Source organism: Nansenia antarctica (assembly GCF_963989245.1).
Source record: "Nansenia antarctica genome assembly, chromosome: 4".
Classification (NCBI taxonomy): Eukaryota; Metazoa; Chordata; class Actinopteri; order Argentiniformes; family Microstomatidae; genus Nansenia; species Nansenia antarctica.
Window position 1 is genome coordinate 13862964 of NC_137689.1, and position 72089 is coordinate 13935052.

General features: G+C 41.8%; 5 protein-coding genes across 6 annotated transcripts; 4 read left to right on the forward strand and 1 right to left on the reverse strand.

The window, feature by feature from the left end:
• Positions 1-4490: 4490 nt before the first annotated feature.
• Positions 4491-17666, reverse strand: mcee (methylmalonyl CoA epimerase). Its single transcript, XM_080528200.1, has 3 exons — positions 17632-17666; positions 16360-16697; positions 4491-5647 (listed from the first exon to the last, which is right to left on the reverse strand). The coding sequence occupies exons 1-3, from the start codon at positions 17657-17659 to the stop codon at positions 5495-5497; spliced, it is 519 nt and encodes a 172-aa protein (XP_080384326.1). The 5' UTR covers positions 17660-17666; the 3' UTR covers positions 4491-5494.
• A 102-nt stretch (positions 17667-17768) lies between these two features.
• Positions 17769-24277, forward strand: mphosph10 (M-phase phosphoprotein 10 (U3 small nucleolar ribonucleoprotein)). The gene is made up of 11 exons (XM_080528171.1): positions 17769-17868; positions 18638-19253; positions 19684-19856; positions 20003-20174; positions 20859-21000; positions 21112-21179; positions 21608-21745; positions 22393-22503; positions 22641-22748; positions 22933-23166; positions 23992-24277. Exons 1-11 carry the CDS (start codon positions 17783-17785, stop codon positions 24139-24141), a joined length of 1998 nt encoding a protein of 665 aa, XP_080384297.1. The 5' UTR covers positions 17769-17782; the 3' UTR covers positions 24142-24277.
• A 792-nt stretch (positions 24278-25069) lies between these two features.
• ist1 (IST1 factor associated with ESCRT-III) lies at positions 25070-30634 on the forward strand. Its single transcript, XM_080529976.1, has 10 exons — positions 25070-25123; positions 26045-26145; positions 26477-26657; positions 26914-27001; positions 27151-27234; positions 27348-27458; positions 27545-27745; positions 28061-28168; positions 28647-28692; positions 28836-30634. Exons 2-10 carry the CDS (start codon positions 26058-26060, stop codon positions 29003-29005), a joined length of 1077 nt encoding a protein of 358 aa, XP_080386102.1. The 5' UTR covers positions 25070-25123; positions 26045-26057; the 3' UTR covers positions 29006-30634.
• A 26619-nt stretch (positions 30635-57253) lies between these two features.
• Positions 57254-63216, forward strand: dhodh (dihydroorotate dehydrogenase). Of its 2 annotated transcripts, XM_080528450.1 has the most exons (9): positions 57254-57277; positions 58072-58281; positions 59296-59495; positions 60211-60293; positions 60547-60734; positions 60877-60990; positions 61310-61463; positions 61664-61823; positions 62401-63216. In XM_080528450.1, the coding sequence occupies exons 1-9, from the start codon at positions 57260-57262 to the stop codon at positions 62498-62500; spliced, it is 1227 nt and encodes a 408-aa protein (XP_080384576.1). In that variant the 5' UTR covers positions 57254-57259; the 3' UTR covers positions 62501-63216. The 2 variants fall into 2 exon arrangements, with proteins under 2 accessions (XP_080384576.1, XP_080384577.1); XM_080528451.1 differs by lacking the exons at positions 57254-57277; positions 58072-58281 and adding an exon at positions 58427-58494.
• A 1805-nt stretch (positions 63217-65021) lies between these two features.
• On the forward strand, positions 65022-68061 carry LOC308155680 (E3 ubiquitin-protein ligase TRIM21-like; the record flags this gene model as incomplete). Its single annotated transcript, XM_080529054.1, has 2 exons — positions 65022-65129; positions 66408-68061. Exon 2 carries the CDS (start codon positions 66415-66417, stop codon positions 68059-68061), a length of 1647 nt encoding a protein of 548 aa, XP_080385180.1. The 5' UTR covers positions 65022-65129; positions 66408-66414.
• Positions 68062-72089: the final 4028 nt, after the last annotated feature.

A 72089-nucleotide genomic window follows, 5' to 3' on the forward strand; every position in this document is an offset into this window, starting at 1 on the left:
AGCACATCACCCCCACCCTCATCCACCTACACTTGCTTCCGGTCATCTCCCGCATCTCCTAAAAAATCCTCCTCCTCACCTACAAGTCCCTCCATGCCTGTGCCCGCCAGTACTTATCTGACCTCCTCTGCCCACATGCCCATCCCCGGAACCTACGGTCTTCAGACTCTGGCCTGCTTGCCACCCCCCGCACCAACCTGTTTAATGTATTGCTGTTTGTAAGTGCTTAATGTTGTGTGGCCTGTAATTGTCCTGTGGCTTCTATGTGCTTGAAATGTCGCTGCCCCCATAAGTGTGTATGTGGTGTTTGTTGTAGCCCCTTCAATCACCTCAGCTTGCTTACTTGTGTTTTTTGTCAAGTGTGATGTTGGGGTACCTTGTCTCAGCCACGTGTTCTTAGAATATTGAAATGTTTTATTTTAACTAATGACGTTACTTTTCAGGATGCCATGTTGCAACTGGCCGGGGACTTCAGCTGAAAATTAGCCGACTAGGCTAACGCTGCCTTTTTTACTGTATTTTATATGGTTCATGTATTTGGATTGTTCTCGATATAATAAACTAATAAACTAAACTAAACTAAAACTAAACCTGCGAACCTTCAGGGACAGAGCTTTTAGTGTGGCAGCCCCCGCCACCGCCCTCTGTACAAAATAGAAAATAGTTCTAAAATGTGCATGCCCCAAATGGCATATAATAGACCTTCAGCAGCAGGCAACAACTGTGGTTGCTGTTGAAATATCTGACTTAAAACACCACCAGAAGCAGACAAGTTCTTTAGCGCAGCTTATCTTGGACATAACCCATTCCCAGAGGGCATCAGGCACTAGCCTTGTACATCAGTCAGCCACAAAAATATGACTTGCAAATATTAGAGAGAACACATAACAGGCTATGTATACTTTCAGACTGAATGAAAAGAGAAAGATTTTGTATATAAAACAAAACATGGCTAAACATCGCAAAACTGTTGTGATTAACAGCTGAGCGTTAAGTCTGTTACTAATCACTTCAACTCCTGGCTAAGACTTAGCTTCATAACAAAGTCCCACGTCCTACTCTGAGGTGTATCTTTTTTTTTGTCCTAATAGGGCTGCTAGTGCGATTTCTACGAGTAATTCTGAGGCTCGATAAATACTGGCCCAGATCCCGAGCCTCCTTTGGCTCGCTCTCTTTCCGCAAGAGTCTAATTTAGAATTCTCCTTCTGCTGCAGGAATAACATCCCAGCAGGCCGCTGTGACACCGTGTTTGTCCTTCAGCGTCGGTGCCACACATAAAACTGTAACGAGCACCCTACCCTCTCTGTCAGGATTGGGGGAAGGGAGGAGGGTATGGGCTGGGAGAAGGTAGACTGCCAGGCTGAGCACAGGACCTGCTGTGAACTTACTCCAGGGCCACACACCTTACCACAGCTCCCTGGGTGGCACCTCTTTAGACTAACCACCCTCTCTAGGACAGCAATCGCTCTGCTAATCTGACCCACTATTCTGTTCATTGCAGGCCAGGGGTTTTCAGCAATAATATATAAGTAATACAAACATCAAGGCCTTCCTTTTAATGGACCGACATAAAGGCTACCCAGGCAGCAAATACAAGAGTGATGCCTAGCTTTTCATTAACGACTTGTTAGCACTCTCCTTTTGGAAGTCTGGAGAATTCATGATTGAAAAGCGTGTTTGAATGGAGCTTGGGCTGCAAGAGGTCATATTTTGGACATTTCTGAATTGTTTTTTATTTTTCAGATTATAACACTATCCAAACGGGACCAGTGAAAATCATTGGCTGTTCTGTTCTGAGCTGTCTATTGACTGGTTGGGAGTGTGGCAATCAAGGTACAGGTCTCCAACCCTCTGTCGTACTTTCTGCCTCAAATTTCCCCAGGCTTTCCGAACAAGGTGAACAAAGTGACAGCAAAAAATAAAACCATGCAGTCAACAGTGCACTAGTGATCTAATGATTATAAAAGTATTTAGAATTGTTACAAAATCTGACTGGATAATAAAATGTAATCAAAATCAAAACATGGTTCAGTGTCATTTGCAGAAGTTGTCAGGCTGTTTATATTTCCTGAGGCTTTCACTTCAACTTCCAGCGACGTACAGCATCCACATAACTTGAGCCTAGTAGCCCTCCACTGAATAACACACAGATATAATTACAGCAAGCTTGCTGCCTACTTGACTAGCTCTGGGACACAGTGGTAGAACAGACAGAAATAACAGCACAGCTCTCAACAGCAGTTTTACAATTTACAGCAACTAGGCCTATTTGTTACTTACTGGACAACGGAACATGTGCCTACTGCGTCTATTATGATTAATCTTTGTTCTTCACAGGACAGCTGTACTAAATGTGCTACACCTGCTCATCATGCAGCTCCAATTTTCTGTTATGAAGCCAAATATGGCAGGTGGGGGCTGCATCCCTGTATAAGGGATCAGCCATTAAGCATTAGATCACTAATCGTGTAAATCCATTTAAGAATTAACACTGAAAAGCAGTTACACAATTATACTGGTTAGTGGTTAGGGGTTACACTGACTTGAACCTCTGTCAGCTGTTCAATAGACCAATTTGAGGAAGATAATGGAACCGCACATGTTATCCAGTTGGAAACTGTCTGTTGCGAAAATTATCCGATTTTAAGTTAAGATCCATCAATAATGAAAAAGCCTACGCCAACAATCAGTTAGCACAAATATTTATAAATAAATAAAAAACACACGCAAAAAACTGGATTTTATATTTATGTTACTTTATCACAATTATCATTATTATGACAAATTGGCGAACATCCGCGCTGCTGATGATAATGGATTTGTTATAGGTTATAATTTATTTAAAGAGAAATCAGCGGATACGTTTGTCCGCAAGCAAGAGAATAGGTGCGTGGTGTTTCTTGGGGGTCGTAATTGTGTGTATTATCTGGCTGCAGATGATGAGCTAACACCAGGCTAGTGTCTCTCCAGGCTGTGGGAATAGCCTGGGTTAAGAGACCAAAAATGCATCTTTCTTTTCAGTACACTTGTAATAATATAAGTTGTTTGTATATAAATATAGGCAACAATGTCTTACCTTCAGTATTCAATGTAGGCAATATCTTATGTTGCTCATTAAGTCACCTCCCTGTTGGAAATGTGCAAGGCAAGCCCACACGATGGATGCTTCCAAGACACTCGCGCGGCATCACACCCCATCAATGATCACACCGAGAACGCGAATAAACCCCGGAATCTGGACACCGGCCCCGGAACGTGCATGAACATAACACTGCAGTTCTCCGTTATAAAGTAGTGCAACAACACACAGCCCAACCCCACCCGACCACCGGGAGAGCAAAGTGATGTGGGGGTGGATTTTATACACTTCATTTTGAGAGGATGAATCAAATGCACTGCAAACTGATTAATTATTGCTAACTGGCTCACAAATCTCGTGGTGAGATCCCTATTTAATAACAATCTAAAACATTTCCTGATGTAGGCTTTTATTAATAAATGTGTATCATTCTTCATTTAGTGATAATGATGATAGTTATTATAATATTTAGCAAAATTATATTACATTGGAATCCACCCTATTTCATATAGGCCTAATGCAATGGCACGTTATGAAGGAATTATATAAAGGGGACATATGCCATTAGATAGATTTACCCGTTGATGAACATATATCCCTCACTGAGAACGTGTTCTCTTGATGTCACTGTAGAAATCTCTTCTAACCAAGCCGCTGGTTATAGGGCAGATTTCTCATTCATCAGGCCCATGTCCTCTCAAATTAGAAATGCATAGTCAACTAAATAAACTAATGATTGTTAAACTCATTGTGAACCTCCCAAATGTGAAAGGATTGCATATGTTTGCTATTGTAACCTTGAAAGTAGTGTACCAGACAGTGCTCCTTGATGAAATGTGAGATGTTACCTGTGCTTTTAGTGACCCCATGAAAACTCAGAGGCTCTCTAGGAAACCATAGCCCCCTGGTGGGCAACTGCATTGTGTTTCCCTGTACAGTTTAAAACCCTTGTATGTAATTCAGTTAAATCTTTAAAACCCTTGTATATAATTCAGTTAAATCGCAACACAACCAACCAGACTCTTGTTCTAACAATAACAAAGTTGTGATATTCAAATAAACATTAGGAAAAGAAGTACCACCATCCCGAGCTATCATAATGTTGCATGAAGCTGCATCATAGCTCTGGGAACACAAAATGTGTGTTTATTTATAAAAAATAAATAAAAAATGATCAGACCCTGCTCCACTATGCCAGTGATTCCCAGGGAGCAGCATGCGCTAACTCTAGCACTGTTTAACAGAAGCAACTCGTGTGTGAGGGAGAGGTAGTCTTGGGAGTTGAAGGAATTGACTCATAGAGGTCAGTGCATTTAGAAATAGATTCTTTAATGAATGTCTATGGATGACTAATAAAAACAACAAATCCACTGGAGTACAGGGTAAAATTCCACTTTAATAGGATGGGCAGTTATGGTACTGTGAGTGGCATGGACGTAGTTGAGGAGCATCCATTTCAGCACCATGGACAGCTCCAGTACAGTGGAAGGAGGCTTGAGTACAGCGTGTCAAACCAAGAGGACATCCTTTGCTCCCAATGCATGGTAGCTTGCTGCCATTGGTATGTGAATGTGTGTGAGAATGGGTGAATGAGAGGCCATTGTAAAGCACTTTGGAATAAGGCGCTATATAAGTCAGTCCATTTACCATTTAACTAGGGATGTACAGATTTCCCATCGCCACAGGAAATGTATAGATTAACCAGGATGTGTATAGATTACCAGGGATATGAATGCATTTCCCGTAACATATAAACCAATCCCAAATCTTCCTCTTCTTGTCACATCCATCAGAAGAGGATTAGAAGCATACAGTAAGCATCAGAGAGGAAACAGCCTTCTCTGGCAGGGAAAGTGATGGCAGTGGATGGTTGTCTGCCAGAGAATTCATTACTAAACAATGCCTGCAGCTCAGTCACAGCAGTTGATATTGTAGTGTAAAGTCAAAAATAGTACTATATTTTACATTAAAGCTAAAGTTTCATTTTGCTTCAGCAAATGTATTACTGTACATATATTTTGGGGGGAAAAAAGACTTAATTCAAGATAAAAGGAACAGAAAACCCAAAATAAAGAATACATATTTTATGAAAATGTTATTGTTACATTATAAGCCAATGGGCAATGTGAACACACCTTACTTAAATTATGTATAACATGTATTCACAGCAGAGGCAGAGGCAAATAGATTGTTATTCCAGCACATGGCAACCACTAATTTAAGGCAGATAGTTGCTTCTTTGAAAAGGCAAAGACTAGGAGGAAAACAACACAAGTCTTAGTTTTCTAGTTTAAAACACTGATGCTGATTATCAAAAACTATACCTTTGTTATCACAATAATTGGTAAAAGAAGACTTATTACTCAGTTTTTTATTATACAATTTTGAACTACAAAGTTTGAGGTGTACAGCTGTTCATGCTTGCTCCAGTTCCACAAGCACTCCATCGCAGTCTTTTGGGTGGAGGAACATGACAGGTTTCCCATGAGCACCGATCCTTGGTACCTCTGACAGGGTTCTTATTTTCCTTGCCCTCAGGTCCACTATTGCTGCATTAATGTCATCAACCTGTAGTCATTTAAATAATAACACAAATACAAAATGATATACAATTACATGACACATTTCGATACAGTGCTGCTTGAAAGTTTGTGAACACTACAGGGATGGTCATTATTTTTGTATAAAATCTTAAAATAAACATATAAAACCTTTATCTAAACCCTCATTTGTATTAAAGACATTCCAAATAAAAGACACGAACAAAAGAATGACATTTTCATTGTTTATTAAAAAAAAAAAAGTGAACCACTAATCAGTCTCTGATATCTGTTGAGGGATTAACACTGCTAACGGAGGTGCCACAAACTATTGACTGAAGAGGTTCACTTATTTTTGCACCTGCAATACAGTGTTTCCTCTACATGCATTTCATCGTGGCGGTCCGCCACGATGGAATTTCCTCCGCCACCATGCAGATTTCTCAACCCCCCCAAAAAAAAAAGATTTAGGCCGCTTTTCAGACCTTCACAGCGCTAGACACACCCACAAGCGCGAAGCGACGCGCTTGCAAAACTGTTTTGTGATTGGTCGAATACATCTAGGTAGGCTGCGTCTAGTCTACAAACTACTTCAGGTGTTACAATCCATTACAGATTGATTAGCAACACTGCATCAGCACGACGGTGGGTTATTGCATTCTATGGTTCGTGTTCTTATACCAGTGCTCAGTATACAAGTATTTTAAATGAACATTCGTAATGTAGTCTGATGTTCATGGTCAACTAAATCAGGCTATTTTGTGAAACAATTATGTTTCCGCTACCTTAGAACTACTTAAAGTAATTGCCAGAAATGTTAGCTAGCAATGTTAGCTAGCTATGTGTTCATAAATTCCTGGTTCCATTTTCAGATGAGTTTGTTAAAGTATTTCAAACGAAAAGTACCAGAAGATGAGGAAGACGGTCAGGTAACCACACATAGTGAAAAATATGATGATAAATACGATGTAATAATTATGATGAGACGGTATGATATGGCACGTGTGTGGTGGTCTTGCGGCCTGTCTCGTTCCAGCGAGTCAACTCGTATACATTGTGCGCTCTGCGCTGCGGGCTAAAGGGCTCTGCACACAGCGTGCGATGCAATTTCTGTTGTATGTTCTCATAGACTTCCATTCAAACTTCAAAATGGAACGTTGACGGCGACGTGCAACAGAAATCGCACGCTGTGTGCAGAGCCCTTAACGATCTTGTAACTTCGCAAACAATAGCAGCATTTAAAATGTTTTTTTAAAAAGTTTAGTTTATGTTCAACTGGAAAAGGTAGTGAGCACAGAATTTCGTGTTTTGAATCTGCTAAAATTGCCTTTTAAAAAAGCCTGGAGCAGGAGAGAAGAGTGGAGCAGCAGAGAAAAGAGTAGCAGGAGAGAAGGGTGGAGGAGAGAAGAGTGGAGCAGCAGAGAAGAGTGGAGCAGCAGAGAAGAGTGGAGCAGCAGAGAAGAGTGGAGCAGCAGAGAAGAGTGGAGCAGCAGAGAAGAGTGGAGCAGCAGAGAAGCAGGGAGACAAAGGAAAACACAGACTCTCAGGCTGGGACCCTAAATGGGCAGAGAACAGGAAGTTCCCATGGCTGTACAACAGTGACCGTGGTGAGTATACTATTTACACTATTTACACCATATCATGCACTTCAGAATATTTCAGTGCAATATGACCAATAATGCCAATTTACTCTGTCCTTACAGGAATGTTTTGCCGCTTATGTCGGCTACATAAACAGACCCCAAAGGGAGGACCAGCAGGAGCCAATCGGCCATTTATAGAGACAGGCAGCCAACAATATAGGCTTGATCAATTGGACAGGCATGCGAGGACAGACCACCACAAACAAAGTGTGAAGTGTCATGCTTCAGTGGCACACGGTAAACTTTCTTCTTTAGATATAGGAAGCTATTTTAATTGATAAAGGACTATCAGGTATAACCAGCTTTTGTTGCAATAACCATTTGTACCTGCTTTGTATAGGTTCTTCAGTTGTGACTGCATTCAACCCAGTCATCAATTTAGAGCATGAGGCCATCATTGGGGGGTTTAAATGCCTCTATTACCTCACCAAGCGAGAGCAGGCACACCACACCAATTATCCTGCTCTCCTTGAACTTGCCAAGTTGCTGGGGTGTGACTACTTCAAAAAGCTGAAGGTAAACAATGATCATGCTTGCTATGTTGTTCTTGTTCTTGTTCGTTGTTCTTGTTCTTGTTCGCAAATTATCTTCAAAATGTAATATTCCAACTATAATCAAATGTATTTTTAGATAGGGAAACAGACCACCTACCGGTCCCATGTCATCATAGATGAAATGTTGGAGATTTTGGCTAAAGTGGTCATGGAGCCAATCCTCCAAAACATCCACTCGTCCTTGGCTATTGGGCTGGAGGTGGATGAGAGCACAGACGTCTCTGTGCAGAAGCAGCTGGATATACACATCAGGTACTATTCAAATCAAAGTACACTGATTGTGTCTGAGTAATACATATATTGTATTGTTGAGGATGTCTTTTTGTGCTTTTCAGATATATGGACAATGAAGGCCAGCTCCACAGCCAGTTCCTCGATCTGGTGTCAGTGCCTGACGGAAAGGCAGCTACTATAGTGGCTGCCATAAAGGATGTGCTGCACAAAAACAAGGTTCCAACCGAAAGGTTATTTGGATTGGGAACAGATGGAGCTGCTGTAATGACCGGTATGAGACACAACATGAGCAAGTGGAATTACTGTAAATGGGTTTTTATTTGTACTGCATGTTTTAGTTGCTCAGACACTGACCATGAAATGGTATCTGCATGTCTTGATTCGATTATATTTATTTTCCTGTAACAGGGCGGGTGAATGGTGTGGCCAAGCAGCTGCAGGACGACTTCCCCTGGATGCTGCCAGTGGCGTGTGCTGCCCATCGCCTCGCCCTGGCATGTAGGGATGCCTCATCTGCGGTCCCCTACATGGCTACCTTCAGGGACCACTTGCAGCAGCTCCATCTATACTTTCATAACAGCGCCAACAGAACGGCCGTTATGAAAGCTGCAGCACAGACCTTGGGCCTCACTGACTTAAAAATGAAGGTGAGATCACAGAAAAACATAATAAAATACTTTTAACTTTTAACAGTAATGTTGGCCATGATTGTGTACTTCAGATGCACTTCCTGTGTTCTGAATGTCTTCTCTCATGACGGAAATATGTTTCAGCAAGTGAAGGACACACGCTGGCTGTCCCAGCACCTGGCAGTAATGACTTTGCAGCGGAACCTCAGTGCAGTCCTGGGTGCCTTGGCTGATGAGACAGAGTACCATAAGTGCCCAATAGCCAAGGGCCTGTATGGGTTCTGCTGCACCTACCGCTTCGTTGCAGCGGTCTATCTGCAGGCGGATGTTCTGCCACATCTGGCTCGGCTGTCCAAGATGTTCCAGAAAGAAAATGTCAACTTCTTGGCCATCAAAGAGCAGGTATTTCCTAAAGGCAAATCACTTTTAACATGTTGCTCTAGAACTCAATAGAACTAATCATAGCCTTACTGGAAAAAAATTAAGCCTGGCCCTTGTGTGACTACCTTTATGAGGTCCCAGTGACGATGGCGTGCCTGAGGACCATCAGAGATGCAGGAGATGCACAGCCCCCTGGCTCATTCTTGGCCCAGCTCAATAATGAGCTTGATAACCCTGCAGGATTAGGGGCGTTTAATATCACCTGTTGCAGCCATTATGTCTGTGCTGGATGTCATTTTTACTGTTGACCACTGAGTGGCGAGGGCATAGGAGTGCACAGGTATATAGGTGAGCTCACCGGTAGCCACAGGTGTTACTGATTGAACTGGTGAGCACACAGTCTTTGACCGTGTTGCCACACGCGAAACTGTTTTAGTGTATCATGTTTTTATATTAAAGTAAACAAATGATTGCAACGTACAGAAGTCGTCGGTGTTGGTATCACGAGTCAACTAAAGTTTACAGTTTAACAGTCGCGGTGACTAAGGAGGAAACAGTCACCAAATTTAAGTCAAAGACTAGCTCATTTGGGCGAGTGGACTAATTGGTGAAGTGCTGCGCTTCAAGAAAGAAGAATTGGAAACTAAGCCGATGTTTACCTCCGTTTGAATTGGAACCGAGCGGACCAGTGGACAACTCGACTTCAGTAGGCTATCCATTTCAGATCCACCCGTTTCAGAGCTCTGGGTGAGTGATTGAATTGCCACAGCTGAAATCTGTCGTTGAGTGGTGAGTAGCCAAGTCGCTGGAGATAATTTGTTTGAAAACAAAGCGTAAACAAATGACTGAATGTAACAATGGCTACAGCGCAAAGTAAAAATTGTGATGACGCACAGCTGGTGGGCGTGGCTACTGCCAGCCCTGTGGAAATGAACCCAGAGGATTTAAAACGCAAAAGGCAGCTCACAAAAGCCTTGCTAGACAAAATAGACACTTTGCAAACAAAAAGAAAATGTCATTTGAACAAAGCAAACAAGTTAAAGGAGACTATTAATAAACTGATGTCTAACAGCAACAAGGATTGTAAAGAACCAGTGAAATGCGAGTTTGACAAGTTTAAACTGATGTGCAATGACGCACAAAATGCACACACAACTCTATTACCTTTGCTGCCAGCCGATGAAGCTGACAAGCATGAAGTGTGGTATAAAGCCAAAACGTTGAGTGTCAATGAATTTACAGATGTGGTTACAAAATGGTTGGAATGTGAAATGGATAATGAATCGACTGGTGCAGTTACAAAACGGTTGGAAAGCAATAATGATGCTCATGATGTTGATGGAGCTGTCAATCACTACAAAATTGACGACGAAGATGAGGTGCATCCTTATGACAGTGTTTCTAATGTGGGAACGCAGGTTTCAAGTAAACGATCACAGAAGAGCCGTGGCAGCTCAAGGAGTGGCCGATCTTCTACAGTCTCATTAAAATGCATTGAAGCTGCAGCCGAGAAAGCTGCACTAGAAACGCGCGCTGCTGCTTTGCGTGACAAACATGTATTGCAGGAGCAGGCTGAGCAGCTTCGGAGGAAACAGGAACAGCTTGAACTTAACACCGAGATTGCAGTATCCTCTGCTAAACTAGCAGTGTTTATGAAATCTGATGGAGGGAGTTCAATTAAAGAATCGTACACAAAGGAAAGGAAAACACCTCTCAATCCTGGGGCCAATGAATTCAATCCATTTCCAAGCACTATTATGAAAAACATGCATGTGCAGCCAAAGCAAAATATAGGCCTACAGTCTCATTCACAATCCAACCAGAAGGCATCAAGGTTAAAGAGACATGGAACAACAAACCAAATGATGGATTCTGGACAGGTCATGGAATCTTCCCACATTCTGGATGCTGCACAGGTCATAAAATCTCCTCACATGCAGATTTCACACAGTCAGGATTCTGAACATGCCGTTCAATCTTCTCACGGTCAGGCTAACTGTGGTGTTGTACCTTCTCCTAACACCCAGGACGGCAATATTTACAGTCTACTTCAATCACAAAATCAAATAACGGAGCTCTTGGTGCAACAGCAAAACATGAATTCCCTTCCAATAAGAGAAATTCCAGTGTTTCATGGAGATCCTCTGTCATACAGAGCTTTCGTCCGAGCATTTCAACACTGTGTGGTAAATAAGACCAACAACAAAGGTGATTGTTTGTACTTCCTACAGCAGTACACAAGAGGGCAGCCTCAGGAGCTAGTCCGCAGTTGTCAACTTATGCCTCCCGACAGAGGTTATGAAAGAGCAATGGAACTGCTGCAGGAGCATTTTGGGGATGAGTTGAAAATTACCGCTGCATATGTGGACAAGGTGCTTGGCTGGCCATTGGTGAAGGCTGAGGATGTCAAAGGACTGCAAGCATATTCACTCCTTTTGCGTGAGTGCTGTAACGCAATGGAAGAATTGAAATACATCAATGAACTTGACATGCCAGCTAACATGCGAGCCGTGATCCAGAAACTCCCCTACAAGTTAAAAGAAAAATGGAGAACAAAGGCGTGTGAGCTTTGGGAGCGCCATCAGCGCAGAGCTCAGTTTTTAGATATTGTTCTTTTTGTTGAGCGCCAAGTGAGAATTGCATCCGAACCTATTTTTGGAGATTTACAGTACAGTAGCTATGAAAAGCCTGTAGAGAAGAAACCATTTGGTGACAGGAACAGATCACCATCAAGGATCAAGGGAAATGCCTATGCTACAACTATTGTAAACACTGAACAGAGTGATGTTGCAGAGTCTACAAGCAATGACAGAAGCAAGAGACAAAGTGTACAGTACAAGACTACAAAATCAAATCTGTGTCTGTGTTGCTCCCTTGAGCATGGGTTGGAGCAATGCCCACAATTGGAAAAGAAAGCACACACACAGAAGATAAGTTTCCTGAAGGAGAAAGGCGTTTGTTTTGCTTGTTTGCAAACTGGACATATGAGCAAACACTGTGAAAGGCGCATGAGTTGCAAGGTGTGTGGTCAGAAACATCCAAGTGTTCTCCACATAAACAAGGAAAAGGAAATTGACACAGATGGGCTACAGAAAAAATCAAGTGACCGCACACACGTCTCTACCTTTTCTGGACATACAGGAGCCGGTAGCAGTGACGGCATTCTCTCAATCCTCCCAGTGCAAGTTAAGTCCTCCAAAGGTGACATAATAATTCAAACATATGCATTTTTGGACCCAGGAAGCACTTCAACATTCTGCTCTGAAAGCTTGATGACAAGGTTGAAAATGACTGGAAGGAGAGTAAAGGTTCAGTTGCGTACCATGGCGCCAGATCAGGAAGTTTCAAGCTTTATTCTTCAAGGTTTGGAGATTGCTGGCTGTAACAATGGACAGTTTTACAGCCTTCCTGAAGTTTTGACCCAAGAGAAAATGCCTGTGTCAACATCTAATATAATCTCAGATGAAGAAGTGGCGAAGTGGTCATATTTGAATGGCATCTGCATCCCTCACATCCAAGCCCAGGTGGATTTGCTGATTGGCACCAATGCCTCCAGGTTAATGGAACCCTGGGAGGTGGTGAACAGTGTTGGAGAGGGGCCGTACGCTTTTAAAACCCGGCTGGGATGGGTGATAAGTGGACCCCTCCAAGGAATCTGCAACGAGCAAAATGACTGCTCTCCGGTGGTTGCGAATAGAATTGCAGTGGAGCAGCTGGAGGAGCAACATTCAGATATGAGCGATGAGAGGACCCAGCACAAGAGAGACCTACAAGAGAAAATACAACACTTGAATACACAGATTAAGACTAGCTTGGACAATGAAAATAGTTCAGAGAATGGATCCCATCTTGCAGAGCTGCAAAACCAGATTACTCAGTTGAGTGAGGAGCTGGATTCTGTGCGTGCTGAGAGAGACCACCTCCAGTGTGAGAAGATCGACAGCCCTCAGAATCATGCAGAGGAGTTGGAGAAGCTGCTCTCTTGTGTGACTTCTCTCACTGAGGAGAGAGACCAGCTCCAGAAGATACTGGAGGGAGTGAGAGACGAGAGGAGTCAGCTCAAGATGGACCTGGAGGAAAATATGGAGATGGTCATACAGGTCCAGGCAGAGCTGAAATGTCAACAATATCTGAACTCAGAACAGCAGGCTGAGAGGGAACACGAAGAAACCCAATTTCAGCAACAAATACAGCATCTTGGAGAGGAACTGGAAACCATTCAATGTGAGAGAAACCAGTTGAAGAATGACTTGCAGGAAAATACAGAGACGGTTGCCGTGACTCAAGATATTTTACACTGCATTCAAGACGAGCTCAGACAACAGAAGCAATTGAACTCTGAACTTGAGAGTGAAAAGATACAGAAGCAGTCTCTTCTAGAACAGCAGGCTAAACAACAGAGTGAGGAGCTGGAGTTTGTGTGTGCTGAGAGAGACCTCCTCCTGTCTGAGAAAACGTACAGTCATGGTGAGGAGCTGGAGAAGCTGCTCTCTAGTGTGACTTCTGTCACTGAGGAGAGAGACCCGCTCCAGGAGATTCTGGAGGGAGTGAGAGAGGAGAGGAACCAACTCAAGATGGACCTGCAGGAAAATGTGGAGATATATCCCTACGGCACAAAATCCGGCAGATGACGCCTCAAGAGGACTGAAAGTGGAACATCTTCAACCCCAAAGACATTTCTGATGGATTACAAAGGACATTCCTGATAGATTACAAGTGGAGTGTAGGCTACTACAGCCCTGCATTATGGACTATGATTTTTTTTGCTACTGTATTTATGGTGTTGTTGCATAATGGCTTTGTTGTTTGGATTGTATTTGTTAATGTCTCTAGCCAATGAACAAATAGGAGCCGGAGTGTTGCAGCCATTATGTCTGTGCTGGATGTCATTTTTACTGTTGACCACTGAGTGGCGAGGGCATAGGAGTGCACAGGTATATAGGTGAGCTCACCGGTAGCCACAGGTGTTACTGATTGAACTGGTGAGCACACAGTCTTTGACCGTGTTGCCACACGCGAAACTGTTTTAGTGTATCATGTTTTTATATTAAAGTAAACAAATGATTGCAACGTACAGAAGTCGTCGGTGTTGGTATCACGAGTCAACTAAAGTTTACAGTTCAACAGTCGCGGTGACTAAGGAGGAAACAGTCACCACATCACCCATGAGGAGGAGAGGGAGAGGAGACGCAGAGGCCAGCTGGAGCAGACTAGGGAGGCGCTCTGGTCCCGGTTCAGGACGCAGGTACATTTGTTTTGGATGTTACATGTTGATCTAGTCTAGTACTATAAGTGTTAATCTAGTAAGTACTATAATAAGTCTGAGGAAATTAAACAAAATACCAGATAGGCACTAAGGTAGCCATCCCAGTTGTGTTTTGGAGGAAACAACATGACATTCAGTTTTCATTGCAAAACCACTAAAGCTATCCAAACTCCAAAGCTATCCAAACTTGCAGTCTTCCACTAGTATTGTATGTTTATCCTCTATACAGGGCATTTCTGTAAAAGACTCCCAGCACTCAAACTAGTCTGTAATTTGTGCCATGTTTAGGTAATGGAGCCCTATCTGGATGGCCTCCAGGATAGCCTGGACAGAAGGTTCCAGAACCTGGACATCATGGGGGCATTTCATGTTCTGGGACCCCAAGCAGCCAAGGAGGATGATGCCGTCAACATTGCACATCTTACCTCCCTGTCTGCAAAATTCCTGCAGCAGTCTGGAGGAAATGTACCGGTACTGCAAGAATGGCCTTCTTATAAGCAGCATGTGCTGATTGGAGCATTCCAGGTAAAATCTGAAAGTCACAATTAATAGTTCTGCAGAAAGATAATTGAGGACCCCAGAATAATGTTGTCTCACTGTGTTATGTGTTTCAGAACATGGACCAGCTCACTATGATGGGTAAACTGTCATCCCAGCACGATGAATGGGGACAGCTCTACCCATGTCTGAGTCAGCTGGCTGCCATTGCCCTCACAGTTCCCATCTCCAGTGTGAACTGTGAGAGGGACTTTTCCACAATGAATAGGGTAATTTACTAAGTAATCTAAATCTGATATTGTTTGATTTCTCTCACCTTCCCACATACCACTTATCTTATTTTTGTCATTGTTTCTATTTGCAGGTGAAGACTGACCTGAGAAACAGACTGCAGGGGGACCATCTGGCCGCCTGCATGATACTGAGCATCAACGGGCCGCCAATAACCGAGTTCCCTTATGACAGAGCCTTAGAGCTCTTCTTCGAAAAGAAAAGAAAAATAAAGTGCTCTCAGCCAGGCTGCACACTTTGCCACTAAGGCCCCCCCCCTCCAAAAAAAGCATGACCCTCCCCTGTTTTTCCACCTAAGAAAAATCCACCTCTACCAGAAAACTGCATTACTTACTTTACTCATGTACAATTATTGTGATTATGTACCTTGCTGCAATGCTAATGTTGAAAACATTAGGACACAGGAATTGCACACTACCTGACTACTTGAGAAATACCTGAACACTTTCATTTTCATCTTGTTGAACTTTGCACAGCATGTTACACTATTGATTGCACTTTAATTCTGCTGTAGTGCGACTACCATCACTTATCACTTTATTCCTTATCATTACTTAATTTACTTATTTACTTGTGATTATTGTGATGATGGTATTGTTGTGATTATGTACCTTGCTGCAAAGCTAATGTTGAAGAACCACAGCCAAAGATTTGTATTATTGTGTACTGTAAAATAAATTCAGATTCTGATTCAAGATTTTTTTGTATCATTAAAATAATAATAGTTACAACAACCATAAAGCCTCCATAATGATAATGAAAAGAAGGGGAGACGATTTTTTTATTGACAACGGAATTACATGCTGGAAAAACATGCAGACACAGACAATAAGAGAGAAGTACAGGAAAACATTTTATTTTTTTGGGCCATCCACGAGTTTTGGCTGAAATTACGTCGTTGTTTTGAGCGCGCGTGCGCGTTTCATGCGCGTGCACGCGAAAAATCGGTCAGCACTACCCGCCACCATGGTAAAAATTCCTGGAGGAAACACTGCAATATCATACCTAATTCAGTTTTTCTACTACACGCATGATTCCCTCTAAACCAACATATGGAATTGGTCAATATAAACCTGTTATGTCCGATAAAAACGACTGGTTCAGATTAAATAAAGATTTCAGATCTATAATTGATTTCAAAATCTATAATTGCACAAGGGGTTCACATACTTTCAAGCAGCATTGTAGGTAGCCTAATTCTATATTTCCATCCCAAATCATATGCACTTCCAGGATTGACTTGCCTCAATGCAGATGTGGTGCATCCCACCCGCTCTGTTCTTCTGCAGGAAGCCAGCGATGGGGCTCTCCTCTCCCAGTGGGTGGAGCAGCTCCAGTTTGGTGTTACCCAGCTCCACAAACACTGTATAGACTCCATGCTCTGGGAGAGGAACCTTCTCACTAACCTGAGCCCCAAGCACATCTCGGTAGAGAGCAGTAGCCTTCTCCATGTCTGGCACAGCGATTGCAATGTGATTCAGCCTCCCTAGCTTCCAAACTGATCCAGGAACACCTTGACAGAGCGGCGTGGAGGTGGAGTGTGTTCTCAGGAGGGGAGCAGCACACTTTGAGAGACCTGCAACTAAGGAAATGTATTTTTGCTTTAGTTCTAGTATGAAACAACCAGTAACTGGGAAAATATGTTCACCTCGTGCCTAACCACCCCGCTAGCTGTGCCAATATCCACGACATACCGTGACGTTAGAATTATAAGGTTCTATCTCAATTTTTGTCAAAATTGAGTTTGTTTACATAATCTGATCCATTAGGTGTTTATTAATGCCTGTGTTTTTTTGTTTTTTTTACATTTTTAAAATGTAGAACTTTTCTAGTCATTTTTTAGAATTTTTTTAGTTTTTTTGTAATAAAATACAAAGGTTCCATCTCACAAAACATAATGGAATGTAAAAACGTTGACGCTCAATATCTCTGAACTACCCTAGACGGAGATAGAACCGTATCATTCTAAAAGGAGATAGAACCTTATCATTCTAAGCTCACGATACCACGACATATCGTTGCATAACGCGTGATTGTGCATGCTTCGGAACTGCACTGACCTCATATTCCCAACTCAAAAGATGGAAGCTATACTAGGTAACTTAACCAGGTGCTCAGAAGAAGTCAGGTTTTTACGTAATTTTGAGAAATGACATTCACATTCCTGTGTGTGGAGAGAAGAGTTCGTCAGCACTCTTGCCTACTTTCTTTGATGTGTAACGAAAGTATATGTAACTTGTATTTTAAGTAAGTCACTCAACAAAGCCCGGCAGTGGACATTAGTAACGGACGTAACAGACCTGGGTGTCAACAAGCCACACATTGGACCAGACAGAGCTGTCCTAGGAGTCGAACTTTGGCTAGTAATGTCAATGGCCTAGTAGTAGCAACACAAGCTAACTAACTAGCTAGCTAACTGTTCAGAAATCGGGATGTGAATAAATGTTATTTTTTTTATCAGACCACACTGTGACATAACACATTGCATGTGAGAATTAAGAATCAGAAACGCTAACCTGCCACCTTCAACAGGGACGCCGCCATATTTTTCGAAGGTAATGTCGTGCAACGTTATCCGGAACTTGTAGCGCCATTTAAAGTGTTTCCGGGCGGACACATTTGTCTGTTACTCCTCACATGTCCACATGAGCTCGCAGAGCAAGAACCATGGCTACGAAGGACATCAATTACACGTTGGGAAACTGTCTAAAGTTACTTAACATCAACACTGCACACCTAGAACAATTTCTAAGGTAAGTGCGACATTTCTTTCCTACTGCCGAATATGTCTGATCGGTGCAAAGCTATAATGAATGATTCGTGCAGTATAGCATGCTTCATGTCCATGCTTTTGCTCTAGCTTGTGGGGCCTTATTAACATGTGACGTGTCTGACATGATAGGCCAAAGAAAGGCCATAAGGTAAAAACCTTGTGAGCACTTTTGCCCCATTCACAATCTACTTTGGCTGCTCAACAGTAACACCCCTCCCCCCAAGTAAATGGTATGGCATATCTCCAGTCCAAATCACAAACAAGCACATTGCATAGTTCATAGCGAACAACAATTGTTGCGAAATCCAGCCGCCATACAATACTAGCCAGACAACGTTACCAACCTGTCTTGGCTTAGGGCTAGTGTGCCAGGCATTATGAATGAATGAATGGTCTTTATTGTCATTAATACAGTACAGGTACCATACAACGAAATTTAGGATTCCCTGGTGCTTGGAAAAAGACTAAAAACATGAGGGCCACGGGTAAAATAAAAAAGGGAAAAGAGCTGGTGTACATAAATAAAGGCTATGTACACTATCTACTATACTACTATACTATACAATAAAACACTGTACTGTACTCTATGCTATGCTATAAATATCCTAACTTTTCCATTACTGGTCTGGAATGAAATCCTATTACCCATCCTGCAGGTCTCCGGGACCAGGATTGAAGAACATTAAGCCTACTGCTTCAGACATAACAATAGTTTTTTTTAACATGTCTGTGTTTTACTCTTGTTTTAGTCTGCAGGATGGAGTGGCAGCTGACTTCACCTCCCTCACAAAGACTCTGTATGATTTGCGTGAGCCAATGGACACAAAAGGTTGCGCACTGGATCAGCTAGTGGTTGAGAACTTTGACGAAGAACAGATCTGGCAGGAGTTGGAGCTAGAGAATACTACAGTGTTGGAGCACTTTGAGACAGCCGTGAGTCAGGCTGTCTTGGATGAAGATTTGAGAATAGCTGAGGAAGAGGATGAGGAGGAAGATGAAGAGGAGGTGGGAGATGAGGGTTTGGAGTGTGGGGAAGGAGAAGCAGCCCTCCCTAAAGCGGCAGGGGAAATCACAGATGAGGACTCTGATGTAGATTTTGATGTAGGTGTGCTTGAAAAAGAAGCTAAGCAGAAGAAGAGCTCTTTGGGGAAAGTATCCAGACCAATTGGACCTTCTTCAGAGGTTGATGACAGGTTCTTCAAGCTCTCAGAGATGGAAACCTTCCTGGACGATATGGACAAACGAGAGGGGAAGGGAGATGGCGGGGATGATGACGTAGACTACTTCCTGGACTTGCCCTCTGGGGATGATGAAGTAGACCTTGAGGACCTTGAGGATGTCAAAAGACAAAAGAAACAAAGCACAGTAAGTAGAGTCTATACTTTAATTTACAGACTGTTTCTATTTTTCCAGATCTGTGTTTCTGCCGATTCTTTCACATTTGATGCCATGATTGAAGTAGGGCTGCAATGACTAGTCGACTTATTATTATCGCTTATTTCGACGATTTTGTAAATTTGACAATTTTCATATTCATGATGGATGAGCCATTCATGTTTTATAAAATGCCTTTTAGTTGAACAAGATATCACTGGTTCTGGTCTGCCTGTCATCACATTCAAAAGCATGTTTTTTGTTGTAAGTTAATCATATAGAAGAATCGATAAAATAATCGATTGATTAATCGATAATAAAATAGTCTTTAGTTGCAGCCCTAGATTGAAGAAATGTTGTGTTTCAATTTGTCATTACTGCAGACACATATTTTTAACTCACGTGTTCCTTTTGTACGTAGTTGAAAAGTTCCAGGAATCTGAAGTACAAGGACTTCTTTGATTCGGTGGAAGGGGGACCTTCACAAGCAGATGACCAATTGGCTGCTGAGGATGAAGAGGACAGTATGGATGACGAGGAGGAGGATGTCGACGGCGACGATGATGAGGAGGAGGAGGATGATGATCATGAAGAGTAAGGACCGAAACCTTTATTTCAATGACTAGTGTTGTAAAGTCTCATCATTGTGTATTCATAGAAACATTTTAAATTAGGTCCCTGTAAAACAGGCTAATGTTATGTTTGTTTTGTCCTGCTGACATGTTACTGTACTGTTGCAGGGGTTTAATTGAGGATGAAGAAAGCAGGCAAGCCAAGGAGGCTCTGAAGAGGGTGACCTTTGAGCTACCTGAAGACAGCGAGGGAGAGGACGTGGAGGACATTTTTGGGGGAAAGGCCAAAAGTGCACCAAAATCTGTCTCCAAGTCATCCTTTGAGAAGCGACAAGATAAGGTACAAACAACATGTTGGTAAAATTAACATCACTTGCTCTTTTGGAGACACACAAAAAAGCGTACAAACAGTCCAAATCACATGTCTCTATCTAACATGATTCAAAAATGATAACTATATTCTTTATTATTTAGTAATCTAAAAAACAGAGGTGTGGCACAAACGTCTTGTCTTGTGTATGTTTTACAAACAACATTTAGTTGCAAAAGCAGACTTAAAAATTGATAATTTGTCTCTGCTTCACAATTGATAATACTGATAGAATCACGTTCCTCTCCCAAAATAATTATTTAATAGATTCAATATTTCTATAACAGGGTTCTCCCTATGACTTTTCAACACGGTGGTGGTGGATTTCATTATTAAAACCGACTTGTGTTTTTCATGTCAAAATGTGCTACAATTCTGCTAAATACAGCTAAAATTCTTGCACTTTTATCTTTAACAATGATGACATTGGTGATCAAAGATGATTACTTTATCATTACTAAATCTCAGTTAAATTTGCTCTTAAATGTTTACATAGTGGCGGAGCCAAGTCAACAAGGTTCCCCTCTAACATTCTTTGGGGAGAACCCCAAGTATCCCCAATACATCAAGCATTTTTGGTTTGTCACATCTCATTTGTTTTTAACTTGATTTCATGGAGCACATTCCATAACGGCAAAATCTTATAACACACAGATGGCTGAAAAAATCCAGGACTTGGAGAAGGCTGCGATGGGAGAGAAGCCATGGCAACTGACGGGGGAGGTCTCAGCTCAGACTCGACCAGAGAACAGCCTGCTGGAGGTGGACGTGGTATTTGACCAGGCCTCCAGGATGGGTAGGTGCCAAATGCCTGTCAGTCTGTCCAGTTTTGCTCTGCTGTTAACGTGCCAATTAAGGATAACTGCTTAGAGTTTGAGGTGTGTGTATGTGTTTTGTTCTCTCTCAGCACCTGCTGTCACAGAGGAAACCACGTTGCAGCTGGAGGACATCATCAAGCAGAGAATTAAAGACCAGGTCAGTATGGAGACCATTCATTCCTGTATGGAACCCTAAGACAGGGTGGCTGTGGCACAGGAGGTAGAGCCGCCGTCTAATGATCGCAAGGTTGGCAGATCGGCGGTTCGAGCCCCGGCTGGCCACATGTCGAAGTGTCCTTGGGCAAGACACTGAACCCCAAATTGCTCCCAGTGAGCGGGCCGGCGCCTTGCATGGTAGCTTGCCGCCACTGGTGTGCGAATGTGTGTGTGAATGGGTGAATGCGAGGCCGTTGTAAAGCGCTTTGGATAAAGGCGCTATATAAGTGCAGTCCATTTACCATTTAACCCTGTGTGTAAATATCATTCTGATTGTTATTAGTTGTAGTAAAAGAGTACCACACTGTTTCCACATGTGGCACATTTCAAATACTTTTATTTGCAGACTCACTTGTAGTTCTTCCTTAGGTGTGGGATGATGTGGTACGTAAGGAGAAGCCTAAGGAAGAGGTGTTTGAATACAAGAAGAGGCTGACTCTGGACCAGGAGAAGAGCAAGCTGAGCCTTGCAGAGGTGTATGAGCAAGAATACCTCAAGCAGAATCAGGTAGGACTTCCAAGCCATGTTCTCATACAGTAGAGTTGGTACACACTTGTAAATACTGCTGAATTTGTGCACGTTTTGATACATTTTGAATAAACTGCCATCTCAACTACCTACATTTGACAAATAATTATATGCTTAGGAAAAAGGTAGACACTAGAGGTCATCACAGGTCCAAAAATCTTCTTTTTAAATCTAAAGACCCGAACCTGAACAAACCAGTGTATAATCAGTTCCGAAACGGAACTGTGGACAAACATCTCCAATACACGATGCATCGGGGTCTATCCTCAACCTGATTAGATCCAAGTGATTAAAAACAAATGTTCTCCCTCTCCGAATATGACCTCAGATGAGGTAGCCTACCGGTTCGATAGGCTAATAACTTTAATTTAAGTTTCTGTTTAGGGCTACCTCAATAAAGCCCTTCGATTGGAGAAGCAATTTAGGATAGAATGTGGCATGATAACTAGCCTATTGTGTGAAAATGAAATATTATGACACGATTGTATTGAAATGTGTTCTGATGGAGCACAATCGGGACAAATAGCCAAAATGCGGTGAGGTGTGTGTGGCCAGAGTTGCCTGCTAGTGCAAGTTTTGATGAGTTGGGGCTGATGTACTGACGACTATATTCTCTTGTATTTTAGCAAAAGACTGAGGAAGAAGAAAATCCAACCCATGTGGAAATTCAAAAGCTCATGGACTCTCTCTTCCTTAAACTTGATGCTCTGTCGAACTTCCACTTCACACCCAGACCAGTAAGTGAATTTGTCAATATTAGTGATGTAATTGATGTTATTTGTATTCGAGGGTTATTTCAAAGCTGTTTGGACTGCATCTCAGTACATATCACAATACACTTAAACGTAAATATACTTCTCTTTGTGCCCAATAGCCTGTTCCTGAGGTGAAAGTTGTGTCCAATCTGCCGTCTATCGCCATGGAGGAGGTTGCTCCAGTCAGCGCGAGTAATGCAACTCTGCTGGCTCCTGAGGAAGTCAAGGTTTGTCATGCATCCCTCTCTGAACTGTTTTCTGGAGGTGAATTATTACTTTTAGGTGTTTCTTCAACTTACAAAACTATCGTGTACAATGTACTCTTACTTGCTAACACAATGATTTATGTTGTCCAATATTATCCTTTTAAACATGAGGTATTTATGCTACAATATTTCCCCCCAATCTTAGGGGAAGAACAAAGCTGGTGATGTGCTGGGCGACTCTGAGAAAACCGATACAGATAGGAAACGCGAGAGACGCAAGAAGAAGAAGGTGAAGCGTATCAGGATCCATGAGAAGGAGAAGAGACAGAAACTGAAAGAGGCCAACAGAACTGAAGGGAATAATAAGAAGCCGTCAAAGACAGAGGTGGCTGAGAACCTCAAGAAACTCACCAAAGGAGGCAAAGCAACATTGCTGAAGGTTTGTATTTTTCTTCCACCTCAGTGTTGTTCACATTTTATCATAGTGTGTGAGACTCAGGAAGGTGTTTGATTGTATTTGTTGAGTGACACTTTTAACATATTATTATAACTTTTAACTTATAATAATTTGCTTATCTTCCATACAGCACATGAACAACAGTCCATTGTTCATCAGTCCTAATGGAGCATGAATTGTCTAATGTAAACATTCCATACTAACATGGCCAAACATATCCTGGTTTACAGCATATTCTTGTTATGACTAATTCAACTCATCTTTTGATATGTGATCATACAAGTGTATAGAAATCCATTTTAGGACATCTCTAGTTCCAAGCAAACAGTCAATGTTCAGCCTTTACGGCATAGCTCATCTCAAATGGAGCCATTCCTCATCAAACAAAATGGCCACATGTCTCAGATGTTACTCCCTCAGTGATCATCTGTCATCGTTTGGGGTCAATAATCAGTTGGTAGATTGCATTCAAAAGCTAAATTAAAGGTACAGATTATATTCATGGGCATGAGCTGGGAGCCCTGTTCAAAGATGACAGTGAAATTCTGTCTCAAAACAATGTGACAGAAGACAAGTATATGAAGGAAGGCATTAGGATTCTGTGTTTTCATTTGATTTGTTGACAACATCAAATCAAAACCAGTGACAAAATGTGGACGCGACATGTCAATCAACATGCTGCATCTAAGCTAAGCGGCTGCTTCACACAACAAGGATTGGCCCGTTCATGTAGTGGGCCATCATCGGTTCAGCATAATAATTGAAGCAGATGCAGAGCTAACTTAATGTGTTCTCTGTGTGTGACAGGACGAGGGGAAGGACAAAGCTCTGCGCTCTTCTTCTGCCTTCTTCTCTCAACTACAAGACCAAGTGAAGAGCCAGATCAAAGGAGTCAAGGACGGGGCATCAAAGAAGAAGAAACTCAAGGAAGTCTCAGCCAGCAAACTGAAATTGTAACATTGATATGGTGTTATGATACATATTAATGTATATACATACATTTTTTTGTACAGTCTTTTTTTCTTTTCTTTTTTGAAATCTGCAATATATTAACCAGTCCATGTAAATGTGTTTAACATTAAATAAGTACATTTGCAATAAAGAAGTTGTTTCCAGGTGTAGTTTGTTTTTGCTATTATTTTTCAATAAATGTTATGTACATTATATACTGATTTATGGTCTATTGAGGACTGGCACTTGTAGACCAACTTTCAGATTTGTCAACCTCTTGGACTTTTATGGTTAAAGCAAATACCATCCATAAAGTCAGACTGGCCAGGTAGTATGTAGCCAATGAGCCACACACATGTAAGTTGCACGTCCATAGCAATTGGTATTGTAGATGCTCAAATAGTCCTGAAATTGTCGGGACATCTGAATACTGCCTGTAGAAGGGCAGGGTCTTGGCAGGTGCATCACAAGTAACGATTGTGAGCCTTTAACGGTAGTTTTGGCTATATAACAGCTGTAATTAGTGGGGTGACTTTTGATTTGGGAACAAAATGATTGAGAAGTGATTACCGGAACTAAGAGCTTATTAAAGGGATAGCTCTTTTTTTCCCCCTATTTCTCATCTTATAGTCAGATGGTTCCTTATGGTTCAGAGTTGTTTAAAAGCCACTAGACTGCTACACTGTCAGAAAGTTCATTTGAGTTGATTTGGCCATGCAATTCTGACTCATTTTCTCCAAATTCAAAGGAGAACCAGCCTCCACTGAAAGGGGTGAAGAACATCTCTGTTTCTACCACAGCCTTACCTCTGTGTACCTATTCATGTATTGTACAAGACTGCACTCTTATTTTGAAGGATTCCAACCGGGGAAGCGATTCGTTAATGCTCGTTTGAGATCCGTCCAAGGATCCGTCCGTCAATCGCGGAAGTGAAGGGAACGAGCCAAGAGAAGTTGCTGTTTACCTAGCGAGTTGACGACCATAACAGGTAATGCCTGAAATAATATAAATGCGTTATTTCATGATTTTTATTTATTTATTATCTTGCCCTGTTGTCGATTGTCCATGTTGTAGCTAACTAGATATCACTTTCCATCAAAGTGGACTTGTTGTATTCTTAGCTCTAGCTACCTAGCAAACTGCCAGGCAGGATTGCTTCCTGTTTGGTATGACCAGCTCGTATTTCACAAGTCTGATATTATCATCAGCTATCTGGCAGTACACTAATGATATCGATAGATAGGTAGATAACGTTTTTGGTCAACTACCCACCCCTCTCTAGCTTGTCGTATTCATTATGTGGCTAACGTCAACACGTCAACTAGTCCGTCTATATATATACTATTATCGAGTCAATGTTGTGAATTATTCTAAATGTAAAATGTCAGATTGAATGCGCACAAGCTAGCAGGCATGTTATTATTGCTTTTGATGTTATATATGATATATATAGCTCTATGACTATGTGTTACAACTTGGTCAGTCCTGCCTGTAGCCCCCCGGTATGACGTCATCAGACCCTCACAACACAAGTCGCCTCTGACTCACTCTGATCTGGGGCCTCCGCACCTTATGTCCACTCCTTTCTTTGTCTGCAATAGTGTGAAAAGTCAGGATATGAGAAAGCAATCAATATAGAGAGCAAGGAAACTAATGGTTGTCTATAAGTCGTTGGCATGAATAAATAAATACTGTTAAGCAGTAGGCTGTCACTCAAATACTCACTATATTATTAGCGACAATTATGTGTACTGTACACCCCTTGTTAAGCTACAACTGACGTCCGTTCGCTAAAATAGGCCTCAGTATCCTGACATATTGTCTGTCTACCCCATCAGTATGCTTCAGTCTTCCGATCCTTTGGTTTCCACATTATATTAACATTGTTTATCCTACTCTTTGTCCATAGTAAGCTAACCATCATGCTGGGAGGAGGATTCAAAGCGGAAAGACTAAGAGTCAACCTCCGGCTGGTCATCAATCGCCTGAAACTCCTGGAGAAAAAGAAAAGTGAGACTTCACATATAATTTGATTTAAACTCCTCTGCAATTACACATTCCCACACACACTCCAAATAGATAAACACAGAACACAACATGTAGTCCTTCCTCTGTTGTTCACTGACATGTGTCTTGAATGTCCTTTGAAATAGATTTGTATAGGATTTTCTTTAAAGAATTAATCACTTCAGATTTCAATGTATGACACATCATTTGAAATCGTACAATCTGCCCTTGCATAATCTGTCAAAAACAAAAAAATGACCTCCCCTTACTTGCGGCCTTATTCACCAGACCCTGTCAGATTTGACATTCTTGGATTTTCTCTCTTTCTCTGTAGCTGAGCTAGCTCAGAAGGCACGAAAGGAGATTGCAGACTACTTGTCCTCAGGAAAGGATGAGAGGGCAAGGATCCGTGTGGAACACATCATCAGAGAGGACTACCTGGTAGAGGCCATGGAGATCCTAGAGCTGTACTGTGACCTGTTGCTGGCCCGCTTTGGCCTCATCCAGTCCATGAAGTGAGTAAGCCAGCCTGCAGTAAGCCTGACTACAGGACTCTGAGACTACACACAAATTGACGCTTGTGACATGCTGATTCCACCCCTCTCGTGAAAACCTGTCTGGGATGCCTGTTTAAGGATATGAATTGGGGCATAATCTTGAAGTGTGCATCCAGCATTAGCCAGCAGGATTCTTGAAACTGCGCAAATCTAACCCTTCTGGGGAGTGTTGTCTATAATGTCTCTCTTGCTCTGTCCCTCTCCTCTATGTCAGGGAGCTCGATCCGGGCTTGCAGGAAGCAGTGTCCACTCTTATCTGGGCTGCCCCGCGTCTCCAGTCGGAGGTCTCGGAGCTCAAAATTGTGAGTAGTAGGCAATGTGCTGTGTAAACCCTGGCTAGAGCATGTCTAGTGACTTGTACTAGCTCCAAGTTCAACCTTAATTTAACTGTGCAGTTTATATTACCCTCGTTTGATTCTAAACCTGGACCATATGTGCCTTCTTCATACAGGTGTCTGACCAGCTGTGCGCAAAATACAGCAAGGAATACGGCAAGCTCTGTAGGACAAACCAGATTGCAACAGTCAATGATAGGGTAGTTATTTTCAGATGATCTGCTTCAATTTGAATGTGTGTTTATAAACCTTATAAAGCCTAAATCCCTTTTTATATTTGTTTAAAAATACCCGTCATTGCTTTTCCTCCCAGCTCATGCACAAGCTGAGTGTCGAGGCTCCTCCTAAGATCCTGGTGGAACGCTACCTCATTGAGATTGCTAAGAACTACAACGTGCCTTATGAGCCTGATGCCATGGTCAGAGTGAGTATTACGAGTGAGAGCCCCCCCCCCAAGTAAAAGGTATTATTGTAGGTGCTAATGTCTTTCCCTGACACTTAACCCCACAGCCAGAGGTGCATCCAGGCGAGGAGGCTGACCTCATAGACGTGGACACTGACAACAGGAAGCCAGGTGGTGGTGGCGGTGGTGGAGGTGGAGGTGGTGGTGGTGGTGGCGGCTTCACTGCTCCTACAGGAGGCATGCCCATGCCCATGCCCATGCCCATGCCCATGCATTCAGCCTTCAGCTACCCGACCCCCAAAGGAGCGGTATGAACATTTTCTACTGACAATTTTAATGACACTGTTAGCACTCTTGTTGTCATAGAATCGTACATGTGTTGATTTGAAATGTAGAGATTAGAAAATCATATGGGATAAATTAATTCAAACACTTGAAACATCGAATGACTGCAATATAGTGAAAAAACAAAAAACATGATGCAAATAAATAAAACATTTAGATACGTATTGGATACTATTGAAAAATTATTAGACTGAGCAAAGTCTGATCTAGAATGTTTTTTCAGATGGATCTGAATATCAGAAATGTTTTAAAAGTGTGATTTTCTTCTTTTTTTGCAGGAGGCCTACAATGGCCCAGTTGGCACATATGATTCCTTTAACAACTTCCAGCCCCCAATGAGAGGCGGGCCCCCTCAGTTGCCCAGCTGCCCCCCCACCTATGAGTCTGTAAGTCCCCCTTCCAATTGTCCAGACAGATGGACAGACGGACAGGTCACCCTTCAGGGAAGAGGAGTTCATTATAGTTTTCTTATACCCTTGCTTGTCTGCAGCACCTTGCTATGCTACAAAGATCCTAGAGTTAAAGCGGATAGAATGTGGACTTGGGGGTATAGCTTGCATGACATTAACAGATCGTGTTGACGATGGCAGTAGCTTATTTTAGGTCTTCTGGGGTGCTGCTCGGGTCCTGGTTCGGGTTGACCTGTGAAGATCTCTAATTTGGCATGCGTTCTTACTAAGCGAGTGATAGTTCTCCCATTAAAACACTAATTTATGGACGTTTTCTGCCTGCCCTGATCAGATTATGTACTAACAGAAACCATTGACTATCTCTGCATCTCCATGTGTCATTACATAGTATCAAGTAACATCTACACACATAGGCGAGAGAGGTCGTATTAACACGTGCTTGTGTATTTCACAGATTGATGATCTCTGTGTCAAACCATCTTTTCCATCACAGGCATCAGGTACGTTTGATGGTCACCACCAACTATAAGTCTTGCATTATAAAGCAGTCTCCCAGGGCAGTACTCATTGCCCTTTTCATGATATTTGTGTTGGGTTGTATTTATTTGTGATGTAATTTGAAACCTGTGTTCCATCTCCACAGGCCCCTATCCCGGCTCGTCTCAGTTCTACGATAACAACGCCCTCCCTGAGCTCCCCTCAGTTCCTGATACGCTCCCAACTTCCTCATTTGGGGGAAACACAACAACCTCTGATGACATCGACTTTGATGACCTGTCACGGCGCTTTGAGGAGCTGAAGAAGAAAACCTAATCGGCCTGTACCCCCACACTTCACTGTGACATCCACACAGCCTTCACAAAGTTTCTGAAGCTCTGATCAGATCTGAATATGTACCCTCTTGTACAGTGAAACCTGTCTTGCCTTTAGAGATATTAATGTTACTGTGCCTCATTCACACACAAATGTGTCTGGCAAACGGACGTAGAGGGCTCACTCAACAATTGTATCTTTAAATTTCAGAGTAGTTCGTAATGAGTACATTTTGCAGTAAAAAAAACTAAAAAACCAAAAGACCAATCACAAAATAACTGAATAGGTGTCCTGTTTTTATGACCACTTTGGATATACAATGGCTTTCCTTATGGTGACTTCTGTAATGTAGTGTTGCCAAGGCAGAATGGACCTTGAGTTTTGTTTGCCATGGTTGAACATGTCACATTTGTCTCCTTGACTCAGTTTAGGCTAATGCCTGGTTGATATTCCAATAGTCTTACTTAACAGCGCAGCCTATACATGAGCTCGATATCTCAATGTATCTTTGCTAGGTGTTATGAAACTCCAGTCTTTACCTGTCACTACGTAAATAGAATACCAGAAAAACCTGTTGGTCTGGCTCACTGTTTGTTGGTAAGATGCGGGGCCAGTCCACACAAGGCCCCATAACTCCCAGTGTGACTTTACACTCCTTTATACCCTGCAGCTCTGAAACTTTGGTGACGTCTGATACCTGTTCTTTGACATATCTGTTACTCAACATAGGGGAAGGAATGCAATCAGACTTTAATACAAACTGCTTAAGTCGGAAATTGAAATATGTAATATATCCAATGCTATTTACAAGAATGATTTACATTGAGGTGGTAGGCAGTTTTGAGTCAAGAATGGGCAGAAAATGTTTTTGTTTTCTATGTTTCTTCTCATCATTTTAATTTTATTTTATTAGTAGTCTTAATTTGACCACATATACGCACTTTCAGTATAGCCTGTGCAGTGAATCGGCGAAGGGGATGCATGATCTGCCTGGGTACATGCATTATAGTCTGCAAATAACCACATGAAAAATGTTTGGCATAAATGTTTTTCCCAAATTGAATAGGCTGTGCTCCCTGATCATGTACTGGAGGTCTAGTGTGATCTCTATGTACATATCTACACACTAGATTTGCCTTAGTTGCCATCTCTCATCAGAGGCCTTCCTAGTCTATACGCAGGGATTAAAGTTCTCCGTCGCTACGACGGATTTCCGTCAATTTATTTCAAGTTGAGACGGATTTATTCCAAGTTGTGACGGATTTTACCTGGTGTAATATGATTTGTAGAGGCATACAATCTATTTTGATGTTGGTATTAGTAGGGGTGTAACGATACATCGATTCATTGACTAACGATCTGATTACATCTACGCAATGTAAAAATATCGATCTATATCGTCATCTTATGCGCGCAGAGAGAGAGAGAGACTTGAAAAAGATACGAATGTTTTTCATTTTTGATGAGAGACAGTAAGTCTATCCCTTTTAATATATATTTTGGAACATCTCTCTGAACCAGGGACGTTAACATACTCGCGTTCGCAATGTGTGACTCGCATTCACCGTGTGTGACTGTCTGTCTCTACTGGCTCGGCTCCACTTCTCGGCTCCTCCTCCTCTCGCGTTCGGCAATCTCCGGTGATCTTCGGAAATGTTCGGCTTGTGTGAGTGCGTCTAATGAGAGTGCGTCTAACGGGAGTCTAATGGGCGAATACATTGACCGTTTTGAACACCAAAGATATTTTTTAACATCTACTCTTCGAGGCGAATCCAGTCAGACCAATATCAGACCTGCTGGACGTGTGTGACACGTGTGTGGACGTGTGTGTGTGTGTGTGTGTGTGTGTGTGTGTGTGTGTGTGTGTGCGTGTGTGACTGGATGTCTCTCTGAACCTGTGTGTGTGTGTGTGTGTGTGTGTGTGTGTGTGTGTGTGCGCGTGTGTGACTGGATGTCTCTCTGAACCTGTGTGTGTGTGTGTGTGTGTGTGTGTGTGTGTGTGTGTGTGTGTGTTAATGAGCTGTATGTTAATTACCACTTATTACAATTGATAATTGTGTTAGATTGGCATATGATATCGCGTCATATCGATCATATCGTCATATCGATCTTGAATCGAATCGAAATCGTATCGTGACTGACATTGTGAAATCGTCAAACATTGTATCGTCATACAAACAAATCAATATAATATCGTATCGTGATGAAGCTGGTGATTTACACCCCTAGGTATTAGGTATATAAATGATATATAATAGCCTATATAGCCTACATATAGGCCTTTATTGGCTACAACTATGCGACAGTAACAGAGTGGGGTGCACTGACGCTGAACCCCTCATAGTGATAGTAGGTGGACATGGCGCGTGGTGCTGAAATAGCCGACATGCGGTGTGTGGTTTGAAAAAAGTAACGCCAGCTCAGTAAATCATTCAAACTTAATGTTTACTTATAGGCTATGTGAATGTGACTGCACCACACATGTGAACAGTAACAAAGCAAATGCAGTTTAATTTTATGAAAAACATTGACAACAAAATCGGCGCAAAAAAATAAAAAAAGCTGAATCCGCTTAGCCTATATGCTCCTAAAACGACAGAGCAAACACGCTACATTACTAGGGATAATAATTACTAATAATTACAATGAGCCAATAGAAAAAATAATATTAGGCTATTTAAATCTCACTTAACGAGAAAACTGGCATCTCCCATCGGTCACTATTTGTTGGCTATCTGATGATATGGACGTCTTTGAGTGTCTAGAAAAGCGCTATAAATCTAATGTATTATTATGATTTATTATTATTATGGACGTCACTTTAATCCGGCAGTTCTCAAGGTTTTTATGCACCAATCGATTCCTCTAGTGCGTCTTTATCACATTCATTGACGAAAAGGACGACTCGCATGTATAGAAAGGGAACATTGTGAGCACGTAAAATGTGAGTCTCACAACGGCTTTGCATTGATGAAACCAGGTAGGATGAACGCATAGTTCGCTGTCCATTCCTCTTTAAATGCCCTGTTTTCACCGTCAACTTTCCTCTTTAGACCTTTGGAGAGTGACATTATGTTTCTCTTGCTAGCTAGAAGGTTAAATGTTTAGCTAACTTCACCCGGCACGCAAACAACCAATCAAATAATAGTGTGACCTTGTAAGTCTGGGAGGAGGGGGAATAATTATCAGAATAAAACTTTGTTAAATAATTATTTGAATATGTTAGGCTGCGCTACATCGTCAGTCCACACATTTATTATTCAAAACTATGGAAAAGGGTGAAACTACGTTTCAACGTTGTTGAGAATCACAACACAAACTCGCTAGTCAAGCCAAAATACTGCAGTGAAATGGATTGGACTGCTACCTAGTTAACTAGAACACTACTTTACATTGTTACCTAGTTAACTAGAAGACTACTTTACATTGTTAGCAGGCTCACAAAACAAGCCGTGTTAGTTGACTAGCGATGTGTCGTTGATTTTCGACAACACGGAAATGTATTCACATTTTTCGAAAGAAAAGTCAAAGCATTAGAACGTAGAACGGAAAATCGCACGCGTGCTTTGCGCACGGAAAGCCACCGGCCCCGATTTGGCCAGAATTTTTTTTTCAGTCAGGAGATTTTTTTTTGCTTTAATCCCTGTCTATACGTATACCAGGAATGTACTTTAACAGGCGTATATTAAATACAATTTTAAATGTATACAAATCAATACAACTACTAGTTAATTCTTTGTATATATTTATTTAAAACAAAAACATCTTGGAGATGGTTGGAGTCTTTTTGACAAACTGGAGAGTGGTGGGAGGATATTCCTGTCTCATACATTGTTTTCACTGAGGGTGAGACCATCCTAGAATGACAAGTCTAATTAAGCACTACTGTACAGTGATCCACTCACTGCTTTGCCTGATGTCATCCTCTTTTGAGGTGTCATATATGTAGGAATGTTTGATACTAACTTTAATTTGCAAATATGTATAGTATCTGGTCTCTTACAACATATTGTAATCAAAGGTTTTTCCTGTCTACCAAAAAAAATGGCTTAATAAAGAAGATATTTCAAATCTTTTGTTGTTTTCTTTCTCCTGATGTAATTGGTTTCTGTGGTTGGTATGTGATTTAATAAAGATGTTTTAAAAATACATTAAATAATACATATAATCATAATTAAGGCTGTCTCAATCGATTAAAAAAATATTTTCTAATTAGTTTTATTACTTGATTAATCAACTGATTGATGTAAGTGGTGCCTAAACAATGAGTTGGGTATTAATAGGATACTTTAGTTTTACTTTAGCCTTTAACTTCTTGTCCTTGGTTTAATATAGAGATGTTTAAATTAGTAATTAATTGTAAACTAAAACATTTGTTTGATATGTTCTATTAATTGTCACAGGTTGTACACATGTGGATCGATGTCTCCACCCCATTACATTCTAACATACAAGTATACCTTATTTCATACTAAATACATCCAAATATGTGTGTGCATAACTATCTCTTCTTGTAAACTAACAACCAATGGCTATTGGTTATGATTTGGTTGTTGTGATACCCTGGAACTGCAAGCACAAGAGGGCAGCCTATTATCATGAAAAGTAAAGATCTGTAAAGAGGAGCTTCATCACAAGGCTAGACAGATGAGGCATGTTTGTATTGTAGACACACACAAGTATCACAGTCCTGTAATCGTCTGGGCCTCACTGACTCACATAAGTCTCCAAGGGAACATGACGACATTCAGTGCAAACAAATTGGGGAAAAAATATATAAATAAAGAACTTAAAATAGTCATACTGTAACTCCACCATGGGAGTTAACCCTCATGGTGTTCTAGCTAGCGTGGCTGGTTGGTAAGCGGAAGGTTGTGAGTTCGATCCCGGCTTAGGGCAAGCTACTCTATCCCACCGTTCGCTACCTTGGTGTTAGGAGTGGGATGGCGCGCGTGAGGCCAGAGGAGAGGCGTGTCCACGTGAGAGACTCGGTATGGTGAAGAGTGAGGGCACGCTCTCCCGAACAAACATTTTGGTCTTGGGTCAGTAAAATAAAATATTCTCACTATCAGCATATTATCAATTTAAGAAATGTTTGCAGGAAAAGCGCTATACAAATAAAAAGTTATTATTATTATTATTATTATTATTATTATTATTATTATTACATACATACATATTATGCCATATAGATTACTTAGGGCCAGATATTAACAACAGAAAAACCTTCACACCATGTTTTCAAAATAATGTTGTTGTATGTATTGTAGCTTGTTTAGCATGGTAGAATACCAAGTCTTGTTCCTAGTGCACTGCACATGGCGAATAAAGTTGAATTGAATTGAATTGAATGTTTTCAAAATAACATAACTCTAAGTCTCCCATATTGATGGTCAGTGCACCAAAGGAGGTCAACAGCAGAGCATCAGGATGTCCAACCCCATCCAACCAGGAGACAGCATCTGGAGACTTTCCTCAGGGCGTCGCCCCACTGGAGTACAATTTACACCTCGCCTGTTGTTCTGTAAAACAGAGATGACAGGGCTCTTAGTGAGCACCCTTCACTCCACATATCAGAGGGGAGGTTAAACAAAATCCCTAAAAGCCACCATTCTTTACAAACAGTTTTTTTCTCTATACTAACAGTTTACACTAAATACAAGTAAATGTGAAAGTAAAGCAGACCTGGAGACATATAGCTCCACTCAGTCTGCTATTCATTCTACTCCTGACACTCATATTACGTAGAATAGTCAAGTTTGACTGCAGAAATCAATTTCCAATGTGATGGAAGGGTTTTGTGGTAATCATGCACATGGGAGAACTATTCTTTTTCATTTGACTTCATTATTACCTGCCAGCAGTAGTTCAATCTCCTCACTCTCTTCTACTGCCACTGGTTTTACGAGGATGGCAAACAAAATCGCCAAGCCAATCACCTAGTATCAAACCCAAAGTTGAAATGTAAATATATACTCTGACACAACCAATTGAATGTTGGACCTACAGTATAAAGATTAGATTAGATTCAAGTGTATTGTCATCGCAGAGTACAAGTACTATACAACGAAATGCAATTAAGCATCCAACCAAAAGTGCAAATAGTGATATATGAGCATGATATAAAGCTTGAATGACTAGAATTCTTGGTATGAAGAATAACACCTGAAATAAGTATAACAATAAATACCAGACATTATAAATACAATTGCATTGCTGTTCAGTAAGTGAGTTACCCCTAGTGCCCTGATGCATACCTTGAGAGGCTGGAGGATGAAGATGCTCTGGAACAGGGACAATCCCAGAGAGATGACCCACTGGATGGACCTTTCTTTGCCATATTCAAAGCTATAGATCAGGGTGAAGAAGGTGGACACACCACTGATGGATAGCAGCAAGAACCAGCCCAGAAACACAAACCACCAGGGCAGCCACCATCCAGAGTTCCTGTTCCCATTCGGAACAGGGGGGGAGCTGGGTCGGATTACAGGGAGAGGAGAGCAAGGAGAGAAAAACATGTGTATTTTCAAATATTTGACAGTATAACAGTATAATGATGTCAGTCCTAAAATAGTCGCAATAAACGTAATTGGTATTTTGTGGGAAGGAAGGGTGAGATTTTGTGGGAAGGAAGGATTTTTTATAACCCATCTTTTAACAATATTATTTATTTCCCATGTCTGCACTAGTGCAACATATATTGGCTGACCTGTAAGCCATGTGACTGGAGAAGACCATTTCAGCCTTCTTCAGCAGCAGATTGACAGTGCTCAGGATCTGTTGGTGGGCCTCTGTGCTGGGGAAGTTACCCCCACCCAGCCGCCCCAGTGACATGGACAAGTGGTGGAGGTAGTACAGGACAAACTTGCTGCAGTAGACCCAGTGCGGGTCACTCTCACTCTCTCCTGGTGATGTTAAAGACAGATACATGTGGGCATGTCGTAGTAATCAACAAGACTTGTGTGCATGTGAGGTTGTCTATTGGAAAGGTTGTTTTTGCTCGCCTCTCTCTCTCTCTTTGTTGCATAATTTTCCTGCAATAGTAAATGATGATAAACAACGACAAAAGAGCAGAAACAGACCGGGCTCCTAGGCTAAGGGAGGGATCTCTGCTGTCTCTTGCACTGCAGTGAAGCACCTTGCATAAGCTGAATCACATCATGCACTCTGTCCAACGCTGAGCAAAGATCATCACACGACTCCAGCCTCTCCTTCAGCTCAGGGACTTTGTTCCTCTGGCTCCTGCTGAGCAGGTTGACCACGTCCTCTGTCTCCTACACAGAACCACAACAAACAGGTACACAAGGACACAGCCTATATGGACACAACACACATGAACATATCACAACATAAAATCAAGAACACAACACAGAGGGATCTATGTCTAGAGGTAGTCTCTGGTCATGGGCAAATGAAAAAACTGATTTAAAAAAGCATACAGTTACAGTCGCTATCAATATGGGTAATATATTTAAAATATAATCATGAGAAAATGTGTGGCTTTGGGAGTATTAAAAAAGGAAGCCACTGCATAGAGTGACATAAACAATGAGACTGTTTGAAGGTTAGACAAACAGCAAGACTAACACAGCAACGCTTAAAAAAAAAGAAAGTAGAATGGACCTTCAGAATGGTTGGCATGACAACAGCACAAGGCATCAGATCTTTCATGGAATTGCTGTTTTTGCTTTTTTCTGTTGGTTGGATGGAGCGAGGCTTGATACTGCGGAATATGGTGATAATGAGGATGTTGATGGGGAACATGAGAAAGCCACTTTCCACCCCGACCATAATCTCTTCCCAGGTAATCGACACTGAGCCTATCAAATCAGAAGCATGTTTGTGGACAAGATAGTTGAGGTTATTACATTGAAACATCGGTCCCATTTGACTAGAGGCCTAGTAAATCATTAATAATCACATGCATACTTCATAAGCACATAATACAGGATGTGAAAGCAGGTCCTGGTATCTGGAATTATCTAGCATACTACCTTTTTGCTATCTGTATGACATTTGCTCATAAATGATTTATGAAGCATCTATGTAGTCCTTATAAATGGTGAAGAAACGCTTTAAAAGTCTATAAAGTAATTAGAGGGTGACAGAAACATCTCTCTCTATAATTAATTGTGTGAACTCTTGTTGTCTCCATTTTGATAGATATGTTACCCTATGAAACATTTATCAAGCGTCAGGTCATAACCACAACGCTCTCATCAGAAGGCTCAGAGCACCAGACCTAGGTTTAATCCTATATTGCTAGTGATTGCATACGCTGACACTGCAGCATGAGAAAAAGGCTGACTGAGTGAATTGTCTACATAATTCATCTAGTTATCTCTGCCAGCAGTCCCCAGCTATCGCTGTGTCTACCTTCAAAAGTAACATCTGGCACTCCACGGTCAAATTATTTGAAAGGATACATTTCAATGTAAAAGTAAAAATCTTAATTAAATCTAAAGTTATTCAATCTTGATAAACCCTTTATACAATATTGGGCTTCATAGATTGTTCAGAATTTAAGCAAATGTCATGCTATATAGAGTGGCATAAGGGCAAAGCATCGGATTTAAGTGTCAAACACCTGTACTGCTGTCTCTTTTTCCTCTTCAGTATTATAATTCTCCAGTAATTAAAAAAACCATCAAATTCTTTGTCAGTGGGACATACTGTATCTCTATCAGGTTGCTCATTAGATATGAACTGCAGAGTGATCTGATTGACATACCAATCTGGAAGATGACAGGAGACTCATCCTGATTACGGGGTATCTTCCAGAAGGCAATGTTGATGGCCATGGTGCAGAGCAGCAGACTCATACAACAGGACACCCTCTGGGCTCGAGTGAAGGGGCTGCGCCAGGGTGGGTCCACGATGGACACCCAGATATGCTCATCCCTGAAGCCAGACGACGTCCTGGTCTGAAAGATATTCCTAACAGGGGGAGAGTCACAGGCACTCCTTGGTTAATTTTGAAAAAAGGCAAAAAGATACAACGATGCACAATTAATGCATCATAATCAACCATTGCATGATTGCAGGATCTTGTCTAATTCAGGCATTAGAGTATACAGTAGTACATACAAATCTAGCAGGTAGAAAGTAATCCATAGCACAGAAAAAAAAACAATAAATTGCATACTAGTAACACTAAAATTAAGCTAGCCCACTAACCTAAGGCTAGTACTTTTCAGAGCTGGCTAGTGAAAGATTTGACCAATTAGCTTGACAGGCCAGTGAACATTTTTGCCTTCTCATTGCAAAGGAATGGCAAAAAAGAGTCTCAACTGAACAGTCACAAAAGCATATAGCTGTACATTTGTAGGAAATAATGATAATGTCACCGGGGCTTGTAGATATTGCATTCTACTAGCCTGGCTGGTAGTCCTTAGGTTACATCCGTGAGCTTATTACTCCACTGGTACTCACCTGAAGCTGGCTATCTCGTTCTTCTTAGCAGCGTTGAAGGTCTTCTTGGTCATCCCATCCCCTCTGTCAGAGCTCAGCCATGATGAGGACAGGAAGTGCCAGACCTGCCGTGTCTGCAGGTCCTGGATGGTCATCTTCTTAAGATACCTGACATGAAAGGAAACATAACACTCAGAAAACTGCTTATCAGGGTGAGGTGGAGGGGCTTTGCGGCTGTAGTGTTTGAAAATCAAAGCTTATTTTCTTTTTTCCTACATAAGATTTCCACATTCACACTACAATATACATTGTGGAATCCTTAGTAGTAGTCCATGCATATTATTTTGTTGTCCCATTCTTGGCATCCCTATACCAGATTTTTTATTTTTTTATTATCACCTATGATGGGGTTCATTTTCCTAGGACCATTTCTTCTTATCTTTTTTACTTCATAAAGTAGACATCTCAGTGTTCACATACAGCTCACTGGTCACTTACATTAGGTAAACTTGGCCACCACATTAGGTACACCTTTTCAACTGCTTGTTAACGCAAATATCTAATCAGCCAATCCAATGTGCATTTAGACATGTAGACATGGTGACAACATCTGCTGAAGGTCAAACCAAGCATCAGAATGGGGAAGAAAGGTGATTAAAGTGACTTTGAACGTGGCATGGTTGTTGGTGCCAGGCGGGCTGGTTTTAGTATTTCAGAAAGTGCTAGTCTACTGGGATTTTCACGCACAACCATCTCTAGGGTTTGAGAATGGTCAGAAAAAGAGAAAATATCCAGTGAGTGGCACTTCTCTGGGTGAAAATGCCTTGTTGATGGCAGAAGTTAGAGTGGAATGGCCAGACAGGTTCGAGCTGATAGAATGGCAAAAGTAACTCAAATAACCACTTGTTACAACCAAGGTATGCAGAAGAGCATCTCTGAATGCACAACACGTCGAACCTTGAAGCAGATGGGCTACAGCAGAACACCACACCAGGTGCCACTCCTGTCAGCTAAGAACAGGAAACTGAGGCTACAATTTGCAGGGGAAATTGGACAGGAAATTGGACCACAGAAGATTGGAAAAATGTTGCCTGGTCTGATGAGTCTCGATTGATTTCTGCTGTGACATTCAGATGGTAGGGTCAGAATGTGGCGTAATAATAATAATAATAATAATCGGCTGTCCCCTGCCCTCCCTGGATGACGTGGCACATTCTCGGTGCCTCTCCAGAGCAGGAAGGATTCTTAAAGACCACCTCCACCCTGGTCACCACCTGTTCAGCCTGATGCGCTCTGGAGTGAGGTACAGGAGCATGAAGGCTAGAACAAACAGGCTGTCCAACAGTTTCTATCCATTGGCCATCAGAACACTGAACAATAGACATACGACATAAGACATGTTCATAAATGTTTATCTTCAGGGGAAAAAGTGCAATAGAAATGTGCAATAACTCTATTCTAAGTGCCTATTTATACATTTATATATTTTTACAGTATTATTATAGTATTATAACGCCACTGACCTCATGTCTTTTAGCTTGCTTTTATTTTCTTAAGATTGTTGTCTTTATTTGCACTTGACACCACGGACCTCATTGTCTCTTATAGCATTTTCGCTTTAATTGTCTAGTCTAGTGTGTAATATTTGTGAATATGTGAATATGTTTTCTGTTTTTGCACCTTCAGAAGAACCACTACAATTTCATTGTATAGGCAACTGTACAAGGACAATAAAGTCTATTCTATTATATTCTATTCTAAACAACATGAAAGCATGGATCCATCCTGCCTTGCATCAACAGTTCAGGCTGGTGGCGGTGGTGGTGTAATGATGTGGGGAATACTTTCTTGGCACACTTTGGGCCCCTTAGTACCAACTGAGCATTGTTTAAACACCACAGCCTAACTGAGTATATTGCTGCTGACCATATCCTTTTATGGCCACAGTATACCCATCTTTTAATGGCTACTTCCAGCAGGATAACGTGCCATGTCACAAACCTCACATCATCTCAAACTGGTTTCTTGAACATGACAATGAGTTCACTGTACACATCCTGGTTAATCTATACATTTCCTGTAGCGATGGGAAATCTGTACATCCCTAGTTAAATGGTAAATGGACTGACTCATATAGCGCCTTATTCCAAAGCGCTTTACAATGGCGTCTCATTCACCCATTCACCACACATTCACACACCAATGGCGGCAAGCTACCATGCAAGGCAATCGGCCCGCTCATTGGGAGCAATTTGGGGTTCCGTTTCTTGCCCATGGACTCCTCAACACGTACACAGGAGGAGCCGGGGATCGAACCGCCGACCTTGCGATCATTACATCAGCCAGCCCTCACGGCCTCCACAGTCATCAGATCTCAATCCAATAGAGCACCTTTGGGATGTGATGGAATGGGAGATTCGCATCATGGATGTGCAGCCAACAAATCTGCAGCAACTGTGTGATGCTATAATGTCAATATGGACCAAAATCTCTGAGGAATGTTTCCAGCACCTTGTTGAATCTATGCCACGAAAAATTAAGGCAGTTCTGAAGGCAAAAGGGAGTCCAACCCGGTACTAGCAAGGTACCTAATGAAGTGGCCCGGTGAGTGTATGTAGACTTCTATAGAGCTGGTGATAATTAATATGAAAAGCTTTGAAATGCCCCTTTAAATAGGCAAGGATGAGTGTTGTTGTGGATTAGTGTGATTGTGATGAACTCAACACGCTCTCCTATGGCGAGAGGACAAATGCTTGATAATGTCGCCCCTAAATTGCTTTTTAACAGCTCGTTATTCATAGGTCCTGTTGTCCCCAGAGAGTTCTAAACATGTCACAATGTACCTATCAAAGGGAGGGATTTCAAAATGTTTTAGGAAATCTAGAATTACAAGAATAATGCCAATGGTGTCCCTCAAGGCTGTGATGCAGTGATACTCACCAGGAGGGGTGCTCCCCGGAGTTATCATGCCACAGCCGGATGCCCTGCAACTCTCCCAGTGGGAAGGGTGTGGTCACCAGGAACATGTCTTCACCCCTCCTCTCAAACACTGGTTTGTCAGGGTCAGTCAAGTGGTGCAGCTCACTCTCCCCCTCTGAGCCAATTAGCTTCAATGTTACCTACATAAAAACAAACTGCTCAGATGCAAGGATATTGGGTCTACATTCCCATAATACCATTTAACCATGTCAAATCTACCTCACATACGATATTACCCAACCTCACCTTGGCAGTGGTGCCCGCCCCACTCCGATGGCCAGTTTGCACATTCACCAGGTAATTATAGTGGGCACATGGGTGGTTGTCATCCAACAGGGTCAGTTTTCTCTGAGAACACAGTATAACAACAAAATAATGTTGTAAAGTGTGTGTGTGTGTGTGTGTGTGTGTGTGTGTGTGTGTGTGTGTGTGTGTGTTGAGAGTGAGTGAGTGTGGAGGGGGGTTATTATCTGAATGAAAGTGTGTGTACATGTATGCAATGTATGCCACTCAGCGCACTCACCCTAGAGAGGGCCCTCCGGTCAGAATAGCAGGCCCACAGCAGAGTCATCAGATACAGGCCAAAGAAGGTGGAGAGCAGCACCACAACCACATAGTTCTGCCCCACTGTGGCAAATAATTCAGCTGTACGGGAAAGGTCCACGAAGTTGGGCATCACGAAGAAAGAGCTTCCAAAAAATGTCAGGTGGTTACACAGGCAATGGGCCCGCTCTGGAGTTGTCTTCATACCCACCTGCAACAATCCAACACAGAACATGTACACCTTTACATTACACAGTAGTAATGTAATAAAGTCACACAGTTTGGGATCAGCAATAATGCGGCAGCACTATCGGAGCTAGTATGGGATGAGGTGACTCACGGGCACAACATCTGAAACTAGCAACCCCTATTTCCAGTTCAGTTACCATTATTTGTGTCGTGCCCAACCCAGGATTTGAACCAGGCCTTCAGTCTAATGTCCTATCTCTCTTATCTTTTATCTCTAGGCTACCTATCATCACATATGAAGTTTAAGTAGGTTTTAGGCAGGGCACTTTAAGCAGAAGGGCAGCTGGCTGTCAGGTGACGGACAGCTGAATCCACGTATGAAAGAATATAAACACATCACATGTTCATGGGACTAGGCTAAAAAGAGTAGAGTTATGCAACACTCCGCCTTGGTTAAATAGTGTTCTCGCCAGTGGCTATGCGAGTTACTTCCACCTGCAGGTTCACTCTGTGTTTTTACCTACTTACAGGGGGTTTGAAAGGTGTATAGGCTTCAGACTTCAGACGGGGAGCTGTATCAGAGTGGAGCTATCCAATTACGGCAAACCTAATGTATTACCATTTTCATTAAACTTACTTCCTGACTCAAATACATAATACACCAAAGAATAAGAAAGGTTAATAGTGGCTCACCCAGCAGCCTGCTATGCTCCATGTCTTCTGTACAGTGTCCCAGTACATGCACTTGGTGGTGAAGGTGGTGATGCTTATTTTCAGGCCCTGGCTCCAGGTGGAATTGAAGAGCCCGGCATTGACATACCAGACACCAGTCCTCTCTGCTATCATCTCAGGGGTGACCAGCCAACGATATTCCCCTGGCCCAGTAAGGATGACACAAGGCTGGATCATTCTGTTCTCACGCTCATGAGAACAAAGCGAAACAACAAATTGATTATAATACTGATAATGTAACAGTGGCTAGATGAGCTCTCCTGGTTATGTCATCCAGCTTAGAGAGCCTATCCTCCAACTATACTGGGAAATGTTACCAAAGAATATTTTAAGTAATTTTTTTGGGCAGTCCCACTCATATTTTTCATTGTTATTGTGATAGAGACAGTAGAGATTTTGACAGGAAGGATGGGTGAGAGAGAGAGAGAGAGAAGGGATGACATGCAGGATATGTCCGCGGCCGGAAACGAACCAAGAACCATGCGGTTACATGGTCGACGCTTGACCCACTACGCCACCTAAGCGCCCCAAGGGGTTAAAGAATATAGGCACAGTACAGTAGGTGCAATTGTAACCAACTAGCTTCTAACTCAGGTTTTCTGCGCGCCACAAGGCTACTCAGCAGTGGAGGCTCCTCCATAGAGGTGGAGGAGGCCTGGCCTCCCCAATAATTTGAGAGAAGAGAGAGAGATTTAAAAAAGCAATAATTATATTTATTTTATTTATTTATTTAACAAAAAACATATATATATATTAATATTATTTCCGTTTTGTTCATAAATCTGAAGTTTTCCATGGCTAAAACCCAATATTGCAATTGTAAAGCACCTCCTGGCCAGAATCCCTATCCGTTTGTATTGAGGGAGGCCAGGCCTCCCCCAGGAAAGTGGTTTCTCATAGAAGTCAATGTAATGCCATTTTTTTCATGGCAATGTGATTGGCCAAATCACTGAAAATGGGTGGGCAGAGGAGGCCTGGCCTCACCATGCATTGAGTCCAGGGCTGAAAGATTGACATTTTGTTCGTCCAATCACATGAAGCCATTTTGAGAATTCGCCAGTCACTTCAGTCAAAGAAACACTCGCCATAGTGGCTATGAGTGTCCTATCAACTAATAAACTAATAAACTAATAAAATACTTTTGCTTAAAATGACCTCGGAAGTCGGCGAGATTCTGGCGCGATTTATACATCGAATAGGTAGACAACATTTAGGATTTATTGAACAGTTTTATTTTTAATGTAGTCGATTTCGTTTTATTACAAGTCAATTTAATATTCTTCTATAAGAACAGGGAACATTCCATCGCGAGTGAAGCGAGCAAGCGGAACCAAATTGGGCCTCCTCAACTCTGGAAGTCACCAGCCTCCACTGGTGTACATGCAGTATGTAAAAGTGGTGGTATAATGGTTAGTGAAATGGACTCTTGATCGGAAGGTCGTGAGTTCAAATCCCGCCTGAGACCACCCTTTTTTGCCCTTGAGTAAGGCACTTAGCCCTCAATTACTCCAGGGGAATGTCCCTGTAATTCGTAATTGTAAATCGTTTTGGATTAAAAGCGTCTGCTAAATGGCAAAAATTAAAAAATTAAAAATAAAATTTGTTCAATCCAGGAGACCATTCAGGTGTTGTATGTAAATGAATGTACAACATCAGAAGATAATCTTTGTATGGGTCACCACACACCACCAGTATATTGTGTCTCTGTGTACCTTCGCTAATGCTACTTGCCCGTGTCAGTTTAGAAAGCAATGCTCTCAGTTGATCTGTTCATCCCATGGTTTATTAATGCTGTCACTTAGGCTAGCGGGCTTAAGCGCTTTACGACTACTAAACGTGATGCATGCTCTGGAGACAGTTTTTGGCCAGCGACCTCGCTCTGTGTCCTACAACAGTACGTTAGAATTATAAGGTTCTATCTCAATTTTTGTCAAAATTGAGTTTTTTACATAATCTGATCCATTGGGTGTTTATTAATGTCTGTGTGGTGTTATTTTAAAAATGTTGACATTTTTGCGTTAGTAATTCATAAAATACAAAGGTTCCATCTCACAAAACATAATGGAATGTAAAAACTTTGACGCTCAATATCTCTGAACTAAGAACCTTATCATTCTAAACGGAGATAGAACCTTCTCATTCTAAACGGAGATAGAACCTTATCATTCTAAACGGAGATAGAACCTTATCATTCTAAACGGAGATAGAACCTTATCATTCTAAACGGAGATAGAACCTTATCATTCTAAACGGAGATAGAACCTTATCATTCTAAACGGAGATAGAACCTTATCATTCTAAACGGAGATAGAACCTTATCATTCTAAACTCACGAAATGCACTTGTGATACTGTGTTAACTGTAATGTTAGACAGACAAGACAGACAGACAGTCTGCTGAGGGCCAGTAGTAGTGCTGGTAGATGAGATACATTATACTGTGTACATCAGTGGAGGCTCCTCCATAGAGGTGGAGGAGGCCTGGCCTCCCCAATAATTTGAGAGAAGAGAGAGAGATTTAAAAAAGCAATAATTATATTTATTTTATTTATTTATTTAACAAAAAACATATATATATATTAATATTATTTCCCGTTTTGTTCATAAATCTGAAGTTTTCCATGGCTAAAACCCAATATTGCAATTGTAAAGCACCTACAGGCCAGAATCCCTATCCGTTTGTATTGAGGGAGGCCAGGCCTCCCCCAGGAAAGTGGTTTCTCATAGAAGTCAATGTAATGCCATTTTTTTCATGGCAATGTGATTGGCCAAATCACTGAAAATGGGTGGGCAGAGGAGGCCTGGCCTCACCATGCATTGAGTCCAGGGCTGAAAGATTGACATTTTGTTTGTCCAATCACATGAAGCCATTTTGAGAATTCGCCAGTCACTTCAGTCAAAGAAACACTCGCCATAGTGGCTATGAGTGTCCTATCAACTTGTCCTTTGCAGGACACGTCTAGAACACCCATGGCTATTATCCCTGACAATAATAGCTCATTTGGCCAAATACTTTTGCTTAAAATGACCTCGGAAGTCGGCGAGATTCTGGCGCGATTTATACATCGAATAGGTAGACAACATTTAGGATTTATTGAACAGTTTTATTTTTAATGTAGTCGATTTCGTTTTATTACAAGTCAATTTAATATTCTTCTATAAGAACAGGGAACATTCCATCGCGAGTGAAGCGAGCAAGCGGAACCAAATTGGGCCTCCTCAACTCTGGAAGTCACCAGCCTCCACTGGTGTACATGCAGTATGTAAAAGTGGTGGTTTAATGGATAGTGAATTGGACTCTTGATTGGAAGGTCGTGAGTTCAAATCCCGCCTGAGGCCACCCTTTTTTGCCCTTGAGTAAGGCACTTAGCCCTCAATTACTCCAGGGGAATGTCCCTGTAATTCGTAATTGTAAATCGTTTTGGATTAAAAGCGTCTGCTAAATGGCAAAAAAAAAAAAAAAAAAAAAAGTGTTGAATCCAGGAGACCATTCAGGTGTTGTATATAAATGAATGTACAACATCAGAAGATAATCTTTGTATGGGTCACCACACACCACCAGTATATTGTGTCTCTGTGTACCTTCGCTAATGCTACTTGCCCGTGTCAGTTTAGAAAGCAATGCTCTCAGTTGATCTGTTCATCCCATGGTTTATTAATGCTGTCACTTAGGCTAGCGGGCTTAAGCGCTTTACGACTACTAAACGTGATGCATGCTCTGGAGACAGTTTTTGGCCAGCGACCTCGCTCTGTGTCCTACAACAGTACGTTAGAATTATAAGGTTCTATCTCCATTTTTGTCAAAATTGAGTTTTTTACATAATCTGATCCATTGGGTGTTTATTAATGTCTGTGTGGTGTTATTTTAAAAATGTTGACATTTTTGAGTTAGTAATTCATAAAATACAAAGGTTCCATCTCACAAAACATAATGGAATGTAAAAACTTTGACGCTCAATATCTCTGAACTAAGAACCTTATCATTCTAAACGGAGATAGAACCTTCTCATTCTAAACGGAGATAGAACTTATCATTCTAAACGGAGATAGAACCTTCTCATTCTAAACGGAGATAGAACCTTATCATTCTAAACGGAGATAGAACCTTATCATTCTAAACGGAGATAGAACCGTATCATTCTAAACGGAGATAGAACCTTGTCATTCTAAACGGAGATAGAACCTTATCATTCTAAGCTCACGAAATGCACTTGTGATACTGTGTTAACTGTAATGTTAGACAGACAAGACAGACAGACAGTCTGCTGAGGGCCAGTAGTAGTGCTGGTAGATGAGATACATTATACTGTGTACATCAGTGGAGGCTCCTCCATAGAGGTGGAGGAGGCCTGGCCTCCCCAATAATTTGAGAGAAGAGAGAGAGATTTAAAAAAGCAATAATTATATTTATTTTATTTATTTATTTAACAAAAAACATATATATATATTAATATTATTTCCGTTTTGTTCATAAATCTGAAGTTTTCCATGGCTAAAACCCAATATTGCAATTGTAAAGCACCTACAGGCCAGAATCCCTATCCGTTTGTATTGAGGGAGGCCAGGCCTCCCCCAGGAAAGTGGTTTCTCATAGAAGTCAATGTAATGCCATTTTTTTCATGGCAATGTGATTGGCCAAATCACTGAAAATGGGTGGGCAGAGGAGGCCTGGCCTCACCATGCATTGAGTCCAGGGCTGAAAGATTGACATTTTGTTCGTCCAATCACATGAAGCCATTTTGAGAATTCGCCAGTCACTTCAGTCAAATAAACACTCGCCATAGTGGCTATGAGTGTCCTATCAACTTTTCCTTTGCAGGACACGTCTAGAACACCCATGGCTATTATCCCTGACAATAATAGCTCATTTGGCCAAATACTTTTGCTTAAAATGACCTCGGAAGTCGGCGAGATTCTGGCGCGATTTATACATCGAATAGGTAGACAACATTTAGGATTTATTGAACAGTTTTATTTTTAATGTAGTCGATTTCGTTTTATTACAAGTCAATTTAATATTCTTCTATAAGAACAGGGAACATTCCATCGCGAGTGAAGCGAGCAAGCGGAACCAAATTGGGCCTCCTCAACTCTGGAAGTCACCAGCCTCCACTGGTGTACATGCAGTATGTAAAAGTGGTGGTTTAATGGATAGTGAATTGGACTCTTGATCGGAAGGTCGTGAGTTCAAATCCCGCCTGAGGCCACCCTTTTTTGCCCTTGAGTAAGGCACTTAGCCCTCAATTACTCCAGGGGAATGTCCCTGTAATTCGTAATTGTAAATCGTTTTGGATTAAAAGCGTCTGCTAAATGGCAAAAAAAAAAAAAAAAAAAAAAGTGTTGAATCCAGGAGACCATTCAGGTGTTGTATATAAATGAATGTACAACATCAGAAGATAATCTTTGTATGGGTCACCACACACCACCAGTATATTGTGTCTCTGTGTACCTTCGCTAATGCTACTTGCCCGTGTCAGTTTAGAAAGCAATGCTCTCAGTTGATCTGTTCATCCCATGGTTTATTAATGCTGTCACTTAGGCTAGCGGGCTTAAGCGCTTTACGACTACTAAACGTGATGCATGCTCTGGAGACAGTTTTTGGCCAGCGACCTCGCTCTGTGTCCTACAACAGTACGTTAGAATTATAAGGTTCTATCTCCATTTTTGTCAAAATTGAGTTTTTTACATAATCTGATCCATTGGGTGTTTATTAATGTCTGTGTGGTGTTATTTTAAAAATGTTGACATTTTTGAGTTAGTAATTCATAAAATACAAAGGTTCCATCTCACAAAACATAATGGAATGTAAAAACTTTGACGCTCAATATCTCTGAACTAAGAACCTTATCATTCTAAACGGAGATAGAACCTTCTCATTCTAAACGGAGATAGAACTTATCATTCTAAACGGAGATAGAACCTTCTCATTCTAAACGGAGATAGAACCTTATCATTCTAAACGGAGATAGAACCTTATCATTCTAAACGGAGATAGAACCGTATCATTCTAAACGGAGATAGAACCTTGTCATTCTAAACGGAGATAGAACCTTATCATTCTAAGCTCACGAAATGCACTTGTGATACTGTGTTAACTGTAATGTTAGACAGACAAGACAGACAGACAGTCTGCTGAGGGCCAGTAGTAGTGCTGGTAGATGAGATACATTATACTGTGTACATCAGTGGAGGCTCCTCCATAGAGGTGGAGGAGGCCTGGCCTCCCCAATAATTTGAGAGAAGAGAGAGAGATTTAAAAAAGCAATAATTATATTTATTTTATTTATTTATTTAACAAAAAACATATATATATATTAATATTATTTCCGTTTTGTTCATAAATCTGAAGTTTTCCATGGCTAAAACCCAATATTGCAATTGTAAAGCACCTACAGGCCAGAATCCCTATCCGTTTGTATTGAGGGAGGCCAGGCCTCCCCCAGGAAAGTGGTTTCTCATAGAAGTCAATGTAATGCCATTTTTTTCATGGCAATGTGATTGGCCAAATCACTGAAAATGGGTGGGCAGAGGAGGCCTGGCCTCACCATGCATTGAGTCCAGGGCTGAAAGATTGACATTTTGTTCGTCCAATCACATGAAGCCATTTTGAGAATTCGCCAGTCACTTCAGTCAAAGAAACACTCGCCATAGTGGCTATGAGTGTCCTATCAACTTGTCCTTTGCAGGACACGTCTAGAACACCCATGGCTATTATCCCTGACAATAATAGCTCATTTGGCCAAATACTTTTTTTTTTTGCTTAAAATGACCTCGGAAGTCGGCGAGATTCTGGCGCGATTTATACATCGAATAGGTAGACAACATTTAGGATTTATTGAACAGTTTTATTTTTAATGTAGTCGATTTCGTTTTATTACAAGTCAATTTAATATTCTTCTATAAGAACAGGGAACATTCCATCGCGAGTGAAGCGAGCAAGCGGAACCAAATTGGGCCTCCTCAACTCTGGAAGTCACCAGCCTCCACTGCTACTCAGCCTATTATATTAAAGCCCAGACATTAGCTCAGGTAGCTCACACATGTCTCCAGGCCATAGGCAAGGTTACCCAACACATTATTTGATTCAACAAACCACCTCTGTTACACAATGCTATCAGTAGGTTACCTGTGTGTTGTAGAATGGTGCTGTGGTCATAGTGGGTGTGGTTGGGTGGGGAGCCCTGGGATAGACGCAGCCGCAGGGACACATTCACACTGGGCTTTGCATTGAAGATAACCGTGACAGTTGGATCTGTGATGTTGAAAGTGGTCACGGCTGTACTCGTTTCATTCGTCAATGAAATATACTTTTGAGAAACTGATGGGACCCCTGGACGTGGCAGAAAGATCTGTGGGAGAAACCGAAGAGAACTCAAACCTGCTGGGTACATTACAATGCAAATAAGGATATTCTGCAACACTTAATTTTAACCATACAGTATGTCAAAGCTGTGGTACCGATAGTTACTAATCATACTGCCATAAACATGTCAACAAATGACATGTCATGACATCTTTTGATATTTGTAAAATGATTGTGTGTGAACAATTTAAAATGGTGTTACCAAGTGTTCTTTGACTTACGGTCTGCCAGGGAATTTAAAGATGTAAACTTTCACTTCAACATTTTGGGAAAAGGTGTGAAGGTTTCCTGCTCTAGTTTTGCAAACATGGAGAGGTAACCTGTAGAGAATTGTTGTAGTCAAGCTATACCTCAATTAACTCAGTCAGATTCTCCACGTGGATCGTGGTAGACCCATGTGAAAGCACAAGGCTGCAAACTGTCCCTGTGATGTTGCCAGCGAAGTGGGGGCTCTCTGAAAAGGTGACCAGCTGAGAAGTACAACACAACCCACAAAATAATTTGACATTACGATAAACTCTTTGAACAACGAAATAACATTATCTCCAAAATACAGACAGACCCCTGTCTCATGTTGACAGACGGACCTGCGCACTGACGACTGGGTAGTCCTTCAACTGGGACTGTAGCGCAGAGAAAGATGGAAGCTTGACATACGTGTCTTCTTTCTCTGACCCTAAAACTGCATTTACCAATTCCATTGGGGTGAAGCTGAGGAAGAAAATGATCGATGAAAATGATTGATGACAATCACATTCATTCACTCACATTCAAGTACAGGTATACAGTATATTCAAGAGAAAGCCTTTAAGATCAGTGAGATGTTGGAGGCTCGGGTCAGATGAAAACACTAACCTGCTCTGGTAAATGAATCCTGTTTGGTGCTTAACCATCATTGTCTGATTAGTTGCCGTGGCGATCAGTAAGCTAAGTTTCTCGTATATCTCAAAGACTAAATCAAAGACGGCCTGGTCCTGATGGTCCTTGAATAAAACACAAGAACATTTTCTCATCAGTGAAACATAATATGTTTATTGTAACATGTAACATGTTATGTGCTGCTGTCTTTTAATTTACATGTGGTATATTGCACCACCACCACCTACTAGTCACTAGTCTAGTGTATAACAGCTTTTGGTCACTGGTGAAGTAAAGTTGACAATGTTTGACCTACCTTGGAATTATGATCATGATCACATTGTTTCAGTGAGAGGAGATAGATGCCACCTGAACAGCTGATAATACGTCTAGCAGTTGCATTGTTTGATATTATCTCTTGTGGAGTCAGCATCTCAACGCCCTTCAGTAGATATTCAAGGAATTTGATCTGAAAGGAGAGGTAGGCTCAAGTTAAATGGTTCACTATTTTTCGACTTTTACCTATTGGCAGTTGTTGGCATTGATGTAGTAGGTCGGACTATCCAGATAGTTTTACATGCATATCTTTGTTATGGACCTGCATTAATGAGAGGGTAGGTTTCAGTCTAACAGGACCACGGACAGCAAAGGACGGAACTATTGATGTTCATTCCCCACACGTCTCATTTCATGCATAGGCCTGCAACTGTGGCCTAGGATTTGGCTTGAACAGGCCAACTAGCCTACTGCACAAATACTAACTATTGGATTTGTGTGTGGAAAATATCTCATTATGATTGAATGAGGATGATTGATGAATGATAGCCCATGTAGGCCTAACTGGTTGGGAATGGTTTGGCCAGCAGAGTGCAGGTCTTGAAATGGACATATTCCTAAGTATAGAGGCATATTTGAACAACAGTATTTTACCTACTGACACTGAACTCTAGTCTAATTCAGCACCATGCCATCCCTCCCTCCACATCCCCACCCCACGGTAAATCGCTTGCTCCTGTGATGCAAATGAAAAGAGTCGTTTTCTACATATATAAAACATAAGGTTACAAGGACGGAAACCAGATACATCATTGCTATGGGGGCTCATAGCAATGCTGCATCTGGTGAACTGTCTGAAAGGGAAACTTATGTATCTGACTTCTCTACTCCAGATGCTGCCTTTAGTGCGAGTGACCAGCAGGTAAGGGGACCCAGGGAGGCACAGATTGCAAATGACTGACAGAAAATGTTAATAGGCAATCATAAAGTAAAACAGAAGAGATGGAGACAGAGTTGTGGATTATAGGGGAGGCGGGGGGTGAGCTCCAGAGTTTGGTTGCAGCCGCCCTGAAGGCTTGGTCTCCCATGGTTTGAGAAGTGGTGAGGTTTCCAGTGTTCGAGGAGCAGGGTCTAAGGGGTGGGTGGAGGTGCGAACTGATACGCATTACATGGACGCCTGACGGGCTAGTTGATCAAATTGTTCACTAGACAGCTCTGAAAAATACTAGCCTTAGGTTATCGGGCTAGTTAAATGTTCATCCCTGCCTATACAGCTATACAGCTTCCCTGACCACAACTTGGTTTTAGTCCTTTGTCAAAATGTGTGACAATTTACCATGTTTTCATATGAAGGCTGTCCTGCAGTCTGTTCCATCCATACCAGGTCACTGTCAGCCACCTTAGATAAAAGAGAATATGAGAGCAAAAACTGGACACTATGGACCAGTTTCACAAACTTGGAAAAACTTTCGGCCTACTGATGTTTGTGGTGATGGTGGAAAGCCAGTGGGAAGTACAGAAAGACTGTGTGAGATAGAGAGATGAAAGGGATATGGAAAGTTAGATCTTTACCTTTTCTTTTTACTGTTTTCTACTGCTTTTATATTCATTCTATGCATGTATATGTTTTCATATATGTTTTTTATTCACTTTATGTTCTTATTCCTGTTGTAAAGCACTTTGAGCTGCATTTCTTGTATGAAAGGTGCTATATAAATAAAGCTTTACTTACTTACGTACTTACCTACTCCTAGACTAAAATACATCTTCATTGGAAAGTCATCAATGAAAGTGCGATTGAGTCAAGGTCTGGGTCAGTGTGTGACCAGCAATCCCCACCACCCCCTCCCCAACTGACATGTAAATACAGTGAGATGTGAAGTTTGTGACCCCCTTTTGTGTGACACTGAAATGCAATACTTCATGGTTGACCATGTATGTAAGGTGTGTGGAAATACCACACCACACTTTAAGTTGTTTCTGACCTGAAGGAGCTCCTCAATGTTGTTAACATCATACTGATGACCCGTATCTGACAGCATATCAGTCAGATATCTTGGCAAACCTGTAGAATAAAGAACAAGCAAGAGAGGCGGAGAGAGAGAGAGAGAGAGAGAGAGAGAGAGAGAGAGAGAGAAAGAGAGAGACCTTTATGAAAAGGAAGAAACTCACGTGAAATAGGGTGACATTAACTTTACACCAACTTACGTTTGAAGGAATTATGATGAAAATTCCTTTTGATACGTTCTGATGTGTCACTTGCACTCTGATTCTTCTGTAAAAGGAACAAGAACAGACATGAACAATACAATACATTTTTAAATAAAAGGGGCAATCTTCAATCTGCAGGTACATATTTTTTTTTCGAACTTTTAAATGAAATGATATATCATTGATTTAGAAGAATATAATATATACAGTATGTTTAAATAAATGCCTCATGACCTTAGTTCAACGGTTTCCCCATCAGGAACCAGAATACGCTTATTTTACTCCATTGTTTGTAAGCAATGTAATCGTAAACAAATACTGTATCTCTTCAAGCATAATAACAACTATAGCGTTGATTTCTTTTAAGGTCATTCCTTGCATCATTACAGTAGCACTACCTATGACATTGAGAGTGGTCACATTTTTCCATCCCTCAGCTGTTTACCAAAAATTTGTCAGGAGGCCAGTTTTTGTTCTCTGTTCTCTGTTATTATGTTTCTTCTTTTGCTTAAGCGCAAAACACTATGTTTTCTGTGTTGTTAACCCCGAGACGAGTGGCACTGTATAGCATCAACACATGGTTAAAACTATCATTTTGATCACATGGACAGTCAGTCCTTGCCTACATAGCTTTGTTTATGAATTTGAGAGTGGTTACATTTCTCCAGCCCCATCCCTCAGCTGTTCACAAAAAAAAAGTGTCCGGAAGAATGCTTCATTGTTGTCAAATGATTACAACAAAGAAATGTTGTTGGTGCCACTTACCGTTTGGTTATTTGTTGACCATTTCAAATCTGTATAACAAGAATAAGTACAGTACAGATTTCATGCAAAATATCAAGGGCCTCTATTACATAGTTACTGTAAAAACTCATGTTACAATCCTATGTCTGCTTAGAATGAGGAAGGAGACCTTTGGGTTCATATAAATGTTGGATGCATATACTGTATTGCATGTTGTTTATATTGTACTTAGAGTATTGTACTGCAGACCTCATTGAATGAACTTAAGACGAAAACGTACAATAAAGAACTGTATAGTGTCAAATCATACCCAGGGTGCAAAGGTAGCCACGCCTTTGGCTGCAGTTGGTTGTAGTCACTAGCTGAAACGGATCCATCACTGCATAGTTGCAGAGGAACTGAGTGATCCCATTCTCAGCTGTAGACGCACCGCGCACCGCGCACCACACACACACACACACACACACACACACACACACACACACACACACACACACACACACACACACACACACTGGATGAAACATTATATTTCTGACTGTTTTATACTATATCATATTCCAAATGTAATAAAAAACACAATATTACACAATTTAAGTTTGACTAATCAAGTGTGAAAGAACGTGAGATTTCCTTAAGACTATAGAACAAGAAGTCTAACAGAGGTAGAAAAAAGCACAGCTCATACTGTGGACCATAAACTATAACATAAGCAATTAACATTTAAACACTAACATGTATACAAACTGCATTTCAGATCAATTAGGGCCTTAGACAAGGTCCAAAATACTTTGGGTATTCAGAGATCATCATGATAACAGTATTTCTTACTCACCGAGAGATAGTCCTCCCGTACCCACCCACCAAGTCAGGTTGGTTGAGTTTCTTTCCATTTGGAAGTTCTGAAGAAAGTTCTTGGTATTGCAGTTCAGGTCATTCGGAAGCTTCCCTCCTCTCTCTTCACAAGTCTCTCTGGCTTGGGACCAGGTTTGGGGCTTTTGTGCAAACTCATAGCACACATTCCTGAACACATGTCTGAACTTTAAACTGGCACCATACTCGTTGTCTTCGTCCCCTATGCTGCATGGATATCTAGCCATGGATAAAAGGCCCCCGGTAATCCACAAAAAGAAAGAAACTCGTATTAACAAATCCATGGATGATGGAGTTGAAACACAAACTGCAACAAGTCACACAGTGTGGAGTTGTTGAGTAAAAGACAGACGGTACGTCTGTACATCTCATGGAAATCATGAGCTTTCTCTGGAAAAATTGTGAATATGCTCTTACTACATTAGGAAAATCACGGCAGACACTCAAAGGACATGCAAAGTGAAAAACCAAGGTCAGTGTGTGTGTGTGTGTGTGTGTGTGTGTGTGTGTGTGTGTGTGTGTGTGGGATGTAAGCACATTTCAACGTTTCAATTCTTATTGACGTACATAGTTTTAACAAGATAAGCAAACAAACAGCAGTAGCCATGGGTGGGCCTGTGTAATTTTGTATGGACAGACAAATTAAAGAATATTAATAGTGATTGCAATCCATTTACCAGTGGTTCAGTCAGAAACACTCACATCTTAGCATAACCATTTATTGAATATAACATGATAATTCAAGCTTGACATATTTGGATGGCTCTGCTCTTTTCAGAACTCCCTGTCTGAATGTACAGTATCAGGGCAGTGAGCCCATTCATCTATCAACCCCTCCATAGATACAGACTGAGCAGAACCAAAGCAGGTGGAGGCTGGGGTGGTGATGGGAACTTAAAGCAACTATACAACTGCGTAATAGTTTTGCCAAGCTGCACATACGGGGGAGTGAAGCTACAATGCCTCAAAGAACAGGCCACTAGATTTTGTGGACTTGCCGCGTCCCTGAGGAGGGTGTGTCTTGCTCTGCCCATTAGATATGGAGTCCACTGTAACCCTGGTGCACCCTGATGTGGTACCAGGTAAGACTCAATTTGAACCTACGTACATGCAGCTCTGCATAGATGATCTGTCCCCCATAAAAGGGAAAGGGATGTTGATTGTGGGAGGCAGGACTGTGCATCAGCAAGAAGCAGCTGTACAGGTTAACTGGACCTAGAGAAGGGCACACTGAGCTTCCAGGGACATATCCACAAAGGAACTGTGAAGGCCTAGATCCCCAGTGAGCAGTTGTAGCAGCTATTATTAGGATTCAAGGACAGTTTCCCACTGAATGAGAATGAGGTGGGGCGTACCCGCCTGGTACAGCATGAGATCGAAACAGAGAAAGGGAATGTCCCGCTTATCAAGACGCAACCCACCGGCAAGCCAGGAGGTTGCAGACAAAGCGCTGTGACACATGCAGCAGGTGGACAACATTTAGCCTTAATAGATTTTTTAAAAAGAAAAAAAGAAGAAAAAAAATAATATATATATATATATATATATGTTTTTTCATGCTTTATTGTATATTGTGCTTTATTTACATGCTTTACTGCTTTATGGCAGAAATCCTGATTTCATGCTACGTAACATAAGGATGTGCACACTATGGTAGCCTTTCTTTTTTGTCTTTAATTTTGTTACAATACTGTTGGCCCCTGGGCAACGCCGGTGGTGAAGAATAACAGCTGAGGGAGGGGGCTGGAGAAATGTGACCACACTTAATTACTAGATGGAGCTATGGATGCAAGAACTTACCATCCATGAGATTTATATCCATTTTATCCATTATTAAAATATACAGTGTTTGTTTATATTTTGGGTTCTGATGTGGAGACAGTTGAATTTAGCTCGTGAGTTATTTATACGTTTTTTCTTCAAGAATCAATAGATATCACAAAAATCCAAAATGGTATGTACCAATCCCAGATTGCCCCTTTAAATGTATCGCGAGAACACTTGCAGGAAGTTGTTGACGTTAATCTCGGCAACGTGCTTAGTTACAGTTCCCCCTTCAAGTTTGATGTAACATCCATGGCGGGACAACTGAAGGTAACTTCATTGATAACACGTGTGTCATTATGTAATAGTCTCATTACAGTCATCAGAGAAGGGTATTGTTGTGGTGATCTGGAGCCAGGACGTTGCGCACGTAGGAAGTGGTGTTGAAAATGAAGGTTAATGTAACTTGGACACTATGCCTTGCCTATACGTAGCCGGTTGCTTGCTAAATGACAAGGGCTGTGCCTAAACATACCTAGCTGCTAAGGACATTCTATTAATGCATTTGAAATATGCGAACCTCTGTCATGACAATTGTAGACCGCAAACAATATTCTCATTGATACCCACCTGGGCATTCTCACTTGCCTTGATACTGATATAAATGCTATTCTCTGTATGATAAGCTAGTCTTCATCGGGTTGCTTACTTGATGTAACGATAAGAACATGGTGATAATATTTCACTTAACGTTTCAGTGCATTCGAATGAATGAATGGTCTTTGTCATTAATACAGTACAGGTACCATACAACGAAATTTAGGAGGGGGGGGGGCTCCCCTGGTGCTAGGAAAAAAATACTAAAAACAAGAAGGGAAAAGAGCTGGTTTACATAAATAAAGGCTATATACACTATCTACTATACTATACTATACTATACAAATAAAACACTGTGCTGTACTCTATGCTATGCTATACATATCCTAACATTTCCTATCTCTGAACCTTATGTGCACGAGGGTTGTCATATTGCACATAGTATTATTGCACATTCATTTTCATTCAAGCCTATCCTAATTGATGTTGCATTGATTAAGCCTAGCCTAATAGTGTGGTCTTTGCAGCGAGTGAAGGATGCGGTGCAGATCATCGGTGCCGGCGGTGTCCTGTTCGTGTCCTACCTCACCGCGGTGGGAGACGAGCGCTTTTACGCCAATCAACTAATGCCGTTCCTGCAGAGACTTGTGGGCGCTGAGACTGCCCATGTGATGGCCGTGCGGTTCATTGGTCTGGGGCTGGCACCCCTGAACCGTTACCAAGACCCAGCCTCATTGGTCAGTGTGGGAGGGAGCGCCGAGGTGTTCTCTTGTTGGATCAGGTGTTGTGTCTCTCTTTTCTTTTTGCATTGGATAGTAGGCACAAAAACAGAATGATTTATGATTTAAAAAAACAAGTTTTCTTATTGGATACATTCAGGTTGTGCCTCCTCTGTTTCACTTTGTCTTGGAACACGTGTTCTCCAGTTTCGTGCCTAACTCCACTCTGGGGTAAGAGAAGAACTAAATCGTTAACATGTGTGCTCTGTTTTAGAGCCTGTGAGAATGACCCTCTTACCGTCACATACTGTATTACATCAACATTTTCAGACAGTGCCTCACAGAACGAAATGATAGAATATCAATGTAGTTGGGTTTTACATAGCAATAGATATAGGCTGCTGTGTCTATAGACACATTTTCACATTTTCTTGCCGCAGACCCTGAAATTAAAAAACATTTAATTAAATGTAGACTCTGGGATATGTCATAGAGCGGGGTGACACTGCCAGAGAATTTCAAAACGGAGATGCAACAGACAACACTTTTGAAGTGAAAGCGAGATGTTTGCATACGTCGACACAGCCTTTGCTGTGGTTCTCCTAGAATTTGCTCAATGCTAAAATGTCTTCAACATTTTAGAAAGTAGACTCTGAGTGCGATATTGATAGTTCACATGATTGCGGAATATATCCCCCTGTTTCTGGGTTCCTCATTTGAATAGGGATCAGGCTCTGGTCACTACAAACTGAGCGTATAGAGAGGAACATAACTATAAGATAATAAGAAATGCTATGCTGAGGCCTAGGGTGACTTAGAAAGAGTCACAGTTCAATGGCTGAGAGGTTCAATGGCCGTTCATCACCCCAGGAACGGGTCCATATAATATCAGAGTGGCCAGAGGGAAACCCATAATCAATCAATTTCAAATCCATTATTATATATCTGCATACATTAATTACGTGATACAGCATTCAATTCAATTCCCAGGAATTCACGCTCTGTCTGATTTGTTTTTGCTGCTGTCTCTAGGAAGTGAACGTCATGGGCCGAAGGTTCAAGAACCCAATTGGAATTGCAGCAGGCTTTGACAAGCATGGAGAGGCTGTAGATGGGTTGTATGGGCTGGGTTTTGGCTTTGTGGAGGTTGGGACCATCACCCCTAAGCCCCAGGAAGGGAACCCCAAACCACGTGTATTCAGACTGACCTCTGACCAGGCAGTGATCAACAGGTATGGTTTAATAGATTGTGTATCTACTAATACTAAAGGACCAGTATTGATGTTCTAATATAGTACTTTATAAGTTGGCAATAAAATATGATTTAATCAATAGGGTTAGGGTTAGGTATCAAGTGAACCAAAAAATAATCCTTCTTCTAGCACGACGACTGCCAATGGCCCCTGGCCTGAGCATAGATTATTTTTCCTGCTGTGACTGGTGGATAGAGGATTCACTTACTGAAAGGGAATATGCCGCCTACATATTTGAATGTTGTATATATCAAGCCGAATGAGAGGAAATGGATTCCCTTTTCATCTTTTACTTACACAGCTGCACACTGAAATTAAGTGGTCAAATGTATGTTATCAGTGTGTTCCACTATCTCCTCCTTGCTCTTGCTTTTGTACTCAGAAAGGTGCTGTGAAATTAGATTTAAGGCATGACCATAAATATTCATGAGTTATAACTGACAAACCAGTCTGCTTCTGTGCCTTGTGTGTAGTTGTGGTCATTTTCAGTGTGCACAAAGTGGGTCCGACAGAAGACAGGCTTGTTGAGAAGAAAATGAAAATGAAATAGGCCTATGTCAATCATCCTTGCTTTGCACATTTTGTGAAGTACCCATGACGCACGCACTCGTTGACATGCAAGTGTTTGGATTGCTACAGTATAGGTAGCAAATATAAGGTGAAGGTAACAAATATTCAATGTTGTGTGTTTCAGATACGGATTCAACAGCTGTGGTCTGGTTGCAGTCAAAGAAAGGTTGAAGGCAAGGGAAAGGACCCAGGTAGAGCTGACAAAAGGTAGAGGTACTTAAGGCCAACGTTAGTAATTTAGATTTTTTTTGCTGATATACTGTTGAAGTCGGAAGTTTACATACACCTTAGCCAAATACATTTAAACTCAGTTTTTCCACAATTCCTGACATTTAATCCTAGTAAATATTCCCTGCGTTAGGTCATTTAGCATCACTACTTTATTTTAAGAATGTGAAATGTCAAAATAATAGTAGAGAGAATGATTTATTTCAACTTTGACTCTGCTGTGTGTTTGTAGCTGGCCTGCCCCTGGGCATCAACCTGGGGAAGAACAAGCAGTCCCAGGATGCGGTGGCAGACTATCTGGAGGGGGTGCGCGTCCTGGGTCCGTTGGCTGACTACCTGGTGGTGAACATCAGCAGCCCGAACACCCCAGGCCTGAGGGACCTGCAGGGTAAAACAGAACTGCGGCAATTGCTGCACAGGGTAAGAATATAACCATGAGGGTACCCTAAATAGTCGTCATTTACGTTTATAGTGTATGTGGTATTGAACTGACTTTGCCTTAATTGGACTGAAGGATTTATGTTGGCTCGGGTGTCCATCTTGTCTCCCCCACCCTGCCCAGGTGCTGAAAGAGCGTGATGCCCTGCAAGGAGAGGGCAGACCTCCAGTGTTGGTGAAGATCGCCCCCGACCTCACTGCCCAGGACAAACAGGACATAGCCGATGTCATCACTGAGGTCAGAACCTAGCTGTGATGGGGTCATTGAGGTCCTTCAGGTCTCTCTATGATTGTAGTAATCATGCACAGAAAAACAATATACACAATACACCAGCAGAAATATTCATATATGTGCATACAACACCAAGGGAGAAGGTTCAGCAACGCTACTGAGTGTGGATCGGGTGAGAGTCTGACGTCATTCAACAGCGCAGATTTTTTTAGTATTTCAAACCCAGGTCTTGTTTGGTGCAATGTCTTAATGATACGGTACTGAATGAATGTTTTAGTGTGTTGATAATACTGGCATCCCCTCAACCCGTCTGTTTGTGTTTTAGCTTGGTTTAGACGGTCTGATGGTCTCCAACACCACAGTATCCAGGCCTAAGACGCTGCAGGACTCCCAGAGCCAGGAGGGGGGAGGCTTGAGCGGCCAACCACTCAAGGAGCTCTCTACCCGCACTGTAAGGGAGATGTACAGCTTGACCAAAGGTAGGTAGGAACCTTCCAGTGATATGTCAACTCTTCTAGCTGCAAAAGAAATCCTTGTGCTTAACCATTATGCTTTATGATGATCTTAGCCCACTTCTTTATTATGGTACCTATTTCTTTCAATGAAGTGAAACCTCTGCCGGAATTCGCCTTAAATGTGTCAGTTGTTTATGCACTTTGTATGCGCTTTCTCATTGAAGGTAAGGTGCCAATCATTGGCGTTGGGGGTGTTGCTAGTGGAAAGGACGCCCTAGAGAAGATCCGTGCTGGAGCGTCCTTGGTCCAGGTGTACACTGCTCTGATATATCAGGGCCCACCTGTTGTCAACAAAATCAAAAGGGAACTGGATCAGCTTTTAAAGTAAGTGTGAACATGGAAATGTGTGAACATGGAACATGGAAGTGTTTTTATAGTACTGAGTGACCACCTGAATGCTTTTTGGCTGCATTTACACTGCAGGTCGTAATGCCTAGTTCAGATTTTTTGTCTATATCTGAATTATTTTTTAACGCCTACCCATATCCGATACCTGTGCTTACACTTCCGTAACACTTGAAACAACCCGCATGCGTACATAAGGGTTTGGTTACCCGAAAACGAAAGTAAACAGACAGCCGGCACTTGCAATGGACACAAACAAGACAGAAATTATAATCCCTTTTATATATATTATAATATAAAGCCATTGCTTTCCAAAGTATGTTTAGAGGTATTATTTCCACATATGATTGAGGCCTGAATCGGATCTGAGAATATCGATTCAATGTGTATTTTTACTGGTTACACGTACATGTTACATATCCGATCGGTGCCACATGTGAGCAAAAAATCTGAATTGAGTCACTTCTACCTGGCAGTGTAAATGCGACCTTATTAACCCACTCAACATGCATGTATTTGCTGTGTTCTTACATTTCTTCCTAACCATGTATTACAGGGAACAAGGGTTTACCAATATATCAGATGCAGTTGGAGCTGACCATAGGGGTGTTGATGGGATGATTTCAACGACAGAGTCTACAGAGGGACGGTATTGATCAAGACTCTGAGACCCCACGGTGTATGAGCTCTACCGGCCAGACATACGTCAGTCTGATGCCTGTGCCAACTTCCTGCCTTTACTTGAAGCCTATATGAGGTGGCTTGTTTGGTCAGTTCATTTCACTACCGGACGTGAAATATCTGCACACAGAGATACCAAGTCAGAGACAGCAGTATTGTGGACCTGCCCCATCTCATGGCTCTTGTTGGTTTTTATATAAACATCTGTTGGTTATTGGATCAATGCAACAATAAGAATGGTCAAGTGCTAAATAACACCGAAGTGTTGGCAGTATTTGGACATCAGCAGTCACATGTGTTCTGTATGTAAACATGCTGAAAATGGGTGATATAATGTATTCATATAATGTGCTCTATTCTAAAATGTGTGATATTTATGCAACTGTATATGACAGTTAAAACTGCTGACAAATAACTAGTTCACAATGTACTCTGTCTGAAGTACACATCTGAAACTGTAAAACTGCTGCCATCATAGTCGAGATTGTTTGTGTGACATCATCTAAAATGACAGATGACGAGCAGAGTAAAAACGATCTGACTATTCACCCTTTCAGCAGTATATAGGAGAAGGCTGGGGAAGTGTAAAAAAAAAAAAAAAAGCCAAAAACATTCTAGCGTAATTGGTACTCAATTTTAGCAGGGTCTGAATACACACCATAACTAACTAGCTAGTCATACCTTGTGAAAGATTGGCTACTTTTCTCGTCCTTTTATAAAGGTTTCTCTCCATTTGTGTAGTCTTCTGTGTGACGGTGTCCTCTCATTATTAGGCCTCTTAATGGCTGGGGTGATCCAGGGTTAGGAGTGGAGAGTGCTTTATTTCGAGTCCCTTTCCTTGAGGGGTCTTGCCATACCAAGCATGCAGAAAGTCTTCTCTGATTGCAGTAGCAACTGAATCATTCACTCATGAATTGGTTGACGATAGTAGTCACTATTAAGAAAATGGTGGAACCTATTGTGATAGGAGCAGGAGATGAGATCATCCACGTCAAATATAGTATGATTCAGTGAGGAGGCACACAGAGCATGTTACCTAATGTAATAGAGATGATGATTATTAGTTATTTGTTCTCATGTACAATCTCAATCTATTGACATGATTCTGTACTCCAGTCATTGCACCAATAGATTCAGTTGGGTTAGTATTCTACACGTCTAATCCTCCTGCTCCTAGTCTTCATGGTGAGCAGCTGTGGAGAGGAGTGTTGAAATCCCAGTAAGTCCCCATGGCTCTTCTGATTTCTGTTCCGGTCTTAATTCAAAGAAAACACATGGACATGCAGAGAGAGCACACCAACCTTGGAATACCAATACACTCCTACCCAGATCTTCATGCAAAGCTTGTAAACAAAACATGTGGACCAAACCCAACAGCCTTTCTCTGTTCCTAGACCATGCAAAAGATGTAGGAAGAACAAAAAAGAAAAACAGACTAATTTAAGCAATTTCTTTTGGTCCAAACTCTGACTTTCCCCTGACCCAATTAAGTTAAAACTGCCTCACATATTCTGCATATGTATTTGCTGCTGCCTACCGCCCGGCCCCCTCCCTGTGTCTGGTATAATGAGCACAGGGATATTCAGTTTATTTATTTATTGTTCCTTTGTATCAGAATGTATTATAGATGATATTTATGTAAATGCTTAAATATTTGTCAACTGTTGTTTAACTTAAAGGGTGGATACAGTCTCACACTCAGGTACATGCATGCACACTCGTGTGTGAATTTTAAAAGAGAGAAAAGTTACCTACCCCTCCATGCCAAGCCCATTATCCACTGCTTTTTTGATGGATGAGTGATGCACACACACACACACACTCACACTCACACTCACACTCACACACTCACACTCACACACACACACACACACACACACACACACTCACACTCACACACACACTCACACTCACACAGGCCCTATGTTTGTAGGGTGCTGGGGCAGACCCAAACCTGCTCAATCTTCCCCATTCAGACCATCCCCCCACCCGACGCCAGGTCCAGGGTCCAGGGCGTGACACTCATCAGGGGCAGTGCCCGGGAGGGTGGCATTGCCAGCTAAGTGGGCAAAGCTCCACTCTACTCAGGGGTAATTACTGCACCTAAGCATTCCTCTTCATACCTCTGTAAACACACTATACTAACACCACCTATCAAGCTAACCACAGAAACATCACTGCCTAACCACCCTGTCAGCCTGGATAACCACATCTATAGCTCTACCAATGTTCCCTCTGTTGCCATAACCAGCATTTATGCATCTATGAACCGTAAGCTACGGTGGCTGATTAACTATAGACCAATTCTGTTATATTGATTCGGTTGGTTTTAAAATGAAATAATCTCTGCACATAAAACAAGCAATGAGAAAGTGTGACATACGACTTATACAAGGGGCAGAAGAAGAAAAAAAACGACTCCGTCTCTTTAAGAGCAGGAAAACAAGGGGAGGGGCTTGGGGCTGTCACTCTCAGAAGTGAAACTTAACTGGGAAACTGAAAGTTAAGAGCAGAACCTTTTAAAACATTGACAATCTGCATCGTCAGATCCAGCCTTCACGTCCTCTGGATACGTGTCCTGATCCGAAGGAGAGAAACACAGAGGTGAGGAGAGAGAGAGAGAGCAGAACAGAACAGAAATAACATGTGTTTTCCCCCAACACACATGTCTGATTGTTTGTAAGCTTGGGCCGGTGAATGGTATTACCAGTAGCATGTTGGACACTTTACTCTGGTATAATTCCTGCCACACCCGGAGGTATTACTGGTGTAGCAGGTATGTTGGGAGGATGGTATACCGGTTTGAGAATACCACTGTTTGTGTTTTGACAACATACACTTGTCATATTAACAAAGCCTGTTGAATTGAGTTGAATTGTGAGAGTTGCTTCAACAAATGTAGACACTGTACATGATCAACAGGCCTGTCCTGTTCTCTGCTCTGTGTTAGAACTTACTGTTGACCTTTAAGACCTCGTTTGAGATTGAAAACAGGCCGGTTACATAACGTGTTAGCAGTGGGTAGCAAGCCAACTACACGCCACACACCTCCACAGTGGAGATTCATAGCCAGGAAATGATGAGTGCAGCGCAGCTCAGCGAATGATGGACACTCACAACATGCCCCGTAATGATGTCCATCTGTCAACAACATCCAGAACCATAAAAACAAACACTGCCTTCACCAAACTAACTGGATGTGACCCTACCTTGTACCTGACAGATCCACCTCTGACCAGCCTCTGAGAACTGACGACGTTAGCCTCGGGCATTCTGAGCTTCACCTCACATTATGTTTAACGAGCCCCGAATCTTTTGTCCTAAAATGTATCACGTCAATAATCTATCCCAAACTTGCAAGCACAAAACTACTTCGGCTGCCGGCAAATCTGTCCATTATAAGGTACATTACCTCTCTAAAGAGTAAGTATTAGGCTGTTTGAGGTGAACATTATAATTCTACAACAGCATGCCCTGTGCTGAGTGTGGCCTATGTTGTTTGAAGTACAGTAGTCCAACAAAGCTATGCTGGAAAACTCGACATTGGCTATTTTGACAACTCTACACTCTACAAAATCCTTACCCTGAAAGGACATACTTCAGAGCACTTTAACTAACAGCTAATTGTCATAATTTTATGTTTAAAATGACATGCTCAAATCAAGTCACTGAAAGCTAATTAAACTCATTAAACTAATGTCACAGTAAGGAACAACACATGTGATGTTGTAATTTGGGTGAACTATCCCTATACTAAAGTTCCATCCGATAGTGTTGCTTACATCATCATGTAATCCTTTTATCAGAATTGTTTGATATTATGAAATGGGCCCATACACTCAGAAGGACATTGACAGTTTGTTTTTCTCATTCTGTTCCCAGCTAGGCTATGGCTTCCTCCAGCAGTCTCCTCTCTGAAGAGCAGTTCCAGTGCTCTATCTGTCTGGAGGTGTTCACCGACCCAGTCTCCATCCCATGTGGACACAACTTCTGCATGGCCTGTATCAGAGGATACTGGGGTGTCAGTGGTGTGTGCCAGTGTCCACTGTGTAAGGAGACATTCAGTATAAAACCTGAGCTTCGTGTCAACACTTTCATTTCAGAAATGGCTGCTGAGGTCAAGAAGTTGAGTGAAGTTAAAGGCACACTCGTCACCAAGAAGAAAGTCACACCTACTCCCCCCCACGATGAAACCACCGCCACACCTGGAGAAGTGTCCTGTGACGTCTGCACTGGGCCGAAGTTCAGAGCCCTGAAGTCCTGCCTGGTGTGTCTGGCCTCTTACTGCGAGACTCACCTGGAGCCTCATCAGAGAGTGGCTTCTTTCAAGAAACACAAGCTGATGGACCCCGTGAAGAACCTGGAAGACAGGGTGTGTCAGAAGCATGAGAGACCCCTGGAGCTGTTCTGTAGGAGAGACCAAACGTGCGTGTGTCAGTTCTGCACTGAGACAGACCACAAGACCCACGACACAGTCCCCCTGGAGGAAGAGCATTTAGCGAGGAAGGTTCAGCTGGGAAGGACAAAAGGTGAGCTGCGTCAGAGGATCAAGGGACGGTTGCAGAAAGTTAAAGAAATCCAAAGGTCTGTGGAACTCAGCAAGGCGGACGCAGAGAAAGACATGTCAGAGGCTAAGCAGGTCTTCGCTCTTCTGGCGCGCTCCATCGTGAGAAGCCAGAACGAGCTCGTTGAAGCGATTCAGGAGAAGCAAAAAGCAGCAGAGAGGCGGGCTGAGGGGCTCATGGAAGAGCTGGAGCGAGAAATCACTGAGCTACAGAGGAGAGTCACTGAGATAGAGCATCTGTCACACACCGAAGACCCCGTCCTCCTCATCCAGAGCTCCCAGTCCCTCTTCGCCCTCCCGCACACCAAAGACTGGTCTGAGATCGGGGTTCATGGCAATCTGTGTGTGGGGACAGTAAGGAGAGCCTTCTGCCAGCTGGAGAAGATACTCAGTCGTGAGATCGGAAAAAGGTGTGATGTAGAATTGAAGAAGATGCAACGGTATGCTGTAGATGTGACTTTTGACCCCGATACAGCACATGTTTGCATCATTGTGTCTGAAGATGGCAGACAAGCATGGTTGGAAGACAGAGAGCAGAGTATCTTTTACCCTTCACGGTTTGATGAAAAAGTCTGGGTTCTAGGAAATGAAGGGTTCTCCTCTGGGAGATCCTACTACGAGGTACAGGTGAAGGGGAAGACTGGGTGGGTTTTAGGAATAGCCAGAGAGTCCATCAACAGGCACGGAGAATTACTGAGAAGTCCTGAACATGGACACTGGGCCGTGGGACTGCTGCATGGGGTTTACATGGCTCATGCTGGGCCTGATGTCCTGCTCTCCCTGAACGAGGAGCCCCAGAAGGTGGGGGTGTTTGTGGATTACGAGGAGGGCGAGGTCTCCTTTTATGATGTGGAGGCCAGGTCTCTTATCTACTCTTTCACTGGCTGCGCTTTTGCAGAGAGACTCCTCCCATGCTTCTCCACTAGTGTCAATGTGGATGGTCAGAACGCTGCCCCTCTCATCATCCTGTAATGATGTCCTATAAGTCACTCAGACTGAGTTACCATCAACAGACCTTGAAAGTGATCAATCTTTCACCTGTTCCTCCTCTGTCTACCCTAACCGAAGACTCATCTATCCTGCTCCATGTTTATTATTATTAATGGGCTCATATAAAACACCTTAGAAGGATTTGACTGCTTCCTTTGGAGCAGTTTGCCAGAGGAAGTGGATATGCCTAGACATAGGCCAGAGGAAACATCTACAGTAGATCCACACACAATAGACCGGGACAGGAGGAACTACAGTTCTCCATCCCACTCTGTGGAACCACTTATACTGACGGAACTAAATGATGATTATGGTGACAATTTGATTAATGCTAACCATGAAAACAATGACAAATGTTGTGATGATGAGTTGATGACGATGACACTTGTATGTAGAGTCTGCTTTGTCATGTCTATAACCGTCTGATGCTTTGTGGAATGTACAGCTTCATTACTCTGTTCTGATCATTGTACAATGACGACGATGATGATGATGATGATGATGATGATTCAGATCATTATGATGACAATGTTATCAACACTGACCAGAAAAACAAAACAGTGTTAACTTGTGATTATACCATTTTTGTAGTAAGTCTAATCATTTTGTCCTTTATGTATAAATCACAGTAAAAGACACCAAATAAAGAAATACTCAAGCACTCATTCAGTTTCACTTCTACAAAGTTATGTTGCTAAGCCCCTCCCTGAGAGCATGTCAGTCTCTATAACCACATATGTACAGTATATATATATATATATATATATGATTTTTCCAACTCAATATTACCAAATATATATACACCGTAGAGATAATTGCCTAACCAAAATTTCAGCCACTCATAACCACTTATATATCATTACTCTGCCAATAAACACATCTATATAAGTTAAGGCCACATTCTATAACCGTATCAATATAACTGCCTAATCATTAGTGAGTGTACATAACATACGTAATTGTGTGTGTAGAATAGATAGTCTGTGTGGTCATATTGTTTTTAGGGACATCAACCATGGTATATTTTCAACCAAATATCAATAGTGTAAGTGTGATGTAGTGTTTGTGTGCGGTGTGGTCTACCTCCTGTTTGGTGGTGTGGATACAGTATGCATGTTAGCACTATGGATTAGCCTAGCGAGTGGATAAGAGGTTAGAGGTGTAGGCCACACTAAGACCTAGCTTGACCTCAGAGGCCCTACACACAACATGCAGACACACACACACACACACACACACACACACACACACACAGCAATATCACAGGACAAATACTAACCAGACATATACACTGCTAAAAACAATCAAGGGAACACTTAAACATCACAGTATAACACCAAGTTAATTAAACTTCTGGGATATAGATCTGTCCAGTTAGGAAGTGTAAACAATTGTTAATCAATTTCACCTGCTTTGGTGCAAATAAAGGCAACAACCAACATGTGGACAGGAGAGGCTACAGCAAGACAACCCCCAAAAAGGAAATGGTTTTGCAGATTTGTTTAAGTAGCTTCAGCTTTGTGCAAGATTCCTAAGACCCACTGGAGGAATCATTCAGGGCTGTCCTCTTCCCCCCTGTTGTTTGGGGGAAATCAGTGTTGTAGATGGGTTTGTTGGAATGTCTTTCTTTGATTCTGAATTTGCTCTGTGTTGGGGAGAGGGAAATCTACTGTTGGTGGACTGGATGTTTGCCGGTTGGACAGAAGCAGGGTCCTCTGTGACGCTCATTTTAGCCCCCCGTCACAACACTTCTGAGCCTCTGATATCGTGTGATGAGATGCCACCACGTTCTCTGTTATTCAGCGGGAGTCAGCATCCCTTTGAGGAGACAGCCATGCCCCGTTCCTGTGTTTCTACTGCACTTCATCTTCTGCAGTAACTACTCATACTGTAGCTCCTGAAGTCTTCGGTGGACCTGAACATATACTGGGTTGTTCAGTCGTGTTAAATGTGTGTTATAAAGTCAGAAGAGATGTGGCAGAAGGGATGACATCATCAAAAGCACCTAAGGCAGTGTCTGAGGTGATCACGGGTTAGCGCCGTAGGGGACAGAATGAGGAGGAACAGCTGCGACCCTTTCAGGCCACCCCTGAACTGGCTTGACCACACTACTCCATATGGAACTGACGTCATTCTGTGTTTGTACAAGCTGGCAGGTTCAATTGTTACCTGCAACTGTGCTGATTCATATACATTGGCTTAAAACCTGCAACTGGGCAGGCTTACAAATGATTCATGTTATCAACAGGTTCTTCTCAAGACCGTCATCCAACAGGTTTAAATTAAACCTGCAAATAAAAGGTTACCTGTCTCCTCACTGGTTTACAAATGATACATGCCAGTAACAGGTTCTTCATGCTCTGCAATCAGCAGGTTTAAATTACATCTGCATGAAGGAGAGGATTTTCAAAACCTGCAATCGAGCAGTTTTAGTATATATTAAAACTAGTCAATTATTTTGCCACCAACCACTCACTCTAACTAACTCACTCACAATTTGTCTAACTATTGGATTATTATGGTTGTAATCATCATAGGCCAGTCTGTCTCATGTAAAGACAGAAGACCCCCTTTACAGAACACAATAGTCTTATAGTTCTTCATGCAGGGTGGAGACTTTCACACATTTACCATCTGTCCTGCAGTCTTGAGACAGCGGGGTGGACAACAGGGTCTTTAGAGAATATTTCGCAGAAGTTTCTGTAATGAGATTACTTCCACATCAACCAAAGTTCAGCAATATCACATGACAAATAATAACCAGATACACACAAACACACACACACACAGGACACATATCACAGGACAAATACTAACCAGACATATGCTCTATGATGTTCAACACATGGAAGATACTGTATACTGTAATTTGCATCTGAGCAGCATGCAGACACAAAAGTAGAGCAAATTAAATGTAATGTGTGCATAATATGTATGAACTGCTGCATTTCTGATCCTCTGAATGCAGAGTGATATGTTTACGGGGATTGGGAGTGTGTGCTCCAAAAGAAAGAGGATCACAACAATGTTGCCTGATATGCAATTATACAAGACGGATGCTGAGGAGTGCCCTGTTATGATTGAATATTGTTTGATTGAAGTGAAGCCCAGTGTCTTATCCAAGATGGTAGTTACACAACCCAGCAAAGAAGCTGCTTCTGGCTCCTGGAAGTCAGGGGCGTGGGGGGTTTGTTACCTACTCTGTGCCAAGCTCATTATCCACTGCTCTTTTGATGGAATGACACACACACAAACACACACACACACCCACACCCACACTCACACCCCCCCACACACACACACTCTCTCTCTCTCTCTCTCTCTCTCTCTCTCTCTCTCTCTCTCTCTCTCTCTCTCTCTCTAGGACACACACACACACACACACACACTGTATGTACCCCATGCATGATATAGTTATGTGACTATGCAAGAAGCCCATAGGGTTGAATACTTGAGATCTGTGTGTACCTCTGTACTTTGGACTTTCGTGTAAATTGTGCATTGATTGATTGATTGATTTTTTTCATCACAATTCTACCACACCATTATTGATAGGTCCCAGGCAATACAACCTGTATTATTATTACTGATATTGTATTGTTTACTGGTGAAAGAATACCTACAAATAACATTTGGGGGAAAAACCTATTGTTGGCACTGTCTGCCCCAATATTAGAGTTCAATCAGGTTTTTATTTAGCCCTGTTCTGAAGATATTTTGGTGTTATGTAATCATCCTGATGAACATTGCAGCAAAGCCATAAGGGAACCTAACAGGCTAAAGCACAGGAGGCAGTATTAGCCCAGTGCCTGCCTTTCTCTAACAGGCTAGAACACCAGATACACTGTATCTGATACAATAGGAGTCCCAGTGCTCTCTGACAGGGGAAGCTTTAACTGTGATCGATGTTGTTTGCATTTGGTTAATATTGTTAATGACTGGGTCTTTCTTTCCTTGTTATAGAGAACACAATCTCAAGCAGAGAATGAAAAAGAAAGCTATTTTAGACT

Excerpts from the sequence above, each read along its gene's own strand:
- mcee (XM_080528200.1), bottom strand. The coding sequence starts at position 17,659 with ATGGCGGCGTCCCTGTTGAAGGTGGCAG. Across the intron at positions 16,698-17,631 it reads GTCCCTGTTGAAGGTGGCAG|TTGCAGGTCTCTCAAAGTGT; the intron begins GTTAGCGTTTCT and ends ACATTTCCTTAG. Across the intron at positions 5,648-16,359 it reads TGCACCACATCTGCATTGAG|GTTGATGACATTAATGCAGC; the intron begins GCAAGTCAATCC and ends AAATGACTACAG.
- mphosph10 (XM_080528171.1), top strand. The coding sequence starts at position 17,783 with ATGGCTACGAAGGACATCAATTACACGTTGGGAAACTGTCTAAAGTTA. Across the intron at positions 19,254-19,683 it reads GACAAAAGAAACAAAGCACA|TTGAAAAGTTCCAGGAATCT; the intron begins GTAAGTAGAGTC and ends TTTTGTACGTAG. Across the intron at positions 22,749-22,932 it reads TGGCTCCTGAGGAAGTCAAG|GGGAAGAACAAAGCTGGTGA; the intron begins GTTTGTCATGCA and ends CCCCAATCTTAG.
- ist1 (XM_080529976.1), top strand. The coding sequence starts at position 26,058 with ATGCTGGGAGGAGGATTCAAAGCGGAAAGACTAAGAGTCAACCTCCGG. Across the intron at positions 26,658-26,913 it reads GGCCTCATCCAGTCCATGAA|GGAGCTCGATCCGGGCTTGC; the intron begins GTGAGTAAGCCA and ends CCTCTATGTCAG. Across the intron at positions 27,459-27,544 it reads AGCCTGATGCCATGGTCAGA|CCAGAGGTGCATCCAGGCGA; the intron begins GTGAGTATTACG and ends TTAACCCCACAG.
- dhodh (XM_080528450.1), top strand. Across the intron at positions 58,282-59,295 it reads ACCAAGACCCAGCCTCATTG|GAAGTGAACGTCATGGGCCG; the intron begins GTCAGTGTGGGA and ends TGCTGTCTCTAG. Across the intron at positions 59,496-60,210 it reads GACCAGGCAGTGATCAACAG|ATACGGATTCAACAGCTGTG; the intron begins GTATGGTTTAAT and ends TGTGTGTTTCAG.